A 53,742-nucleotide genomic window follows, 5' to 3' on the forward strand; every position below is an offset into this window, starting at 1 on the left:
GGCGTTTTTCCGGACCGGTAGATGTAGATATAGATGTATATGTAGGTCCGTGTGATCTACTGGCACGTACGCACTCTGGGGCATTGGCCAGGAATCGGGTAGGTTAGAGTAAAGGGTAACCCAAGTCAGAATTTTATAATATGTAAGCTATAATCGAAAGATAGAGATTGTAGAGCCTGCATGATTTTATGAAACTGAGAATTCTACAATGGCCATAAAGTAAAAACAATTAAATTTGGTGAAAGAAAAGGAGGCTAGAAAATTTCCTATTAAGAGCTTTAAATCTCATTGACAGAGGCAACTAGCTGGATGTCGTCTTCCTTCACTAGCCCTTGTGTCCATGGTCACTCGCGCTGTTTCTGCACTCCGTTGTTGGGAGTGCTTGCGACATTTCCATGTTGGCAGATAAAGCGCGCCGGGCTAATCAGTCAGTCGTTCGTGATTTGTAAGGCTTCAGGGGAGAAAGATGCGTCACTTCGGTTTTGGCGAAGTGCCGTCCGCTGTTTGTGAGGCATGCTATGAGATAGTTTACGTCGCTGAGGCATTCAAGAATAACGTAGGGCCCAACACTGGGTGGGCCAGCAAATTCTGGCACAAGCCGCGCTTCCGTAAAAAACGTTCATAGCCGCACTAATCAACATGATCGAAGTGCACATCTAGGCGATGGCCGTCGTAGCAGTCCTTTGAGTGGTGCTGCGAAGCCAGGGTGCGAAGCCGAGGAAGGCATCGCGCTTAATCTACTCGACAGAGGATCTTGGTAATAGAGTCATTGTCATGAGAAAGGGAACATTGTGTCGAGGTGAACGAGTATAAAGAAGGAAGAATGGTGAGTAGTCGTAGGTCTCGTGTCTCGCGGTGCTGAATTCATAGATGGCTACAGGCAGGATACTGCCCCAGTTATCACGTGCGGCATCAACATACACGGACAGCACATTGGCAAGCGTTCTGTTTGTGCGTTCGACTAGACCATTAGTTTGTGGATGGTATAGGGTGGAAAGGTGGAAGCAGATGAACACAGATGAAGGGTCTCTTCGACAACGCCTGCGGTAAATTATCACTCACGGTCACTGTTTATGATTCGAGGAGGCCCATGTCGAAGAATGACAGAATATAACAATAAAAAGGTACCGCATATTGCAATGGCCGATGGCAACGCTAGCGCCTTATAATAACTGGTCAGGCGATATCACACATAATAATTCAACGATGGTCGTTGAACGATCGGGACCATGAGATCTGTACCAACTTGTTCAAAGGGGCGTTCGGAGGTGGAACTGGCTGGAGTCGACCACGCGGTATGTTACGAGGTCGCTTGTAACGCTGGTATTCGATGCAGCTTGCGATGTACCATTCGCTATCGTGACGCATCTTGGGCGAGCAAAAGCGTTCTTGACCGCTGTGGAGTCTTTTCGTGGAACCAAGGTGACCTCAAGTTGGATTGCCGTGCATGGTGCTGTTAGATACGGACCATTAACTAGCATCGGTCAAGGTCTCCAAAGGCAACCACTCGCCGTCGTATTCCAATTATGGTGCGCAGGTGAGCGTCGACCATGCTATCGGACCCGTGAGACAGATTGGCTATACCACCCACGTGTGCCGCGCGTGGAGCTTTTGTCTCCCCCCTGCGTGACGTTTCCAGAAAGTGCGCCTGGAAGCCGGCACAGTTCGTGGTAGTTGACCCTAGTACCGGGAAATGCTGTTTGGAGCACTGGAATGTCGTTCAAGACGACATGTCCCCTCCAGATGAGCACGTTCTAGACGCAGAGACAACACCGGACGCAGGCAGCCATCGCAGAATAGAGCCCATGGAGTGTCCCCATATGCTGAACATGACGCCACTTGCACGGGCCCTACGATTGTATGAACATGACGACACTTGCATGGACTCGCCGATTGGACGAAAATGACGACACCTGCACGGGCTCGACGATTGGCTAAAAATAACCCCTTCGGTCCGTCGGGGTCACGTTATAAACCAGAGAACCATCGGAATGAGAGAGACGTTCTTGCCGCGAGCCGCAGCGTATGATTTCCTGCCGACCGTCCATGACTTTTTACTGTTATCTTGCTTTCATATATTCCTGTACATATAGTACATACTTTTGTCTAAGTCCACCTCAACGTCGGCCAACTCCCGCACTCAACGGCAAGATCAAATAGAGCATAATACTTGAGTGCAGAGGCTCCTCAGGGCAACTGAAAGATAGCGCACGCCAATAGTCGAGCATCTTCTTACACAGCATCACGTAGGCGAGAACGGCTTTTTTCTAAAAGCTCATGCACGGCCGCGTAGAGTGGCTGTAAGCACTCGTCCTTCTGCTGCTATGCAAGATGGGCCGAGTGGGAATCGAACCAGGGTCTCCGGAGTGTGAGACGGAGACACTACCACTCAACCACGAGTTTATTTTACTTTATTACATGGAAAACAAAACCGAAAGTGTATTATAACGTTGACACAACTACACACTTAAAACTCAGGCAAACACACACATACATCCAACAAGTGCATCCAGTCTGGTGGAGGGTCCTGCACAGCGTACACACTTCTTACATAGGCAGCACTTTCACGAAAGAAGGATTTTGTAGATCGCGGGCTTTCTGCATGGCGATCACACAGTCTACTTCTCCGTAGGCTATATAAGCCAAGTACTATGAACATGTCATGGGGAGGACCACACGTAACCTTTAACGGCAGAAACCTAATTGAATATGGAGTTATGTCAATGTCCTTTTTAAACGTCCGTTGGAGAATGTCCCAAAAAAAATACAGCGTCCCTACAGTCTAGGAAGCAGTGATCTATGGTTTCGGCACGTTGACAGAGCCGACAGTTTGTTGACCACGGCACAAAGCAACCCCTCGTATTTAACCAAGGTTTAACAGGAAGTGTTTCTCAATGTAATTTAAAGAAAAATGTTTTTACTCCAGGAGGTACACACATTTTTCGGACGCGCTTAAAGTACATCCTGATAAGGTCGGCCTCACTAAGATGCACGATACAAAGGATCTGGGAATATAGAGGCCACCAGTGCCGTAGACATTGCTTTTCGACTAACAGTGAACACGTACTCCAGGCTGAATCTAACTTTCAAGAAAATAAATGTGTCAACAACCTCCTTGAGAAAGCCCCAAGGAGCCTGTGGGACATCTTTGACATTTGATGACACCACTATATTAGGAACATATTGAACTAAACGGAGTTGCAACATTTCACGCAAAAACGGATGGTCACTGTCTCGAAAGAAAAACAGGCGAGAAACAATTTGCCTGACAAAGGGGTGTGCTAATCCTAGACCACCACGTTCAAGGGGGAGGAACAGATTGTCGCGCCGCATCGATTCATAGCTCGAACTCCAAATAAATGTTGCAAATACGCGATGCAGTGCCTGAAGGCGAAGTCGTGAGCAGTGCAGTACTTGCAGCACATACAGTCGGGAAGCTAAGAACACGTTGCACATTTCAGCACGAATGAACATTGACAAATTCCGCCCTCGCCATGAATTCACTTTACGTTGAATTTTGCCAACTTCTCCCGACCAATGAACTCAACCACGAGTTCGATGCTTCAAAGCGGTACAAAAGCGCCTCTAGTGAATGCGGTGTTGCCTTAGAAACGAGCCGTAGAAAGTTATACTGCGGTGTATATCGGTAATTATGAACATGTAACTTACAGAAGTCGCAGTTACACGAGTAGGGAAGTGAGTTTCCGCTGCATTTCTTCTGCGCTCTCCGCACACGCAGAGCCATCTTGCGGCAAACACAGAAGACCCCTCCTCTCAATATACGGCGCTGCCCCGACAGGTGGCGCGCCACGCGCATTCGGGCTAAGGTCCCTCTATAACAAGGTAGCGACATCTGCCGCGCGCGCCACCTAGGAAGTTCCTGTAGCAGACGGCGCCCTAGCTAAACCGCGGCGCCGCGGCATTCGTGAGGTGAAAAAACATCTGCACACGCGCGGAAATAAAACGCTACTGGTGCCTTACTGTGGTGAAAAACGACAGAAGGGTCCGAACTGCTAAATCTAGCCATTTAATTTCAAATGAGCGCTGAAAGAAAAACGCTCAAGAGAGAGGAATGAGTGCTTGATCGCCTCGCGATTCCGCATGTTTACCTTTCGTTCGTTTGCGCTCAATCACCGCGCGAGTCTTGGTGATTGCTTGCGCTTAATCCCGTTTTCTCTGTGAATTCTTTTGCTCGTAAGTGTGCTGCGTACACATAGCGGTTACTTTGAACGAAGAATTCAGGTAAAAAAGAAGGCTGACAGTTGCTTGGACCGAAAAGTTTTGACATAACGTCGCTGAAACGTGCGACCCTCACGGCAACTAAACAACATCCTGTATGTGTGTGGAAACGAGTGCGCCAACAGTCTTCTTGCCGCTGGGTGTGTTTGTCGTGTAGCGCTTACACGACGACTGTTTTGTTTTGTGGTTCAGTGCTACGAGCCAGTGCAAATATCGTGACATTCTAAAGCGGCGGTATGGATCATGTCAGCGAGTCTCCTCGATCGTGTTCGGGCTGCCAGCGCAATCTAATGCCGCGGCACACCAACATCGAGCGTAGTGTGTGCGCTTGTGTGAATGCGGTTGACTGTTCTCGTGAACGGTGCGACGTCACCACGTAAACTTGAATCATGACGCGAATTATTTTCTTTATGCCTTTTCGCCTCCGTGCACCGCTAAAGCCCCGTAAGAATTAGGGCGCCCTTATACGAAACGCACGCTGATTGGCCTAGCTATTACTGCACTGTGTTTTGCTGGCGATCCGTGTATCGCTTCTGGCGTTTTTCTTATGCTAATTTGCAGTTGTCTGTTTTTCATCAGTAAAATGGCATCGCCGATTACTGAAACTTCTTCGAGTGTAAGGGAAACTTGGACAGAACGAGCTCGCAGCTGAATGTAATGTACTTTGATAAATTGAATTATACTATTACACTTTATTATTTGATGGCCAGTAGCAGTGGCTATGCAGTATTTGTTTTTAAAAGCAGAGTAATGCAGGCACTTAGGAATACATTTATTCACATATGCAATGCACAAAAAACGATTAGGATATGCACAGTTGGAAATGGCTTTTTTGGACATATTATAAAGCGCAGTTAACAACGCGCGCAAACACAGGAAAGTGTGAAAGTAGAATTCACTGCTCAAATTTATTTTTTATCGCACGTAACGCAATGCGTATATTTGTCAGCGAGTTAATGCGTTTCTGCCCCACTATTTACTTGCATGCTAGGTCATACTGCACTTGCTAAGTCAACGGGCTCATAATGCACTAAAATCAATAATCTCCACAAACGTCGGCCGTCAACATTCATGCGCGTGAATGAAATACTATCGCAGCTCCGCTCACACACGTGTATACTTTCTCTCGCACTTTCGTATCGCTCTACGTTACTTTCCTCGCATAGTCGTGCAGTTACCGACGGTTCTGTTTTTCCGTCCGATTCTATGTGACCACATTTATCTTCTGGTTAGGTTTTGTTTGCCGCGCGGAATGCAACATAACTTCTTGCCGTCCTCCGTCTGGTCTCGGCACTCACCCGCACAGCAACAAGGCATTTCGGTCCTTTGCATCCTAGGTCATACTGAGCTATTCAGCGGGCTCATAACGAACTGAAATAAACAATATCCACAAACTTCGGCCATCAACATTCATGCGCGCGAGTGAAATACTATCACAGCTCGACGCATGCACGTGTATACTTTCTATCGCACCTTTGTATCGTTCTGTGTTTCTTGCGTCGCATAACCGTACAGTTACCGGCAGTTCAATGTCCTTCCGTCCAATTCTGTGTAAGCATACTTTTCTTCTGGTTAGGTTCTGGTTGCCGCACGGGATGCAAAATGACTTCTTGCCATCGTTCGTCCGGTTTCGGCACCCAAACGCAAAGCAACAAGGCAATTCGGCCCTCCCGGAACAAAATTATCGCAGCAATGGGCATAGCACAACAGGCGAAACGCGCGCACTTCGCCCGGCACGCAGGAACTTTCATGGCGGCAAAGGGGCGGAGCAAGGTCACATGTCACTGATCAGCCTATCGCTGGCGTCGTCGACTGGATCAAAGCCTGTCTGTACTTTGGAATTATTGAGGGATTTTAATTCGGGCTGTGCGGGGACCGGTGCGAGGCGCGTCGCGGCCCGGACTCCCTCTCCCCCACGGAGGAAGGAAACTAAGGAGAGGCCCTGACGTCACTCTTCGTGAAGCAAAAGTGAAGCCGGAAGTTGGCGTTGCTCATGGCGATGCTCCGCCTTTTGGGCCACCCTCCTCTCTTGTTTTGTTTACATCTCTCGCGAAACCACGCCGCGCTGCGCGTGCATGGTTTCGCGCGCGGAGCGCGCTCGCTCGCTCCGGAGCAATACTAAACAATCGCGATGTCTCAATGCGTTGCCGTTGCCGAACCCATGTTAAAAGAAGTTCATAATGAACTACGCAAATTGGACCGTGAGGTCGAATCGGCTGCTTTTACCGGCTTTTATGAAAATAAACATGCCTTAAATATAAGGCCAACCAACTGAACTGTTCTCATTAACCGCAGGTACCGGCCACTACCCAGCTCTTGCGTGTTTTTTTAAAAAAAGGTCCCCTTTATCGCTGCCTTCTACTTGCTTTTCTCTGCTTGGGCTTCCTGGGGCTCTCATACGGTCTTGTGAGCTAGACGTCTCACGATACGAAGAAAATGTACGCGTTCTCACTGCACTGCAAGAACGCACTGGAGACACGTACGACACACCAACCCATTTGCGATCCATTTGGAGTTTATGAGCACAAACACATTCTCGCTTGAGGAATCGTCGCGCTTTATTGAACAAACTTCGGGTGGCCGCGCATCACTTCGACAGCGCGCCGGCGACGAGGCAGAAAGGCATTTCTGACTCCGCGTTTAGGTTCATTGACTGCGGCTTGAGGTGCCTTCTTCGCACGGTAAGTGAAGCGTCACGGAACCAAAGTTTTGCGATAGCCGGCGCACAATGCAGCGTGGAACCGGCCTACCTGCGACCATGGAACAGCCGTTTACTGTGTTCGCAGGTACGCTCTGTGGAGCCATCCTCACTCTTGCGGCGCATCCGCTGACCTTCCCTGCGCTTCGCGCGCGCACAGATAAGGTACGCCTGCTTGAGGGAGGATTATTTCCTTAATAAGTCGAAGCAGCCGCTTCTTTCCCATCTTCCCGGATGAAGAGTCGACTGGCCGGCGCACGGTGCCGAACAATACGCGCGTGGGCCCGGCCCACATGGGAGCATGGAATAGCTAGCCGTTCGACGTGTTCGCAGGTGTACGTTCTGTGGAGCCTTGCATATTCTTGCAGCGCATCCGCTAACCTTCACTTCCCTGCGCTTCTCGCACGCACAGATGAGATAAGCTTGTGGTAGGGAGGATTCGTTCCTTAATAAGTCAAAGCATCCGTCCCGGATGAAGAGTCGACTGGCTATGACTGCTTTTTCTGCGTTTCTTTGCCAGCGAACGATGCGCGAAAGGCACCGTTTTTTCAGTTTTTGTTCCGCGCGCGAGTTGTGCGGACGCTTGCCTAGGTATGCGCTCATCCAATGCCTAGTTGTGTGCCAGGATGCAAATCGCGCACGCCGAAAAGTGGACCGCCCATATCTTTTCACGTGTAAGTAAATTTCCTTATGTGGCTGGTGTTTTATCGGAGGAAATACTGGGATTTATGGTACACGCATTCACACAGCGATAATAATTCTACAGTTATAGTATAACAGTGAAATATTTTATTCGCACAGTATAAGTTATCATCTAATATGCGCGTGATTCTTCATTATCAGGTTTCCCGGTGACACCGTCCGTGCCGCAAATGCAACATGCGCTGTCAAAAGCAAGAATCACTGACCTGCAAGGCATTCACTGTACAGATTGTGAAACCCATCGGTTTCAGTCTGCGATGGCACGTTAGCATGATTCCGCTGAAGTGGAGGCAAAATTTCCCGCGGATATTCCTTCGTCCGTTGTCAGTGCCGTGGCGCGGTACATTGCGTACAGCGTTACATATGCGCGTTCATTTCACGAGCTTTAGTTCCTCCTGTCCCACATGGCCACAGCAACATCCGGCAGAGCACGGTGCAGGTAACACAGCTCAACAAGACACGGTGACTAACGCAAACCCGCCCACACAGCGTCTTAGCCACGGCATGAAACCTACCAGAGCAACACGTGTGAGCGCTCACAACCATAACAACGCCGCAATTGTGGCCCAAAAAACGTGACCATACAGCAAAAAAAAAAAAAGAGAGAACCGACTACGTCATTTCCGCCACACTTTTCTCCTAGCGCGCGGAGGGGGTAGGGCCTCTCCTTAGTTTCCTTCCTCCGTGCTCTCCCCTGACGACGCTTCGCCGTGCTCCCTCACGGGTTGCAGAATCAAGCGTCCTTCTTTTCGTTAGATCACTATCTATCTATCTCTCTGCCCGTGCCGATCACGACGTTTGGCTGGCGTACATCGTTTCCCCCTCCGACACACCGAGTTCTTTGGTTCGTTCCGCTTGCTCAGGCGCACGTTTCGTTGCCGCGCCGAACGCTGCGTTGCTCGGCGCTCACCGCGAGATTGGTGGGTGCAAAGTCCGATGCGGGGCGCCTCGTAAGTGATCGCTGCGCCGTAGCGCATTGTCTTACACCCCTTGGCGGGTCGACGGGAACGCTGTCGCGTTCCACTCTTGAAGGCGAGGCTTAAGCGTCCTCCAATTTTTTGATCGAAGTTATCAGCGTCGCATTCAGCTGTTGGAAGTGGCAAGGGAGACAGGTAAACAGTGCCAGGGTGCCGTAGGCCACTCTTGTAGCAAACAACAAAATCGTACTCCTGTATGCGGAGGGCCCAACGCCGCAAGTCGACCAGAAGGATCCCGAAGATTCACGAGCCAGCATAGTGAATGATGATATGTGACCACTTGAAGGGGTGCCTGTAGACGTAGGAAAAAAAAAGAACAGTGGCACCTCGAAAATAACTGCCAGGCCCTCTTGCTTGGCCACTGTACAATTGCGCTCGGAACGACACAAGGAGTAGCCAGTGTATGAGGTCGCGTGCTCGCTTTTGCCGATGCGCTAAACAAGTATACAGCGCCTATGCCAATGCCACTCGAATCGGTGTGAACCTCTGTTGGTGCTGAGGGATCTATGTGGCGAAGAATGTGCTGCGGAACTTGAGAAATATTGACTGGCGAAATCAGGAGTCACGCTCTGCGGTCAACTCAAAAGGAAAACCTCTCCAGAGAAGGAGGGGGAGACGGAATAAATAACTTTATTGAAAATTAACAGAAATAAAACAGAAAAGAAAAGCCGTTTATTCTTCTTGCTTGCGCCTACAAGGGGCCCTAAGTCCAGGGCTCCTGCGGCGTTCGCTGCCTCTCGGGCGCGGTAAACTAGCTGCTGCTTCGGGTCCAAGCTGGACAGCACAGCCTCCCACTGTTCATTGGTGGGGTTGGTGAATAGAGAGTGTTGTTAGGGCGTCGACACATTCCCATATAGTGTGGCAGAGAGGGAGATCTAGTCGCCACATTGAGGGCACTTATGCGCGTAAAGGGCGGGGTGCGTGGCGTCAAGGAGGCTGTTATGTGCCTGATATGTGTTTGTCTGACGTTGGCGCCATTTCACAGAGTCTTCTCTCGAGAACGACTTCTTTGGGGGTGATTATACGCGTCAATAAATCAATAATCAATGCAACTTGTAGCTCCAAAGAACTCTAATTCACAGTACGTTCACACGTAGACATTTCTGCAATAAGGAAGAATAAACTTGCTTTCCTGGCTTTCCGCGGGAAGTTAAATATGGTGTTTGGTAAGTGGAAGTTTGTGTTGAGTATTTTGTGAACTAAAGCAGCGATCTAATAACTTTTAAGGCCGTAAAAGAATGGATACGAACGTCATTAAACAGAATGCTGCTATGGCGATGAACAAAAGAAAATATTATTCTTGGGCGCGCTTTTGCAACTGCAGCAAAGACCTTAAGCAAGTTTAATACATTAGGGCCCATATTGCACAACAATAACACAAAGGGCAATGAAATAGCGAAAAATACACAACAAAGTAGAGCAAGAGGAAAATATAGCCGGGCACGGGCCTGGGTATAACAGTTGAAAGCTGGTTTCATAGACATCGTTTATTTGTGATCGTGAAAGATGTGCTCTCCAAAGCAAGTGGCAGTCTGAAGAAACCGCTAAATATTAAGAGGAAGCTTTAGCTCGGGTGCTCCTATCTAAATACATGTAAAAGGAGAATTCGTTTTTCTCGGCAACCACTGCATCGAACTTGACGAGGTTTGTTGCATTTAAACGAAAAGCGTAAAATCTAGTTACGGTTGGTTCCGAATTTTTCAGTTAAGTCATCAATCTTTTATTAAAAATTTGCAAAAACTGAAAATTAAAGAAAACGAAACTATTAAGTTTACAACTCTAACTCAACAACGAAAAATGACAATACAATTCGGTGAATTGCATCTAATAGTACATCTAAAGCGGACAAAATTAATGTTTCACATGAATATAAAAAAAAATTTAATATGGAAATACAGCTTTTGCAGAACCCTTGTAACGAACGTAACAAATTCACGTATAAAATGACATATAGAATTTGTCCGCTTTGAATTATCTAATGGATGCCATTTATAGAACCGCGATATCTGTCCTTGATGCAGAGCTATGAATTTGTAAACTTCGAGCTTCTACTTTTTTCAAACGGTCGAATATTTGAAAATCTTTTCAACAAAATTCAAGCCATAAATCGAAATTCCGCTTCCAACTGTCACTATAATTTAACTTTCTCTCTCAAATGCAACAAATTTCATTAAAATCGGTGAAGGGGTTATCTCAGAAAAATGTTTTTGCGTTTTACATGTATTTGAATAGGCTGCGTCGGAGTTTGGCCCTAGCTAAAGCTTCCTCTTAATGCGAACGAATGAATGAATGAATTCTGGCGTCTTATTTGCCAAGACCACGATTTGATTATAAGCCGTCCGTAGTGGCCGACTGGGGATTAATTTTGACCACCAGAGGATCTTTAACCTGCCCCCACTGAACGAAGCACGGGCGTGTCTTTTTTTTTTTTTTTTTTTTTTGTGCACTTTACCACCGCCGAAGTGCGGCCGCCGCGGCCGGGATTCGAGCCCAGGACAAAATATTCATGTGTCAACACGATCCAGATTTCGGTCCTCAAGAGCCATATTAAAGGCACTATAATCTTGTATTTTTAGGTGGGAGCGAAATATGATACATTCATTTTATCAGTATTTCGTGCCACCCTATTTTCTGAAAACCACTTACCAAACAATAGCATTTCCCCAGATATGTCTTGCAATGAAGAGAATGAGTCGGCTGATTAAACTAAGGCTGTGTCATCTGCATACATTAAGGCTTTTTACAACATAAGTGCGTGCGGTAAATCGTATATGTATTGTGAAAAAAGAAGAGGCCCTGAAACGGAGCTTGTGGTACCTTGAATATGTCATCGGTAACAGCGGATTGACGTTTATTAATTACTGCTTGTTTTGTTAAGATAGCTATGGATGAATGGAAGCTCGTTTCCAACAACCCAAAAATGTTTCGTTTTTTTTTTTAACAGTACGGCGTGAGAGGTTGTATCTAACGCCTTTATTTTAGCTAGAAAAATTGACACGGCAATGTTCTGCGTGTAGCGCACTTAATGGACAGCTGAAGTGTTAAAACTGCGGTTCACGTAAATATACCTGCGACAAAGTCATGCTGCTGCGGGCAGATAATCCTATTGTTCACAAGAAATGAATTGAGCTGCAGTACAACAAATTTTCCCGCATTGTGTTAACTTTCTACAAGCAGAAATTGGTCTATTGCTACTCGGATGGTTCGGTTAACCAGTGTTTTACACAAGGGCAGTTTTTGGGACTTTCAGTAAATGTGGGTAAGAAATACCGCTTATTGCATGGTTAAGCACGTCACAAAAGGACATGCATAAGACTGCAATACTGTTGTTCAAAATCCTAACCGAATACCGTGAAGTCCGGATGACTGATTTTCGGCCAGTGTGGCGGCGATATATTTTATTTCATGAAGCGTTACTTCACGAAAACAATTGCAGTATACAAAATACATATATACGCCAACCACGTAGGTATTTTCCTAAACGAATAAGAGCAGGCTACGTCCCTTTTGAAGCGCTTTCGACGCTTCCTGAACCCTGTTTGTGGGAACTGCAAGAACATGCTGCTTACGTATATTTCCACTAATTTTCGAGACGTAATGAATAAAGTCATACGCAATTTGTGGGGACGGCCAAAAATAAAAATACTCAGAGTTCGCAGACAGCGGCGCGACAAGATTCTCGTCTCAGAGGTGACGCGCGGGCTTCTCGGTATTGCCACTAGATGGCGCAGCGGGTCCATAAAGAAGCGCGAGAGAGCAGCCCTGTTGCCGAATGACACCTTGACGCGTTTCTCAGCGTTACCACGCACCGCCGCTCCATGCATTTCGCAGGCCACTCCTAGGCTTCCCGGTAGCGGCGCTAGATGGCGCCGAGTGCTCTATAATGTATTGTTCCTGTATTGGCCTCGAGCTCCACCACTGGGAAAGCTGGCGCCACCGTCGGCGTGACGTGCTAGGAGGGATCACGTGGACATAGCGGCCGCGTCGGCTGCTTCGGGCGCGCCGAAGCGAGCTGAAAACGAGTTTAAATTCCCTCGTACGCTGTCATCCTCATTTAGTGGCTAAATTTTCCCGTTTCGAGTGTCTCCTTTACAACGCTTCCAAGCACTACAATAGGTAGTGGCTGTCTTTGAAGGAGCGCAACATGGTAGGCTACTGCTCGGTGCCGCAGGGCCGGACGCACGTAACGGAGGCCGATGTCAACCTTATTAACACGCACCCGCAGGACAAGAAGCTGCGTGAAGCTTGGCTCGCGAAACATAAAACCGGCAAACAGTCATCGGCTACAACTCGGGTATGCAGCAAGCACAAACGCGAGGAAGGTTTCTGCTACGGCGCCCGGTCTGCGATGTTCTGAAAACGCGCACTGAGACGCTCACTCGAGTCCGCTACCCGACTAATGTCATGACGGTTTGATCTATGAACTTGTCGATGCTATAGATACTGGCAAGTTCAGTGGAGTGGAAAGGCAGCGGTAAGAAGCACATTTAAAAAAAGCATGGCATATGGTCATGTTTGTGTTATGAATTAATGCACTGCATTACAAAAAAGGAGCAGCGGGAAATTGCACGCTGAGAACACCGATAAACATACAGTGCGACGCAACTCGAGAAATAATATTGAAAGGTCAAAGAATTTAGAAGAAAAAAAAAAAGATTGAATCGTCGCGACGGCACATCACAGTATCCGTAGGCGTCGAAGTCTCTACAATGAAATTATTTTTGCACAGCTCTGATAGCGCCCACGCAACTATGGTTGCTTGTATACTGTCAAATGCTCATATTCTGCGGCCTAAACCTCATGGCACGGTGCGAAAACGCGCACGCGGCGAAAGCGAAACAGTGCGCGGACAAGCAGGCAGACGCGCAGTCGGTCGCTGCGAATCTGCGCGATCGCTGCATTGAGGCTTCGTTCTATTACGCTCCACTTAGTTATACAAATACTATACACTGTAAAAAAAATTAGGCTTACATGAAAGAAAATTTGCTGGTAATTTGTGACCGAACACTCTTCCGTAAATTAAGAACGGTCATTTCCGTAGAACAGACAACTGTAAAAGAGAGACCGTAATACAAGATACGAGTGCTTCTGTATCTAGAAAACGGAAGACTCTGTATTCTGAATCTGTACTATAACCATTAAAGTACGGTGCTTCTCGTATTCAGAAAACGGAACACACTGTATGCTGAATCTGTACTATAACCGTTAAAATACAGGTGCTTGCCGTATTCAGAAAACGAAAGACTCCGTATGCTAAATCTGTACTATATCCGTTAAAGTACAGGTGCTTCCCGTATTTCATCTTGCAGAGCATATCCATTATTCGAAGAATGTGCCGTCGGGGACAAAATTGCCCAGGACGTGCGAGAGTCGACCGAATTCGTGTGCTATTTGCTGGGATCAGCCGTGCCACCATCTGCGTTCGGAATGTGCATACGTGACCCGCTGTTTTCAGCGGTCTTGAGCAGAAATGCAATTTGGTCAACGCTCGCACTTCCAGGGTACTTTTGTCCACGATAGTACATCTCCTTTAATGCAAATGTCATGAAGGCAGCTCATAGTGAAAGCAGCAGGTCACCATTGAGAAAATTGTCTTGCCAACACACTGACATGGCTGCAGAGATAAAACACTTTGCACTTTGTGATATGAATGCACTGCATAGCATATATACAAAAAGGTGCAACATTTCAGTCCTCAAGTTCTTAGATCACAGAAGCAACTTTATTTTCTTCAATCACTCGTCTTGCACTTCTTCCTGGTGAAAGTTGTTCTTGACTCCAAACGCTTGCAAGGATAAACTTGCTGCTGTTAGGAGAAACAAATAGTATTCGTGAATATCCATCCTAAAGAAAGCGGCAAAAAAGTATAATCACAGAACATGACAAAGCAGTAACTTCTGTGTTAGAAAAACGTAAGTAGATCAACATTGTTGGAACAAGGGATGTTGCTGTAGCCAACATTTCGACATAGGTGCTTGTCATTAGGGTAGCAAATGTTTTTCTTGGCTGTGTTGTTTTGGATTGTGCATATCTCACTGGCCCCTAGCCTCGTTGGGGGAGAAGTAACTGGTGCATATAATAGGTCAAGAGAAACCAAAGTGTTAAAATAAAGGAAGCAAGGGTGTGCTTAGCAGTGGTGATTGTGATGGAGCGGGTATGAGCAATGCTGTCAGTACTTGCCAAGAGTAGGGGTGACCAAAACAGAAAACGATGTACACATGTAAACAGTCATTACTCCAGTAGACCTAATCTTCCCAGAAGACAAAATAGGTATCAAGATAAACAGTTTGCACTTTTGGAAAAGGAAAACGAAGAATTAAGGAAAATAAATTTTGTATCAAGATGCATCTGGTTAAGATCACTGCAAATGGTAAATGAAGGCACATTATGAATATATATTTTGTTGAAAGCTGATGAAGAAAAGATATATTAACCAAATATTAAAAAATAGGGACATTAAAATTAAACTGGGTATGACCATAAAACAGTAAAGAACAGCCTGTGGAAAAAAATGGGATGGATAATATAACCAGGTGCAAGATTGCAAAACGTCGAGCGCTGTTTATATTCATGCTGCTGTTGACGGCTTCAAGTTTCTGTCTTCCTGTGGAACCTTTGTCTTACTTGAACAAGGAAATGGGTCATTTTTTAAACAAGCCAGTTCAAATGCATTTCAAAGCTTCAGCAGTGTTATAATGAAAGAAAATATTATGGTCAGTTCTCCTGGGTGTGCTTTCATGCACCAGTTATTTCCACCGGTGTAATTTCAAAATTTAATGGTCTAAATGGACCTTAGCTCCTGGCAAACCATTAGCTCGTCCTTTTTCAACACAGATGCCTGCACATTATATGTGTTGGCAGGAGTGCTAGCGAACTACATTATACTTGTTGCCGCAACCAAAGTGAAACTTGGTAACAGTGATTGAAAAAAAAAAAACAGCATTCCACAATACTGATTCAAGTCATCTGGAAAAGTTGCTTAAGTTAACGTACACCCCCTACCCGACAAGACACAATTATTCACCACACTGACTCTCATGGTGTCAACCATGCTATTACAACACTAGGCATCAAGTGAGGAGAATTAGAGGATAAGAGGGCACAATGCTTTTTGTTAGAACATCAAATGTGCTTTACATAAATGCTACATTCCAACTAACAAAGGAGCAACCGGTTTGTGAGATAGTGACCAATGCATACGAAAGCTAATGACATTCTGTGCAGCAGAATGTTGACGATGAGGTGTTATGCGCACAAGTGCACTCTTTCACACAAAATGACATCCTGCAATCAAACCTTGTGCCAACATTAGAGTTTGAAAAATACCATAGTGGAAAGCAATGAGTGCTAAATTTGTTGAAAATTACTAAAAATTATTCGATTATTCATTCTCCTTACTGTTCGTTAAAGATTCACAGATTGTTCCCTACGGGTGCTGTAAACAGGCACCCTGCTTTTACAGTGGTAGCAACAATGATCTGTGGCACAGACAAGAATGAATGCTCATGAAGTTTATGCAAGAGTATACCCTACAAATTACACCCCATTTCACATTCCAATATGGTAGAAGAGGAAGACGAAAAAAACTACTTTCTGGTGGTGGATGCATACCCCAGAATAGAAGAAACAAGTGTACCCGAACCATTGCTGCTGCCGATGCCTGTGCACTAGCAGTTACATATAATATGGCAGTTACAATTGTTTTTCCACAAGCACTGCAAGCTGCGGCCAGTTTACCAGTACACAGCTGTAATAAATTTAGGGCAAGCTAAAGCTCTCTAGTGGATTTATCTCATATGACACAATTGGAATGCAATATTCTGCAAATAAGTGAAGCACGATGTGCCATTCCATACAATGAAACCCCTTTAAGAATCTTTGAACACTTTTGAAGAACGCTTTGGAGTGCCCCTTCTGCCACACAACAATAATCGTTATCTGCCTTGATGCGTTTCCTTTCTTGAAAACGCCACGCCCGCTACTTTGCTGTCGGGAATGCTATCATGCTGATAACGCGCATGCCGTTCGTTACTGGAAAGCACAGGGCTCGCAGCGTTAAAGAAAGGAAATGCATAAAGGCAGATGACAATTATCGTTGTGTGGAAGAAGGGGCACTTCAAAGGGTGTAACTCTGCCTAAGAGTGTGGGCCGTGACGAGGGAAAAGAGTGTGTTCTGTGTAAAGTAGTGCACCTGTATAACCTAAAACTTTGGAGAATGCATTTAGTATGAGCTGGGAAGGTTCCTAATTTTAATTGCACACAGTAAAAACCTCCATGCAGTTTTGCAAAACGCAAACCCCCTACCTTTTTGTTGTTCAAACGTAATGACACGTAGGGCCATAACATGTACATTATGGGTTTCGTTCCCAAACAATCAAAGTGAATAGCATCACCCTAAGTGTTATGTGCCTTCTTGTTAGTGTCGAATGCTGCGATCGGCAGAGAAACGGATTTCTGGAGCAATATAATGTATTAGGTACTGTGATCTCAGTTCTTTCACTGCTGTTTAAGCATTATCGGGTCTTAAAGTAAAAAAACGAGGAACAAATACATGCATATTTTACGTCACAACCCTCATAAGTATTTAGTAGTCTGGATTATAAAGGATTCCAGATTTACAACACAGGACAGATTTTATTCCACTGAAAGAATGGCATCATGCCAATGATTCTGCATTTGGTGCTATATTTATTTGTATTTAGTTCAGTTGGAATGTGTGTGTATCGTCAGCGATATCGCTTGACATGTTTTAGATTGACTGTTTTCTAAATTTAGGCAAATTCGTATTCGCAAATAACCTTGAATGACACCAAGAACTTGCTTAGCAGGAGTATTTCTAACATTTGCAAGATATGAGGCTCTTGAATGCATATCTAAGCCTGGGGTACACGCGGCCCCCTAATCGCATCAGCAAGTTTCTGGAACTCATCTATGAGGTTTCTTATGATGAATGTAAAGTTGCTTGAACGGAAGAAATAGGGAATTTATAACAGGTGAATTATGCAGCATAAGAATGATGTCAGCAAGAAGCAAGCATCAAGAAGCACTGTCACTCAATGTGCATAGACTATAAAATGCAAGAATTATTTGGGATGATTTAAAATTCTGGCATTGGAACGAAATGTCTTTTAATCTATATATAAACTCTGATTATTCGCTCTACTACCACTACCTTCATTAGAAACATTCATAATCATTATCCTATCTATGCCACATCATCCTAGCTAATATTCAAGCCTTCATAAGCTGCTTTTTTTACTGCTAATTCTCTGTGGGAAAGAGGTGTCCGTATGAAGACCATATCATATGCTTAATACCCGTTTTTTTATAAATGATAAGGGAAAAACTTCACACCAAAAATGCATTGAGCTTGAGCAAGTTCTGCGTTTGATGCTGTTGATTCTTTTTTCCCTTTGCCATCATTGACCCACCTGGTTAGCTAAGTAGACAGAAAAGCTGCAGGAGAAAGGTGGGGGTGCCAAACCAGACTTGTGCCCCAGGGGACCTTTTCACGGTCACTGGAGGAACTGCCTGTGGCCTCGGCATCTTCCTTGAGGGCCATGGCCATGTCTAAGAAACCTTGTCTCCACAGGCTGCACAAAGAAAGATAAATTGCTGAGCTAAGTCTTTTTCTTAAAAGAATCCATTTAAGTTGTATTCGTGGCTTTGCACCACAAAACTGACACATGACTGGCCACTCAAGACACTTTATGTGTATTCGCAGGCTTATTCCTTGGAAAAACACTTTTATGTAGCACACAATGAGTAACAGTAACAAAAAAGTGTATCAGGAGGCTTTCATATTGCTCTACAACTTTTCATTGACACATTTCATTTAATTATTTGAGATATTTAATAACTAATTAAGAATTATGTAATTAGGCAGAATGCACAAAATAATCAGAGTATCTCCAAGCGATGGCAAACATTACCTTCATTTTGTCTAGTTACATCGCATTTACATATTTCTAAATCTTGGCGCATGATAGTTAAGACACCCTGTAGATCAAAAAACAATATTAAAATTTTCATAATCATCTCTTGCGTGTTATTGGTGGCTATGGCTGCTTCAAGTTATTCTTTCAGTACGGTAGAAGCAGTTTTGAAGTGAAATTGTTTTGCATCGAGGGCATGTAATCTAGACAATCAAGCAAAAGGTCAAGTTGTGTTTACTATTCAGATGTTTAACTAAGAAGCTGCAGGAAAAGGAAACAGGACACAACACCTAATAAACAATGCAAAATTTGAAAATTTAAACTGAACAAGAAACCAGTTTTTGAAAACACAGAAAAAAAGCCAGCAGCTTACATCGAATACACCCTTGCTATGTACTCCAAGTGAAGTTGTTACCGCAATGCTTGGGCACCATATGAACGTAACAATCAACAACTTCGAGCAGAATATTAACACCACTAAATGAACTGGCCTTTGAAGATTCTTGATCTGAAATCCTCAACGACTTGTTCTGGCGTTTAATCTATCAAGCTCAATCTGTATTCTCAAAAGCTGGCTCTCGGCCATAATTTCTCTAAACGCAACATCAGCTTAAATCTCAAGATATGGTTGACCTGTAAATAAAGTGGATAATGCATGGCAAACATCATGAACTCTCTTACATGTTAACCAGAGGGTTCACTCATGCAGCCATGAAATTGTGATGCAGACACGATATATTGAAGCTGGTTTTGTGAAGTGTTTCATGCTTCCAAGGCTTCTTCAGTTGTGAAAGCTGTCTCCACTAGCTAAATAGGCGATGATAATAAAAAAAGAACTTCAAAATGCTCACAATACGTTGGCCATTTGCAAGTAAACAGCAGCCTTTTTGAGCGCCCAGGTTGCCTGGTGCAAATCTACTATGCCACAGTACTTGCGTTACCCAGTACCAGCCACTTTAAAATGCAGTGTTCAGAGCCCTTTCCCTCTGTTTTTCTGCTTTGGAAACAGTTTAACATGTGTTCAGAAGGCGTCGAGAAAGGGGACAGAAAACACTGTGCACCACTGATTTCTAACATGTTTTGCTGGATGCAGCACACCGCACCAGATGCAGGTGAAGCCAGTGGAAATGTGATGTCATGCAGTCGCTTGTCCTGGAAGCAGGGCATATGGTGGACTAACTAGTGCGTGCGATCAGATAATATTGCTGCCGAAAAACTTTTCTTTGTGGTTTTTCACATTTTAGGAGGTCTCTACATGTCTGGTAAGCACTTTTATGACAATCTGAACCCGTATACGATAATGTTCTCTTACATCAAGTTTTTTCTGATTTACCAGTGTTTCCATTGCACGCCACTTATGTTAACGACACTGTAGACACTACAATGGAAAAATTCTGGACACCTCGAAACACTGCTTGGGTAGTTTATGGCACATCAGGCAGGCATGTTAGGGGAAGAAATGCCACACACCCGTGCAACAAAGTGCTGCCGCAAAGTTGTGAAGCACCAACTTCCGGGACAAGGCCGGCTTCAGTCGAGGGCGCTCGATGTGCTGTTCATCCGCTGTAGTAGAGATCAGTGGCGTGGACCCTTTTATACTGGCTGTCTTTTCTGGTCGGAACCTTGGCAACAGCTTCCACCATACTTTTTTTGAACCTGCAACATGTGCAGAGAAAGTCACATCACTGTGCGTTGATTGTATGGCTTTATTGTTCTACACATTCTATCAAATCATTAAAAAATACAGTTCACACATTTTTACTACTGTATATAGACAGTCTAGTTGCTATACACGCGAAACATTACCATTCCTCTGACAGAATGCAACAATTGAAGCGTACACTGTAAAGCTACACTAAAATTTAAATTGATGTGACACCGTATGAGCATACAGTATGCGTACTGTATGCTCTAGCCCTGTGTCAAGTAAAAGTTAGTTGTCAATCATTTATGGTGTATTTCTACTTATTCTGGGTCATCAAACTGTACAATCAATGTTCCAAGTTTACACATTGTTGGCTTTTGATTGCCTATGTGATCCGTTTCCTACTTACGCATGCAGTAATTCCACTGTAATAAGGAAAAAGAGAACAGGAAATGCCGTGATAATCTTCCACATTTGATGAGGGCAGGAGCAATGGCCAATAGCATGTGGTTGAAGCTACATAAATACTCAGTTTTCACACAGCTTAATTATTCAGCAAGTAATAAAGAGCTATCCTGTGCACCTCTGCATGACCAATAAGATCCGACTACTTGACACTGCACTAAGGCTGCCGCTTGGTACTGTTCGGCAGTTCAGCTTTGGTTTTCTGATATACAGAACTGTTTAGGTACCAGTAGTTTACTTTGCGATAAAATGGAGCTTGGAGCACTGGTCATTTGCACATAAATAATGCGACAGCAAATATAACACAAGGGTAGGAATATGGGTCTCTCGGAAAAAGTACATACACATTATGATTCTAATGTGATGTGATGCCACAATGAAACAGAAAGCAACGCATAGAAGTGGACGGCGCTTCCATGCCACCAAGGTTATTGGACAGACAGTACTTAAGAAGTGCCCGCAACACAATGTGTTGGCGGGCTAGTTGGTGTGAATCCATAAATACTTTGTTAAGCGCAAAACAATGGACACAAGAAAGACGACCAGCACAAGGCGCTACACTCAACTGACATCACTTTATTGTGTCGCTCCTTTATAAATAGTAGAATCTAGAAGAACATGCGCAGTGAGCACCATGTGCAGAGACCACCAACAACCAATCACAAGAGCGTACTCATGCGACGGGATCCAAAAAACCATACTAAGCACTGCACAAGGTTAAAGAAGGCACACTAATGCACTGTGACCCCAATGACTGTATGAAGAAAGCTTCCAATAACTCTCGGGCGGTGGTATCACAGCACTTTTTCAAAATCGTAGTATCACGAAACATGGCTTTGCACTTCCATATTTTACAATGTTGAGCCAAATGGGAACCTGTGCCTGTTGGTATGGATCGATTAGGTTCGCAATGTTTCGTGATACTACGATTTAAAAAAAAATTACCGACGATTACGTTACTTCCTAATGCGAAATGTGAGCGCAGCAAATAAGCTGTTTCACCTTTTGGATAGATTGAGGCAAAGAAATCGAACAACACATGTATGCGCTATCACATAATTTTTTTTTTTATTTTTCACACGTATTCCTTTAACAAAGACTCCACTAACAGTTCTTGACAGTCACGAAGGAAGCTTTGTGGTCGGAGAAATAGACTGATATATGTTCGACTTGGTACACCAATGCTTGATTCTCAAAGACGAGATCTCGGTGGAGGGGTGTTTTTGTTAATTCACTCTTCTCTTAAATCATTTATGCTAGATCTTGATACCTACGATGCTGAATCAATTTGGTGCTCAGTCACCCTACCTGATAACTCCTCATACGCTGTTGGATCATTCTACAGACCACCGAACTCAAATTTAAAACTGTTGCAATCTTTGTTTGACATCGTTTCGGAGGCATCCCGGCAGCCTATTTTGCTTGCGGGTGATTTTAACTTACCTGACTTGGAATGGCTAGAAGGTGATTGTGTATGCAAAGTTGACAGCCGTATTAACCTAGAAATGAAAAACATTGTAAACACCTTCGGACTGTTACAGTATGTCAATGCTCCAACTCGGAATAGTAACATTCTGGACCTTTTGTTCTGCAGTTCACCTACCCTTATTAGCTCGGTTTATATAATACCAGGAATAAGTGACCATCACGCCGTCATTGCAAACATTACAACAGATATTAACCGATCAACGTCACCCACTTCAAGGAGAGTTTTTTTCTTCGAAAAAGGTGATTATCCTAGTATCTCCCAGGAGCTCCTCGATTACTTGCCGGTTTTTGAATGTCTTGCTGAGGATTACGACATCCATGATTTATGGCAGGTATTTAAAGATAAACTGCTTGAGCTTACGGACAAGTATGTTCCAAGCATAGACTCCACCAGACTCAAGAAACGTAAGAAACCCTGGGTGAATTCGCGTATTCTCAGAATAATTAAAAAAAGAAAGAGAGCATTTAATAGATACAAAAAAACTAAAAGTATGAATCACATAAAAAAGTTATCTGAAGTAACACAGGAGTATAAGTTTACTATAAAAAATACGAAGGAAGAGTACTTTAAGACACTCAACGACAGAATGAAAACTAATCCTAAACATTTTTGGAGGTTTTTAAAAGGATGCGGATCAGATTTTGTAGGAATAAATGAAATTGTTTGTAATCAACAAATAATTACAGACGATATTGAAAAGGCAACGTGTTTGAATACATATTTTCAATCTGTCTTCCTACCTAAATGCAATCATAGCTCTACACCACAAGCAAGCAGATTTCCTTTAATGGAACAAGTTGAATTAAGCGTTAGAGGCATCGAGGCACTCCTAAAGGTCATAGATGAAACCAAAGCAAACGGTCCGGATGGTATATCTCCACGTATACTAAAGCGGTGTGCTGCACCTATCTCGATGTACCTTTATTTAATCTATGTGAAATCGCTATCCACAGGACTCTTACCTAATGATTGGAAAACCGCTCAAGTTGTACCTATTCATAAAGGGGGTTCGAAAAGAGATGTCGCAAATTACAGGCCTATCTCACTAACATCCATCTCGTGCAAGATCATTGAGCATATTATATATGCTGAGATAATGCGTCATATAACAAATAATAATATACTGATCAAAGAACAACATGGGTTTCGGAAAGGTCTATCTTGCACAACACAATTAATTGAATTTTATCATGAATTGGCACTTGATGTTGACGAGGGAGGACAAACGGATTGTGTCTTTTTAGACTTTCGCAAGGCTTTCGACACAGTGTCACATCCACTTCTTCTTATTAAACTTAAGATGTTAAATATTCACTCAAGCGTACTCGCTTGGATTGAAAATTATTTGTCTCAGCACCGACAATGTGTTGTTTTGAACGGCAAAAGCTCGGCATACGCTGATGTGACGTCAGGAGTCCCACAGGGCTCAGTCTTAGGGCCACTTTTGTTTTTACTTTATATAAATGATATCTCTGTTGGTATTTCTTCATGTATACGGTTGTTTGCCGACGATTGTGTTGTTTATAGGAAAATTAAGAGTGAACAAGATGCTGCCATGTTACAATCTGACTTAGAATGTATTAATACTTGGTGTTCCACTTGGAAGATGAATTTGAATTTAAAAAAGTGTGTTCATGTATCTTTTACAAGAAAGAAGAAACGGATTGTAAATCTTTACCAGATAAATAATACCCTGATAAAAAACGAACCTATATACAAGTATCTAGGTGTGACGCTATCATCCGACTGCTCATGGTCTGCTCATGTGGATGAAGTCATTGTAAAAGCTGGTAGGGCACTCAATTTTATTCAGAGGAACTTGAAATGTTCACAGCCGAACCTGAAGAAAACTGCTTACCTAACATGTGTTAGACCAATCTTGGAATACGCCTGTGCCGTCTGGGACCCCGCGCAAAAGAACTTGATTGATAAGCTGGAAAGAATTCAAAACCGAGCTGCTAGGTTCGTCCTGGGGCGGTATGGGCGGAGAGAAAGTTGTACTAAAATGAAACTTGAATTGAATTGGGAACTGCTTTCTTCTAGACGGAAAAAGTTGAGACTGAAGTTTTTATACCTCATATTTAATAATAAGACTGGAATTAGTAGTAAAAGCTACTTGAAAGAACCACATTATATTTCTAGGCGTAATGACCATTCACTTAAAATCCGCGAATACCGTGCCAGGTCGTTCTTGTTTGCGGATTCCTTTTTGTCAGAACTATTGTGGAGTGGAATCAGCTGTGTGAAGAGCAAGTGTGCTGTACGAATGAAGATTTGTTTTTTTCCCTGCTGTAACCCCCCTGCTATAACGCCTTCGGGCAATGCGGGGTAATTCTTGAATAAAGAATATACAAGTGCCTCGCGAGGTTGTCACAGCCGTGGGGGAAGCAGAGGCTAAGCGCCGCCGCCGAGAAGACCCTGCCGTTCGCGCCGCCGAAGCGGAGGCTCATCGCCGCCGTCGAGAGCAACCAGCAGTAAGCGAGGCTGAAGCAGAAGCTCATCGCCGCCGCCGAGAAGACCCTGCAGTTCGCGCCGCCGAAGCGGAGGCTCATCGCCGCCGTCGAGAGCAACCAGCAGTAAGCGGAAGCGGAGGGGGGCGGCGTGTACACCCAGCGGCAAACGATGGGGGCAGAAGCGCGCGCAGCAAGCGGACAACACGATAAAGGGAGGAGGGAAGAGATAGCAGCGACTGACTGATGCCGCTGACGGCGATAGTGAGTCAACCCCAGCTATCCGCCACACAAGAACAGGGGGGGGGGGGACCCTTTCCTCCTCTTTCTGCATGGCGGCGACGGTGTTCTATGCAGTCACGTTATCTTGACTCTCTAGCGGCGTCAGCGGCATCCAGCGGTATCAGTCGGTCGCTGCTAGCGCTGGGGGGATGAAAGGGGGGCGGAGCTGGTTACGAGGCCGACGACGACGCCGACGACGACGCGAAACCCAAGAACGGACGCCAAAGAGCTGCGCTCTAAAAAGCCGTGATACCACCGCCAGAGAGTTATCGGAAGTTTTCTTCATACAGTCATTGGGGTCACAGTGCATTAGTGTGCCTTCTTTAACCTTGTACAGTGCTCAATATGTTTTTTTTTGGATTCTGTCGCATGAGTGTGTTTTTTTGATCAGACGTTCGTGGTTCCTGCACATGGTGTTCACAGCGCATGTTCTTCTAGATTCTGCTGTCTACAAAGGAGGGACGCAATAAAGTGATGTCAGTTGAGAGTAGCGCCTTGTTCTGTCGTCTTTCTTGTGTCCGTTGTTTTGTGCTAAAAAAGCAATGATGTATTCCTTGTGTGTGTTTGAAGACGGCTCCACACGCAGTAGCGATTCCAGTATTGCTGCCCAGTGGTTTAGCTCGCCGCAGTTTGAAGTGCCACAAAACATAAGGAGAGAAACCTGCATTATAGTCTTGTTGCAAACAAGAATATAACGTGAAGTGCATTCTGAGGCCAGAAACTATAAAAAAAAATTTCATGATGCACCGCTGTGCAGGGTTTTATAGCAAAGTCAAATACATTTAGTGTAAATATCACACTATGATGGTGCACAATGGTGGTAATCTGTAATAAAATAAAAGGTGCCTTAATGTTACAACAAAAGCTGACATTACTTAATAATAGCCCTGTAAAATTTAGCATGCAGGGGCACCGCTAGGTTAAACAATAGTGATGTATTGTCTATGTACACAAGTATCACCCACGCATTTCTGCCATTGTCTAAATGGCATAAATGAATGGGTAATACTTGTATACATAGATATTACATCTCTATTGTTTAACCAAGTGGGTAAACTATGTCTGCCTGACACAAGATTAGAATTAAACCATAAATTATATATAGTCACCCTAACAGTAACACCTCATTTGTACTTCACAGTAAGTAGACGCCTGTTGATGCCAGGCTCCCCCAATGCTAAACTGTGCTGCATGCTCTACAGAGAAATTATAGTGGTATCACTCAACTCTGAAGCAATTCAGGACTGCAGCACTGTAGAAGACATCTACAAATGTCCTATTTCATGCATAACAGCCTGAATTGCTTGCACATCTTCCCAAGTGCAAATTAAAATTTCTTCTTGTTTAGCATTTTTGCCTGCTAGACCACAATCCAATGTCATCAATATATTAACATATTACCTCAAAGAACCTAATTTGGCTTATAGATTAACACCTTTGCATACTGCCACAGCTGCACTCTGTCATATGCGTTGCAATCATAAAGGAGTGCTGGTCCACCAGCACTCCAATGTCACTAACAGTGATCACCTACACAGCTAAGTAAATGGTCATGATTCAGCTGGCAAACAGCTAAGAGAAAAAAAAATCCACTCACCTTGTGAGCTACAATACTGCAATAACTTGAGAGAGATGGACCCACTGCAGGCAGCAGACCTCTTCTCAGCTCCAGCACAACAGCTAATTGCCTTCCAGTAAAATAAAAGGATTGATTAGCAATGATAAGTTACCTTGTTTTTGCTGAATATCAATACAATCTGACTTTCATGCATACACACTCTCCGCTTTAGTAATACAACTGAATTATTCGTCAAATAAAAGAGTCTATGATGATACCATTCGCTTCTCTTGTATGTCCAAATTTTTTCGCACTGATACCCCGTTTACTGCTTGCTTACTGACGCGAATGCCTTGACTGCCCAGACATCATTCGAAGCCACAAGTCTTGCTGCACCGCAAAAAGTTGCACCGAGGAAACACAGCAGGGCAGCCAGAGCAAAGAACTTTTTTTCTGGTCACAATTAAAACGTGCACCCAAGCAAGAAAGTAACGATCACAGGTAGTGAGCGACTGCTATTGCCTCGAACGTTTATTTCCGTATTTTAACAGAAGTTCTTGTATCGGATACAGTATGCTCTCAAGCCAATACAAGCGTCATTGCAAGAGCTCAACTGAACGCAGTTTTATTCTACGCTTTTAACGCGAGTGAACAAAAGGTTAGAAGTACTTCACGGAATTTGCGATCGAGCCAATCGCGCTACGACTGGAATCGATCTGAAAAGATAGGGGGATCCCTTTCCCCATTCATGCGTCATTTTTGCCCTAAGACGTTGCATAGTGGTCTTTTGAAACACTATTTCTGTTCGCGACACCGGCTTACCACACATCATTTTAACACCTACGTTATGCAAACCAAATAAAATGAAAATGGGCTTACCTCATGAGCAAGTTACGAGCGCGCGTAGACTGTTGAACACCCGTTGAGAGCAAGCAGGCTATCCGTGTCCAAGCGCATACGTGCACCCAAACACAGGACAACTTCTTCGATGCCGCAGCGTGCAGAGTTTTGTACACGAAGTGAAAGACATCCAGCGCAAATATCTCCGCGCGATGAGGGCAAATGACGAGCGCAGAAGCGTACACAACACAGCGACAAATTCGGAACTTTGCCAATACGAACGTGCCGAGACCCAAGCAGCGTAACCATCCATCGTTTCTGTTCTTCGCTCCCGATGCGTCAATCTCTCTTCCTTGGGGTCTTGCTCCACTCTTGAGTACAAATCAAGAGATATTTACGGCGAATTAACAACATTTACAACACGACTCGAAAAATGCCGGCTGACTACACATGTGCACCTCCGTCTGCCACTTCTAACGGACGCGCAGCGCGTGCTGCTCCCTGGTGCCGCACTCTGAGCGCGGAGAACCGAACAGAATCGGTTTCGTTTTCGCATTTGTGCTCTAGTTACTGGAACTGCAATATAATTGCTTGACAATTAATTGAATTCTAAAAGAGGAGAACGCTTTCTCTCCGACAAGTTAGTGCGGTTTATACAAAGGGAGAGAGAATTCAAAAAGCAGAAAGGCAGGGAGGTCAACCAAAGCATTCGCTACTGGCGATAGCAAACCCCTGTGCTACAATGAAGTGCAAAGCAGTGCACTGCGATGCGTCCATAAGCTCTAGTACAGTGATAACTTGGGCTGGTTGGTGCATGTAATGAACGGGTAAATAATGAGTTGCGTCATAACATTACCCATGCATAAAGCACATGGAACTAATGGTGTTGCATTCTAGGTCAAAAAGAAATAAAGCTTGAATCGTTACATCTCGAAACTGGGCATTCTTTCTTTCCGTATTATTTTTTTCTTTTTGACAGTATACGCAGTACTAGCACGGTAATAGGTCCTTTATCTTCAGTCAGCTTCCAGTAGTTTACACACATGTCGGTGCATGTTCGCGTTCTTTATTCTATCGTACAAGAACGAGCGCGCTTACCGGTCTTGTTTCATGATGAAGCGCCAAATGTTTGCGATTGCATCTTATCGCAAGAATTAACGCATGAACAGTGAAGATTATGCGTAATCGATTTGTCTTAATGAATGGGCAGTTATTGTCAGAGACGAGATATTTTGTAAATATCATGGGAATGAGTTCAACCAACTACATTGCAGTTAAACAGTGCCCTTTGACACTTGGGTTAATTGCTAGCCGCATTCGAAAATTTCCTCCGACCGTTGTACTTGGATCTATAGGCCGCCAGTCCCCTTCGAGACCATTTATTGCCAAATGTAAACGCAGTTACGGTCATTATACCACTCCCTGCGTTTCGGTACTGATTTAGAGTGCGCACAATTTTTGGCGTATAGAGCACCAATGTCATTCCCAGTGCACCAGCACCTGAGTGCCGCAAGCTTGTTTACGTATGCACGTATGTCCCCGGCTCTTCATTCACTTAAACATATATGCTGTGTTATTAACTACAAAGCGCTTAATTTGAGAACATTGCGAGAACACGCATATATTTGCGCATATGATCAGCGTTACAAAGCCCATATGCGCGGCAAACTGCGACCGGAATAGAAGATGCGTATATATATTTATATGATCTGTTATTGCAGCTTTTGGTAGAAGGCTAGCTCTCACATTTTGTACGCATCTTCATAATGCGTACAGTTTGCGTTTTCAATAAAGTATTGTTAGCTGAAACTTTATGAGTACGAGCGCTCATTCAGACAGCTTAAATTTTCTCACAGTATACGGATGTTCACATAACAAAAATACGGAATTCTCTCTGTTTCGTCCAAAACAGTGTATAGCTGTTATATGATTACAGTGAAAATGTCCGTAAAGCTGAATACGGAGAGCACTTTCCGTATATTAACGGCAGATTTTGCCGTATTTTTGAAATATGACATACTTTCCGTATTTTTATCTGCAGTTCTCCGTATAATGACAGAAATCCTCCGTAAAATTACGGAAATTTTTTACAGTGTAAGAACATATTTCACATAGTTTGCTCTCGGCGTTTACCTACCTTTCACGCAACAAGCCGGTTCAGGAGACTCCATCGCGGCGACCGCGCGCAGTGGCGTTCACTGTATACGTATTCGGTAAAGATATAGCGTCTGTAAGCGATTGTGTGCTTTCAGTTTGCCCAAGATTATTATTTAGACAGTAAGAAACTTCTCTCGTTTCGAAAGTACTTACAGAAATGTCCGGGAGAGCTCGCGCGTGGTGTTTTCAGTGAGCGCTGACAGCAAAACCTATGAGGAGCGCGCCGCGTGATCCCTCATACTATGCCAGCGAGGCGCTTCCGATAGATGGCGACTCCGTAACTCCTCGCCGCCAATATGCTCCCGCAGGGAGCAGAGCTGCGCATAACTTTTCCGGCGCCGCTCGCAACGCTATTCGCCGAGCGCGATCACGTGGTGGAAAATGATGTCAAGTGATCAACTGCGCGCTCCGAAGCCAACTTTACGGAAACGGCGCCGACTCGTTTCTGTCAGTGCCATCGAAATTGCAATCAGCGGACCGTCGAGCGTGCGTAGCAACCATCGGCTCCGGTTTGCAGGTACGGTATTCGAGGATATTAAGTTACTGTCTTTGGTGAAGTGCTACGAAGCAGGTCATTTTTACACTTGTATTCCAGTATGACGGGTTGCAGCGCACAAAACTGTGCAAATCGCACGGAAACTGGCAAAGCTTTTTACGCGTTGCCGTGTGGACGGACGAGAGCGGCCGGCTCCGAAATGGACCATCATATGCGAGGTCCGTTCGCCTTGAGGTGAGTTCGGCTTGTTCAGACTAAAGCGGCATTTATCTCGAGTAAAACTCCTGTACACGCTGAAATGCATACGCCTGGCATGAGAGGTTGTTCACTTGTGTAATTCTTGGTGTATATGTGCAGCGCGACGCAGACGCGGTACAAAGAAAGGACGACACGGCTGTGTCGCGCTGCACATATACGCGAAGAATGTAAACTTACCAACTCGCTCTATTCGTTTGTTGCTTTTACGATTGTTCTGACTATACGGCTCCAGAAAAGTGTGTTCAGAACAGAGTAAATACTAACACGTACAATTTGCCCGCTGCACCCTGGCTTTTCTCTGCTCCGTTCTTTTTTTCTTTGTCGGCGTTCTAATTTTTCGTGTAAAAATTAAGTCGATTGATGTGCTGGTGTTCATTGTTTTGTAGTAAGCGAAAACACCATGCTCTCCCACTTGTGAGACAGCTGCGATAGCTTATTCAGCATTTACCGCCCGCAATAGGTTGCTTGTTCGATCAGCCTTATAGTCGACGTGAGGAATGTGAAATTATTTTTGTACGTTTAATAAGCGCTGTGTAATAGTAAATTAACCTAAGTAGTATGAAGAGATAAAGAAAAATGTGCTGTCATATTACAGTCTGCAATGTGTGAATAATTATTTTGCCAGTTTGTCATCTTATGTGATTCGTCCAAAAAAATAACCTGTTGTTACTCTTAATAACTTCTTGTCTTTCCAGTGGCTTTGAATTCTGCTCCCCAAGGCTCCAAGAACCAGCACCCATTCCCTGACGCCACCAGCCATTGCTCATCGATTCCCTTGTACGAAATAAATTTGATGTAGAAGCTCGTGCATGTTGAATCTTTTTCCACTTGCAGATTTGCTGCTACGAAGCAGCTGTTAAGTTTGCGGTATGAATCGTAAAAATAAGCTGTGCGCATATGAACATTTGAAATGCGTTTAAATTTACGTGTCTCCACCGCATATATCGAAAACGTGCAGCTGCTGTGAACGACGTTTAGTGATGAATGACGGTCAACGGTCACTGACACAATTGCAGGCAAGATAGTTCTGTTGGCGACATTCATTATTCGTCTCGTTTCGGCAGCCAAAATGTGCTCACCTAATTGTCTACTACACGTGTATGAAGCTTTTTTTAAACATGCCCTTTAAATCATTTCTTCCCTTCCACCTCTGCGGGAAAACTTCATATGCATGCTGAAAAACATTGCACCGCTTTTTGTTGCAAGTCAATGCGCGTTTGCACGCGAACTTAGGAGCTGTTCGAGCCACGGGCGTAGTCAGGATTTTATATCGAGGGGGCTCTTAGTGTTTATATGTACATTCGCGCGTGTGTACACAGAAATTAAAAATTTCGGGGTGTTGACAGCTCTCGGGCTATGCCAACCGGTCGAGCTTAGCCTGCATTAAAAAGTGTCATCTTGCTCAGCGCTTGCGTACAATTGCCGCGTGTAGCTCGCGACCAACAGACTGAAAAAGCCAGTGGAACACCGCGCGGCATTTGCCTCCTGCGCGCGCGAGGAGTGGCTCCACTGCAGAGCTGGATCATAAATCAGACCTATGCGCAACTCTGCTCCCTGCGGGAGCATATACAGGAACACTATTATAATGACGCTCGAAAGAGGGGTCCCCTGCAGTATACACCTCATGTATGACTTGTTTGGACAGTGGCACTAAATCGTGTAGATATGTTGATCCAATGATGTTGCATTACCGTCGACAGTGATGGTGAGATGGGTTCTGCCGCAATTTTTAGCTACTATTCAATGAAGCCCCACCTGTGTCCTCATGTCGAATTAACTAAGACGAAGTTTCCTAGACACAAATATTTTAGTCAGCAGTGGCAACATCGATGATGACAAATCGAAATTTTTTTTTTCTTTCACTTTGTTGCCATCGCAAGACGACACGCACACATGGCCGACACGGTATGCAGAGATATGAATTCGACCACAGGCTAACTATACTTCTATAAACTTTATGCGCCAATGTTTTAGCGCGAATTCTCCTTAGAGCCCCGAGTTACCGAAAAATCTGCTCAGTTCATAATGCTGAATTTGTGGATTTAATAAGGCATACTAATAATGTTAACAATAATAATAATCTGCAGTTTAATTCCAGCGAGTTTATAGTTTGCGGTTGCACGGTTGTGTACCGATAGAAATGTTGGCTGTGAGGAGTCGCTACATCGGACTCTTAGAGGCACCCAAACATCTATCTAGCACCGTAATTTTCAAAAATATGATAAACATGCCTGTGACTGACGCAAGAGAGCTGGTTAGTGGCGTATGCCTGTTTCGTGTTTGCCCAAGCGGTGTCCTCCTTCAGATTGAACTGATTCATTGAAGTGAGCTCCTTAATTTCAATTCCCGTGCTAAGCGATTAGTTGGCCACGTCATTGCTATTCACGCTGCCAAACCGCGGATGCAGCTGTTCTTCGTTAAGTGGGCACCGATGCAGCCAAAATAATTAAGCCTTATTCAAGCGGCAAGACTTGGGATGCACTTCCCACAATTACGCAAGCAATAGCGTTCTCTTTGCATAGTTATTGCTACAGCCAAAGTCTAAGTAGTGGTTTCTCGAAGACCTATTTCAGCGACCATCATGTAGCGATTTCGCCGAACAAGAGAAAGCACCTTCAAGTGTTCTGCACCAGGCCTATGCAACGTATTTGAGCACATACGCCAAGGCATGCACGTAAAAAAAATGGAGGTGGCAATCTAGTCTATAGAGTGCACGAGAATTCCAGTACACACTATAGTACCCTGGGACATACATCAAACGCTGGCTGCAAGATGTTTTTCCTCCTCGAATGAGTTGAGCAGAGGGACAAGATTCGTTGACAACCGACTGCGCACGGGGCTTTAGTTATAGCGCATTGCTGTACTCGTCGAGCACAAGTTCGTGCAATACTGGGTTAGGTTATTTATTAACTCTTTATCTAAAAGTTCCGACTAATTCATCTTCGCTACGTCGTTATATCATAAAAGCAGCTGCTGCACTCAGTATTCGTACACCTAGTCATGCGCTAGAGCGCAGACTTTTGACAATGTCATTAGTATGCACGATCGTGTCCACCAAACCCTTTTTCTTTCTTATCTTCTTAATCATAAAAATTTCGAAGTGGGCCGGAGCGCGGAACAATGCTGACACACTTTAGACACATAATTGCGTGGTTTAAGACTTTATATTTACATCAACAAATGCATTTTGAAGGTAACAATAATAAAGCGAAATAATGTCAATCAACTGGAAGCGCTTAATAAAATCCAGGCGTCGTACGCTCCTGCAGAGTGGCGTAAACACCGTAAAATTGCACCATATGCAGGATGCACGCAGCCAGGAAACCGTGCAGTCGGGCGGCGCGGGTGCAGTCCGCAGGATCAAGCCGAGGTATCCTCCGGCAAAACGTGATCGCACGCAGGCGGCTTGCAGACACGAGGAATGCCACCAAGGTGCGCTTTCACCATGGGCGTTGTCGGCACCACAAAACAGCGGGAGCCCACACGAAGGCTCTCGGTCTCAGTGACGTCACCGTTGCGGCCGCACTCGCACATGCGCCACTGACGACGCTGTGATGGCGCCGACAGCTCAGGTGGGGCCCCTGCACGAGCCGATGCACGACGCTGCAGCAGGCTGGTCAGCGCCGGCCACCTTGTGACGCTCCTGTGCACCGGCTGTGACTTCCTTCGTTGTGGAGTGCAGTGCCGAGCTGCCGCCGACCTGGGACGCCCACCGTCGTGGACTCGGTCGGCGGCTCGCAACAGCCGTCCATGTGGCGCAGTGACTGAAGCCTCACGAGGATCGTGCCGACATATCTCGTGTCGATAAGATCGAGCTTCGCGACGCCACTCGAGGAACCGGGTCTGCACGGCGGACATCCTGCCTTTGCTCGCTTCCACCAAGTACGTCGCAGCCCCGGACATGCGTGGAGGCAGCCTTTCCCGAAAAGGAATACCAGGATTCACTTAGACGGGCAGGTCGACGGGGCCGCGAGTTCTCTTCGTTGTCGTCTTTGTCGTCTCCTACAAAAAAGCGCATGAGGAACGCCGCCTTCCGGGTAACGCTGGGGCCTGTATTGAAAAATATTTAAAATATAACAATTAACAAACTCGTTGCAAAAGCACCCAATAATTTGTTTTCTTTTTTGCGCAATAACTAATATCATACAATAACAATATGATATGGCCTATGATAGCAGACCCATTCACGCCAGCCGACCGTTTATTTATTTATTTTGAATATCCAAAAGGCCCCGAAAGGCATTACATAGGACGGGATACAAGTCACACATGGTATGTCAACGCAATAAAAACGACTGAAGACAACATTCAAGCACAGATTTCGGTAAAAGATAGTTTGGAAGCAAAAGACAAAGAACGAAAAGAAATTAGGGTGAGAGTACAGGGTACATATCATATTTGCTATACATGGCACGTTTCCACAAGGCACACGCGGCAGGTGGGTGCTAGAAAAATGCCCAATTGCATGTATATATATATATATATATATATATATATATATATATATATATATATATATATATATATATATATAACAGGCGAGGCAAGGAGTGGCAGCTGAACATTTTATAGATTTAATAATGTTTGCAGGGCAGATTGGTTCGAAGGTAGACGGGTCAGTGATTGTTACAATATCTTGGGGTAGGGCGTTGCATTCATTCACTGATAACACCAAAGAGTAATTTTGAATTTTTTTTTTTGGTCCTAGCATATGTGGGAGACACTTTGCATACACGGTCTTCTTTCTTCGGGAAAGACCAAATTCGGCACATGGTTGTTTTCAGCGAAGCATATATTAAACTGAACTGCATTCTCAAAGAAGGCATGTATTTTCTATGCCCCCAACGCCGTGTAGAACACGAACAGTTCCTGCCGAGCCAAACAGCATATATCTTTTCTAATGGAAACAGACCGTGAAAGGTTTTGTGCACGCAGTTGTGAATACAATATTATTGCATCAATCATCGTGGCTCTAACCTGCATGTATTTATTTTAAACAATTCAACAGACCTTCACTTGACCCACAGATTTCAGCATATCAGTTGGATCTGCCGACTTATTCCACGTATACTACTTCGAAATGTTTACGACGTCCTCAAAACGCAAAATATTGTCTGCTGTTTTTTTTTTCTGGAAACCACAATATTTTTCATTTTGCGTGAGGTTATGATGAAAGGATACGGGTCAATAAATTTTTTTGAGGTATAGGCATGTCTTGGACGATGGTTATTATTACCTTTTCTTCAATCGCGGAACTTTGTCATTATTGTTTGTTTTAGTTAACATTTTGTATGCCTTCTGTTGAAGATGCCCATTATGGTATACTTGCAAGCGCCATAAAGGCTTTTATTTCTAAATGAAATTAACGAGATTACCATGACCGATTTGAATAACGCTTTAGATCTAATGCTTCATTACCTCTGAGGAAGGTTACAAGGTTGATTTTCTAAGCAGCTTGTTGTATTCGTCATTTTTAACAGTTCAACTTTTGTTCTGACGCAGAAAACCACCGACCAATTTTTGTGTCCGTATCCCTTTAACTTCATATTTGCGGCTTAGAACCAGGACGCAGAACGAAACCTGTATCTGGACCAAAAAAAGCAGCTGACCCGAACCGTAATGTGAGCCGCAAGTTTACTGTAAACCGAAAATATAATTTTGGAATGTGCCTGTATTAGAACTAGGTTGAGCCTACGAAAAAAGAATAACGGTGTTTATCACGCACAAAAAAGTGAACCTGCTGCATCAAACTGGACAACCAGAACCAAGAAAGTGCATAAAGCTATCTGAAACAAACTGCCTTTCCTCGTCGGTTGACGAAACACAGTACCAGGCAGTTTGCGACTCTCAGAACGGCTTGTATGGCTCGAGCAGGGACAAAGGCTATCCGCACGTCAAGCACTCGAAGGTCAGCTATAGGCTGATAAAGAGGCCGTGGATGCTATGGGAGAAAATATTCTATATATAAGGACTAGTGACAATAAAACTTTTGTTGCATTTGACTTTTCTGCTACCGGTGTTAACACAAACAACTCCAGTATCAAGTGTAAGATACAAAGGTTTAGTGCTTTACTATACGGTGCTTTACTACACGGGCGCCTGCAAGCTACGCTCTGAAACAAGACGGGGGAAGATCGACAACACCTTCTGGCCTAGAGGCTATGCTGTTGCGCTGTAAAGCACGAGGTCGGGGGATCATATTTCGCCCACAGCGGTCGCATTTTGACGAGGGCGAAATGCAAAAAACACCCGTGTAACGTGCATTGGGAGTTCATTCAGCACAATGCGTTGGCGGGCTAGTTGGTGCGAATCCATGAATACTTTGTTTAGCGCAAAACGACAGGCACAAGAAAGACGACCAGGACTAGGCGCTACCAGAACAGCAGGATCAGGAGATGACACAGACACACAAATATCAGGGCCCACAGTAGAAGAAAGCGCCTTGTCCTGGTCGTCTTTCTTGTGCCTGTCGTTTTGCGCTAAACAAAGTATTCATGGATTCGCACCAACTAGCCCGCCAACGCATTTTGCTGAACTATATTTCTTCTACTGTGGGCCCTGATACTTGTGTGTCTGTGTCATCTCCTGATCCTGCTGTTCTGGTAGCGCCTTGTCCTGGTCGTCTTTCTTGTGCCTGTCGTTTTGCGCTAAACAAAGTATTTGTGCATTGGGAGCAAGTTAAATAACCTAACGTGGCCGAAGTTAAACCGGAGTCCATCACTACGGCATGCCTCATAAACAGATTGTCGTTTTAGCAATTAAAACGCGATATTTTAACATTTTTTTAATTATTGGCGACCGCCCAGAAAGACAAGTGCACTAGCGCTCATGCAGTAGAGATACCGGCAGTCATGGAGGCACTGCGTAATCACGGACTAAAGGAGGCATACGTGAATATCTTCGGAAATGTATACAAATATTCCACAGCTACATTGGTTCTCCAGAAGAAAAACTAGGAAGTTATTTACCTAGAAAGGCGTCACGCAACGAGACGCAATCTCTGTAATGTATACGCTGCATGTTTAGCAGAAGTATTCACGCTATTAGACTGGGGAGGCTTTGAAATGAGGATAAACGGTGAATGTCTCCCCAACCTTCGCTTTGTAGATCACATTCTACTGGAGTGCAGATTTTTCGGCTAGGAGGTTCGTTGCATGAATTGAAGGCATAGCGCTTGATTGACAGACAGGGAAGACGACAGGGCGTGCGCTCGTCCTGTCGCCTTTCATGCCAGTGTCAGTCCAGCGCTATGACTTCTGCTGACACATTCTCCTGTCCAGCAACACTGGGGAGGAATTGCAACAAATGATTGAGGACCATAAACGAGAAAGCGTAACAGAAGAGTGAAGATTATTATGCAGCAGGCAAAAGTAGTATTCAATAGCCTCGCAAGGAAACGAGAATTCATGATCTCCAGTCAGCATCTAGAGTTTGTAGAGTAGCACGTTTATGTTGGACAGTTACTCACAGGGGATTTTGATTTAGTTATTTATACATTTATTTATTTATACAAGTGCCGGCAGCACCACAAGGGCATTATTGCAGGGGGGACAATTGAAAGAAAATGAACATGTGACAAAAACTTAGAACAGCAAAGCACAGGTGGTATAAGTAACAAAATACGTAACATTGATGAGTCATCTCGACGTCAAAACGGTCTTCAGTGAACAGCGGTGCTAAATTGCAGCACAGAAATGGAAAGGGTACGCTATCGCATCAAGCGCACTGCCAGCCAAATGATATAAAGAAAACGGGATGAGAATATACTACGGCAGACTGCATGACAATAAAGACAGAAATTCTGAACACGTTTTACATTCACCAATTCTCTTGGGAAGCCTATTCCAGCGTGCAGATGCAAGCGGAAAAAATGAATTACGGTAGACATCAGTACGACAGCGCATTTCAACAAATTTGAGCTCGTGATCACATCATTTAGAGATGAAGTGGGTAGGGAAAATGTACAAGTTCTTATTTATTCCTGTGAGGTCAGAGTAAATTCGGAAAAAAAAGTTCTAATTTTGCAGTTAATCGGCGATGTGCTAGTGTTTTCCAACCAAGGTCCCCTTTAACTAATGTAATACTGGTACGGAAGTTATAATTACCACAAACAAATCTTGCAGTGCTGTTTTGGACGCGTTCAAGCTGTTGTATAAGTTTGGAGCTTTGAGGGTCCCATACCTGGCAAGCGCATTCGAGCACCGGACGAACATTTATTATGTAAAGCAGTCCTTTTATTTTCTAGTGGGCTTTATAAAAATTACGTCTAACAAGGTTTAGCATACGATATTATTTTAAGCTTTAATATTCAATATGTCTGTTCCATATTTAATGATCTGAAAAATAGACCCTGAGGTATTTGTAGTGTTGGACGTTTTCAAGAAGTAGTCCGTCCAATTTATACAATGATCTCACAGGAAAGCGTTTACAGGTGAATGACACAAGTTGACATTTAGCACTGTTCAAAGAAAGGCCCCACTTAATGCACCCATCATGAATTTTGTTTAGATCATTCTGCAAACTACTAACATCACAATCATCTTCTACATTCCTGTATATGGCACAATCATCAGCATATAAACTCACTTTGCATTCTAGATTGTGGACAATGTCATTTAGAAAGACTAAAAATTACAAAGGCCCCAAGACAGACCCTTAGGGCACGCCAGAGGTTACGGTGACAGGTGTTGATTTAGTGCCGTTTATTAAAACATGCTGTGTTCTCCCAGACAAGTAATTTATAATCCAATCTACTATTGCAGGGTGTGTACCGAGACAAGATAGTTTATGTAAAAGCAATGCATAAGAAACGGAGTCAAAAGTTTTCCGGAAATCCAAAAATATGCAGTCTACCTGAAATCCAAGGTCAAAAGAGTAAAAGAGATCTTGGGAGAACTCTACCAGTTGAGTCGTACATGAGAAACCAGGCCTGAATCCATGTTGAACATTCGAAAAGAAATTATTGCTTTGAACGTGTTTCATCACAGCACTGTATATAATGTGTTCTATTGTTTTGCAATATACACATGTTAGAGAAATATGCCTGTAGTTTCCCAGTACACTTTTGGGACCGTTTTTATGAATAGGAACAACGTGGGCTACCTTCCACACTGTTGGTAATGAAATGGTATTTAATGATTTATTAAACAGAGCTACTAAAAATGCGCAATTTCTTGCGAGCAGGATTTTAATGCCTGGGACGGAATGCCTTCAGGACCGCCAGCCGATTTGTTGTTCAGGTTGGAAATAAGCTTGAGAACACCGTTATATGTGACAGTAACCATAGGCGTATTCTCGTAGACTATTTCTTGTATTTCAGGCAGTTCACCAGTGTACGTCTCAGAAAAAAACACTTTTAAAATAGGAATTCAGGCAACGAGCCTTCTCATAATGATCAAGCACTGTTTTCTCGCCAACTGATGAACTAGGGACAGTGGTACCCGCTTTACCATTTAACGTATTTGCAAAATTCTTACTGAGAAAGGAAATTTACAGAATCAAAATTGGTTGGAGAAATGAGAAATAATGAGAAAGGATATTTACAGGATCAAAATTGGTTGTAGTGCATAAGGCAGCTAGGGATTGCCGAATGATGAGGGGAAGCTTACCACTGTTTAAAAGAAAAGTGTACAATCGTAGCATTCTACCGGTGCTAACATAAGGGACAGAAACTTGGAGGTTCAGAAACAAGCTACGCAACTAGACCGCGCACGCAGCGATGGAACGAAAGATGTTAGGCGTAACGTTAAGAAAGCGGAGTTGATCAGAGCGTAGACGGGGATAGGCAATATTCTAGCTGGCATTACGATAAAAAAAATGGAGCTTGCAGGCCATGCAATGCGTAAGGCAGATAAACGGTGGACGATTAGTGTTACAGAGTAGATGCCAAGGGAAGGAGAGTGCAGTAGATGATGGCAGAATACTAGGTGGGGTGATAAAATTGGGAAATTTTGCAGGCACAAATTGGAATCAGCTGGCGCAAGACAAGAGTAATTGGAGATCACTGGGAGAGGTCCTCGTCCTGCTACTAGACACAAAAATAGGCTGGTGGAAGTGTGTGTATATATATATACATATATATTGTAAACGAGTTCATTCGGGTCGCAGAGCAGCAGCGACAAACGCAGAAGCAGCAGGTAAGGCGCAGGCAGAGAGCGAACTGGGCATGAGCCATGCGATGGCATCGGTGCTTTTCAGCGTGCCGATCTTCGTCACAATCACCCCCGGAATTGAAGAGTAGCCATCCTGGCGACCTAGGAAGAGGTGAGCGGATCGTATTACGGCGTCAGCAGGTCAATGTGCACAGTCTCACCCTCGACGACGCAGATGGGGAGACGGCGATACGGGTTTGACCACGTAATTAACTGGCGATGGTTGCGCAACCACGTGGTAGGGCCCGTGGTACTTCGGGAGGAGTTTGGACGAAAGGCCAGGGGCAGCAACAGGTTGGACCCAAAGCCACACGAGTGAGTCGATGGGGAAAGGGTGAGGGGTGGGCTGAGGTCATGACGCTCTCTTTAGCAGGACTGTTTAGCAGATTTCAAAGAACAGGCCAGTTGTCGGCATTTCTAGGCGTACTGAAGCGACCGTAGAAACACGCGAGCATTTAGCAGGGTCCGGCCGGTACAGGAGAACCGTATCAATGGTGCTGGAGGGATGGCGGCCGTAAAGCAGAAAAAATGGTGAGAATTCGGCAGTGCCTTGAAAGGCAGTGTTATATTCGTATGTGACGAATGGAAGTACAAGATCCCAGTTGGAGTGGTCAGACGCAACCTACATTGATAGCATGTCACCAAGAGTTCTGTTGAATCGTTATGTTAAGCCACTGGTCTGTGGATAATAATCAGTAGTAGTATGCGGTGAATAATTTGGCATTCCAATAGAAGTGTCTGCAGGACGTCCGAGAGGGATACTCGACCCCGATCGCACAGCAGTTCACGAGGTGCGCCATGGTGGGGAACAAAGTTGTTCAGAATGAATGAGGCGACGTCTTTTGCTGATGCGGCAGGCAAGGCGGTGATTTCAGCATATCGTGTCAAATTATCTACGGCGACAACAATCCATCGATTGCCAGCACCCGTAGATGGAAGAGGCCCGTATAAATCAATGCCGACACGGTCGAATGGCTGAGCTGGGCAGGGAAGTGGCTGGAGAGGTGCGGCGGAGAAATGCGAGGCACATTTGCGGCGTTCGCAGGCAATGCAGGAGCGTACGTATTTGTGGACCAAGTTGTACATACCTCGCCAATAATATCGTAGGCGAAGCCGTGTGTAGGTTTTTGACACTCTGCCGTGACCCCACTGAGGGTGAGAGGGAAAATTCGTAGCATGAATCTTATCGAAGCTGACGGGGCACTACTATGAGCTATGTGCGGCCGTCATTGTGGTAGTTGCGGCGGCAACAAGGCATTTCGGTCCTTTGCATCCTAGGTCATACTGAGCTATCCAGCGGGCTCATAACGAACTGAAATAAACAATATCCACAAACTTCGGCCATCAACATTCATGCGCGCGAGTGAAATACTATCACAGCTCGACGCATGCACGTCTATACTTTCTATCGCACCTGTGTATCGTTCTGTGTTTCTTGCGTCGCATAACCGTGCAGTTACCGGCAGTTCAATGTCCTTCCGTCCAATTCTGTGTAAGCATACTTTTCTTCTGGTTAGATTCTGGTTGCCGCACGGGATGCAAAATAACTTATTGCCATCGTTCGTCCGGTTTCGGCACCCAAACGCAAAGCAACAAGGCAATTCGGCCCTCCCAGAACGAAATTATCGCAGCAATGGGCATAGCACAACAGGCGAAACGCACGCACTTCGCCCGGCACGCAGGAACTTTCATGGCGGCAAAGGGGCGGAGCAAGGTCACATGTCACTGATCAGCCTATCGCTGGCGTCGTCGACTGGATCAAAGCCTGTCTGTACTTTGGAATTATTGAGGGATTTTAATTCGGGCTGTGCGGGGACCGGTGCGAGGTGCGTCGCGGCCCGGACTCCCTCTCCCCCACGGAGGAAGGAAACTAAGGAGAGGCCCTGACGTCACTCTTTGTGAAGCAAAAGTGAAGCCGGAAGTTGGCGTTGCTCATGGCGATGCTCCGCCTTTTGGGCCACCCTCCTCTCTTGTTTACATCTTTCGCGAAACCACGTGGTATCGCGCGCGGAGCGCGCTCGCTCGCTCCGGAGCAATACTAAACAATCGCGATGTCTCAATGCGTTTTAACCCATGTTAAAAGAAGTTCATAATGAACTACGCAAATTGGACCGTGAGGTCGAATCGGCTGCTTTTACCGGCTTTTATGAAAATAAACATGCCTTAAATATAAGGCCAACCAACTGAACTGTTCTCATTAACCGCAGGTACCGGCCGCTACCCAGCTCTTGCGTGTTTTTTAAAAAAAGGTCCCCTTTATGACTGCCTTCTACTTGCTTTTCTCTGCTTGGGCTTCCTGGGGCTCTCATACGGTCTTGCGAGCTAGACGTCTGACGATACGAAGAAAATGTACGCGTTCTCACTGCACAGCAAGAACGCACTGGAGACACGTACGACACACCAACCCATTTGCGATCCATTTGGAGTTTATGAGCACAAACACATTCTCGCTTGAGGAATCGTCGTGCTTTATTGAACAAACTTCGGGTGGCCGCGCATCACTTCGACAGCGCGCCGGCGACGAGGCAGAAAGGCATTTCTGACTCCGCGTTTAGGTTCATTGACTGCGGCTTGAGGTGCCTTCTTCGCACGGTAAGTGAAGCGTCACGGAACCAAAGTTTTGCGATAGCCGGCGCACAATGCAGCGTGGAACCGGCCTACCTGCGACCATGGAACAGCCGTTTACTGTGTTCGCAGGTACGCTCTGTGGAGCCTTCCTCACTCTTGCGGCGCATCCGCTGACCTTCCCTGCGCTTCGCGCGCGCACATATAAGGTACGCCTGCTGTAGGGAGGATTATTTCCTTAATAAGTCGAAGCAGCCACTTCTTTCCCATCTTCCCAGATGAAGAGTCGACTGGCCGGCGCACGGTGCCGAACAATACGCGCGTGGACCTGGCCTACGTGGGAGCACGGAATAGCTAGCCGTTCGACGTGTTCGCAGGTGTACGTTCTGTGGAGCCTTGCATATTCTTGCAGCGCATCCGCTAATCTTCACTTCCCTGCGCTTCTCGCACGCACAGATGAGATAAGCTTGTGGTAGGGAGGATTCGTTCCTTAATAAGTCAAAGCAGCCGTCCCGGATGAAGAGTCGACTGGCTATGACTGCTTTTTCTGCGTTTCTTTGCCAGCGAACGATGCGCGAAAGGCACCGTTTATTCAGTTTTTGTTCCGCGCACGAGTTGTGCGGACGCTTGCCTAGGTATCCGCTCATCCAATGCCTAGTTGTGTGCCAGGATGCAAGTCGCGCACGCCGAAAAGTGGACCGCCCATGTCTTTTCACGTGTAAGTAAATTTCCTTATGTGGTTGGTGTTTTATCGGAGGAAATACTGGGATTTATGATACACGCATTCACATAGCGATAATAATTCTACAGTTATAGTGTAACAGTGAAATATTTTATTCGCACAGTATAAGTTATCATCTAATATGCGCGTGATTCTTCATTATCAGGTTTCCCGGTGACACCGTTCGTGCCGCAAATGCAACATGCGCTGTCAAAAGGAAGAATAACTGAACTGCAACGCATTCACTGTACAGATTGTGAAACCCATTGGTTTCAGTCTGCGATGGCAGGTTAGCATGATTCCGATGAAGTGGAGGCAAAATTTCCCGCGGATATTCCTTCGTCCGTTGTCAGTGCCGTGGCGCGGTACATTGCGTACAGCGTTACATATGCGCGTTCATTTCACGAGCTTTAGTTCCTCCTGTCCCACATGGCCACAGCAACATCCGGCAGAGCACGGTGCAGGTAACACAGCTCAACAAGACACGGTGACTAACGCAAACCCGCCCACACAGCGCCTTTGCCACGGCATGAAACCTACCAGAGCAACACGTGTGAGCGCTCAAAACCATAACAACGCCGCAATTGTGGCCCAAAAAACGTGGCCATACAGCAAAAAAAAATAATGAGAACCTACTACGTCATTTCCGCCACACTTTTCTCCTTGCGCGCGGAGGGGGTAGGGCCTCTCCTTAGTTTCCTTCCTCCGTGCTCTCCCCTGACGACGCTTCGCCGTGCTCCCTCACGGGTTGCAGAATCAAGCGTCCTTCTTTTCGTTAGATCACTATCTATCTATCTCTCTGCCCGTGCCGATCACGACGTTTGGCTGGCGCACATCGTTTCCCCCTCCGACACACCGAGTTCTTTGGTTCGTTCCGCTTGCTCAGGCGCACGTTTCGTTGCCGCGCCGAACGCTGCGTTGCTCGGCGCTCACCGCGAGTTTGGTGGGTGCAAAGTCCGATGCGGGGCGCCTCGTAAGTGATCGCTGCGCCGTAGCGCATTGTCTTACACCCCTTGGCGGGTCGACGGGAACGCTGTCGCGTTCCACTCTTGAAGGCGAGGCTTAAGCGTCCTCCAATTTTTTGATCGAAGTTATCAGCGTCGCATTCAGCTGTTGGAAGTGGCAAGGGAGACAGGTAAACAGTGCCAGGGCGCCGTAGGCCACTCTTGTAGCAAACAACAAAATCGTACTCCTGTATGCGGAGGGCCCAACGCCGCAAGTCGACCAGAAGGATCCCGAAGATTCACGAGCCAGCATAGTGAATGATGATATGTGACCACTTGAAGGGGTGCCTGTAGACGTAGGAAAAAAAAAAGGACAGTGGCACCTCGAAAATAACTGCCAGGCCCTCTTGCTTGGCCACTGTACAATTGCGCTCGGAACGACACAAGGAGTAGCCAGTGTACGAGGTCGCGTGCTCACTTTTGCCGATGCGCTAAACAAGTATACAGCGCCTATGCCAATGCCACTCGAATCGGTGTGAACCTCTGTTTGTGCTGAGGGATCGATGTGGCGAAGAATGTGCTGCGGAACTTGAGAAATATTGACTGGCGAAATCAGGAGTCACGCTCTGCGGTCAACTCAAAAGGAAAACCTTTCCGGAGAAGGAGGGGGAGACGGAATAAATAAATTTATTGAAAATTAACAGAAATAAAACAGAAAGAAAAGCCGTTTATTCTTCTTGCTTGCGCCTGCAAGGGGCCTTAAGTCCAGGGCTCCTGCGGCGTTCGCTGCCTCTCGGGCGCGGTAAACTAGCTGCTGCTTCGGGTCCAAGCTGGACAGCACAGCCTCCCACTGTTCATTGGTGGGGTAGGTGAATAGAGAGTGTTGTTAGGACGTCGAAACATTCCCATATAGTGTGGCAGAGAGGGAGGTCTAGTCGCCACATTGAGGGCACTTATGCGCGTAAAGGGCGGGGTGCGTGGCGTCAAGGAGGCGGTTATGTGCCTGATATGTGTTTGTCTGACATTGGCGCCATTTCACAGAGTCTTCTCTCGAGAACGACTTCTTTGGGGGTGATTATACGCGTCAATTAATCAATGCAACTTGTAGCTCCAAAGAACTCTAATTCACTGTACGTTCACACGTAGACATTTCTGCAATAAGGAAGAATAAACTTGCTTTCCTGGCTTTCCGCGGGAAGTTAAATATGGTGTTTGGTAAGTGGAAGTTTGTGTTGAGTATTTTGTGGACTAAAGCAGCGATCTTATAACTTTTAAGGTCGTAAAAGAATGGATACGAACGTCATTAAACAGAATGCTGCTATGGCGATGAACAAAAGAAAATATTATTCTTGAGCGCGCTTTTGCAACTGCAGCAAAGGCCTTAAGCAAGTTTTATACATTAGGGCCCATATTGCACAACAATAACCCAGAGACCAATGAAATAGCGAAAAATATAAGCAACAAAGTAGAGCAGGAGGAAAATATAGCCGGGCACGTGCCTGGGTATAACAGTTGAAAGCTGGTTTCATAGACATCGTTTATTTGTCATCGTGAAAGATGTGCTCTCCAAAGCAAGTGGCAGTCTGAAGAAACCCCTAAATATTAAGAGGAAGCTTTAGTTCGGGTGCTCCTATCTAAATACATGTAAAAGGAGAATTGATTTTTCTCGGCAACCACTGCATCGAACTTGACGAGGTTTGTTGCATTTAAATGAAAAACTTAAAATCTAGTTACTGTTGGTTTCGAATTTTTGAGTTAGGTCGTCAATCTTTTATTAAAGATTTGCAAAAATTGAAAATTAAAAAAACCAAACTATTAGGTTAACAACTCTCTAACTCAACAACGAGAAATGACAATACAATTCGGTGAATTACATCAAATAGTACATCTAAAGCGGACAAAATTAATATGTTACACATGAATATAAAAAAATTTAATATGGTAATACAGCTCTTGCAGAACCCTTGTAACCAACGTAACAAATTCACGTATAAAATGACATATAGAAATTGTCCGCTTTGAATGATCTACTGGATGCCATATACAGAACCGCGATATGTGTCCTTGGTGCAGAGCTATGAATTTGTAAACTTCGAGCTTCTACTTTTTTCAAACGGTCGAATATTTGAAAATCTTTTCAACTAAATTCAAGCCATAAATCGAAATTCCGCTTCCGACTGTCACTATAATTTAGCTTTCTCTCTCAAATGCAACAAACTTCATTAAAATCGGTCAAGGGGTTGTCTCAGAAAAATGTTTTTGCATTTTACATGTATTTGAATAGGCCGCGTCGGAGTTTGACCCGAGCTAAAGCTTCCTCTTAATGCGAACGAATGAATGAATGAATTCTGGCGTCTTATTTGCCAAGACCACGATTTGATTATAAGCCGTCCGTAGTGGCCGACTGGGGATTAATTTTGACCACCAGAGGATCTTTAACCTGCCCCCACTGAACGAAGCACGGGCGTGTCTTCCTTTTTTTTTTGTGCACTTTACCACCATGGAAGTGCGGCCGCTGCGGCCGGGATTCGAGCCCAGGACAAAATATTGATGTGTCAACACGATCCAGATTTCGGTCCTCAAGAGCCGTATTAAAGGCATTATATCTTGTATTTTTAGGTGGGAGCGAAATATGATACATTTATTTTATCAGTATTTCGTGCCACCCTATTTTCTGAAAACCACTTACCAACCAATAGCATTTCCCCAGATATGTCTTGCAATGAAGAGAATGAGTCGGCTGATTAAACTAAGGCTGTGTCATCTGCATACATTAAGGCTTTTTACAACATAAGTGCGTGCGGTAAACCGTATATGTATTGTGAAAAAAGCAGAGGCCCTGAAACGGAGCTTGTGGTACCTTGAATATGTCATCGGTAAAAGCGGATTGACGTTTATTAATTAATGCTTGTTTTGTTAAGATAGCTATGGATGAATGGAAGCTCGTTTCCGACAACCCAAAAATGTTTCGTTTTTTTTAACAGTACGGCGTGAGAGATTGTATCTAACGCCTTTATTTTAGCTAGAAAGATTGTCACGGCAATGTTCTGCGTGTAGCGCACTTAATGGACAGCTGAAGTGTTAAAACTGCGGTTCACGTAAATATACTTGCGACAAAGTCATGCTGCTGCGGGCAGATAATCCTATTGTTCACAAGAAATGAATTGAGCTGCAGTACAACAAAGTTTCCCGTATTGTGTTAACTTCCTACAAGCAGAAATTGGTCTATTGCTACTCGGATGGTTCGGTTAACCAGTGTTTTACACAAGGGCCGTTTTTGGGACTTTCAGTAAATGTGGGTAAGAAATAACGCTTATTGCATGGTTAAGCACGTCACAAAAGGACATGCATAAGACTGCAATACTGTTTTTCAAAATCCTAACCGAATACCGTAAAGTCCGGATGACTGATTTTCGGCCACTGTGCCCGCGATATATTTTATTTCATGAAGCATTACTTCACGAAAACAACTGCAGTATACAAAATGCATATATACGCCAACCACGTAGGTATTTTCCTAAACGAGTAAGAGCAGGCTACGTCACTTTTGAAACGCTTTCGACGCTTCGTGAACCCTGTTTGTGGGAACTGCAAGAGCATGCTGCTTACGTATATTTCCACTAATTTTCGAGACGTAATGAATAAAGTCATACGCAATTTGAGGGGACGGCCAAAAATAAAAATACTCAGAGTTCGCAGACAGCGGCGCGACAAGATTCTCGTCTCAGAGGTGACGCGCGGGCTTCTCGGCATTGCCACTAGATGGCGCAGCGCGTCCATAAAGAAGCGCGAGAGAGCAGCCCTGTTGCCGAATGACACCTTGACGCGTTTCTCAGCGTTACCACGCACCGCCGCACCATGCATTTCGCAGGCCACTCCTAGGCTTCGCGGTAGCGGCGCTAGATGGCGCCGAGTGCTCTTATAATGTATTGTTCCTGTATTGGCCTCGAGCTCCACCACTGGGAAAGCTGGCGCCACCATCGGCGTGACGTGCTAGGAGGGATCACGTGGACATAGCGGCCGCGTCGGCTGCTTCGGGCGCGCCGAAGCGAGTTGAAAACGAGTTTAAATTCCCTCGTACGCTGCGGTCCTCATTTAGTGGCGAAATTTTCCCGTTTCGAGTGTCTCCTTTACAACGCTTCCAAGCACTACAATAGGTAGTGGCAGTCTTTGAAGGCGCGCAACATGGTAGCTCACTGCTCCGTGCCGCAGGGCCGGACGCACGTAACGGAGGCCGGTGTCAACCTTATTAACACGTAGCCGCAGGACAAGAAGCTACGTGAAGCTTGGCTCGCGAAACATAAAACCGGCAAACAGTCATCGGCTACAACACGGGTATGCAGCAAGCACTAACGCGAGGAAGGTTTCTGCTACGGCGCCCGGTCTGCGATGTTCTGAAAACGCGCACTGAGACGCTCACTCGAGTCCGCTACCCGACAAATGTCATGACGGTTTGATCTATGAACTTGTCGATGCTATAGATACTGGCAAGTTCAGTGAAGTGGAAAGGCAGCGGTAAGAAGCACATTTAAAAAAAGCATGGCATATGGTCATGTTTCTGTTATGAATTAATGCACTGCATTACAAAAAAGGAGCAGCGGGAAATTGCACGCTGAGAACACCGATAAACATACAGTGCGACACAACTCGAGAAATAATATTGAAAGGTCAAAGAATTTAGAAGAAAAAAAAAGATTGAATCGTCGCGACGGCACATCACAGTATCCGTAGGCGTCGAAGTCTCTACAATGAAATTATTTTTGTACAGCTCTGATAGCGCCCACGCAACAATGGTTGCTTGTATACTGTCAAATGTTCATATTCTGCGGCCTAAACCTCATGGCGCGGTGCGAAAACGCGCACGTAGCGAAAGCGAAACAGTGCGCGGACAAGCATGCAGACGCGCAGTCGGTCGCTGCGAATCTGCGCGATCGCTGCATTGAGGCTTCGTTCTATTACGCTCCACTTAGTTATACAAACACTATAAGAACATATTTCACATAGTTTGCTCTCAGCGTTTACCTACCTTTCACGCAACAATCCGGTTCAGGAGACTCCATCGCGGCTTCCGCGCGCAGTTGCGTTCACTGTACGTATTCGGTAAAGAGATAGCGTCTGTAAGCGATTGTGTGATTTCAGTTTGCCCAAGATTATTATTTAGACAGTAAGAAACTTCTCTCGTTTAGAAAGTACTCACAGAAATGTCCGGGAGAGCTCGCGCGTGGTCTTTTCAGTGAGCGCTGACAGCAAAACCTATAAGGAGCGCGCCGCGTGATCCCTCATACTACGCCAGCGAGGCGCTTCCGATAGATGGCGACTCCGTAACTCCTCGCCGCCAGTATGCTCCCGCAGGGAGCAGAGCTGCGCATAACTTTTCCGGCGCCGCTCGCAACGCTATTCGCCGAGCGCGATCACGTGGTGGAAAATGATGTCAAATGATCAACTGCGTGCTCCGAAGCCAACTTTACGGAAACGGCGCCGACTCGTTTCTGTCAGTGCCATCGAAATTGCAATCAGCGGACCGTCGAGCGTGCGTAGCAACCATCGTATCCGGTTTGCAGGTACGGTATTCGAGGATATTAAGTTAATGACTTTGGTGAAGTGCTACGAAGCAGGTCATTTTTACACTTGTATTCCAGTATGACGGGTTGCAGCGCACCAAACTGTGCAAATCGCACGGAAACTGGCAAAGCTTTTTACGCGTTGCCGTGTGGACGGACGAGAGCGGCCGGCTCCGAAATGGACCATCATATGCGAGGTCCGTTCGCCTTGAGGCGAGTTCGGCTTGTTTAGACTAAAGCGGCATTTATCTCGAGTAAAACTCCTGTACACGCTGAAATGCATACGCCTGGCATGAGAGGTTGTTCACTTGTGTAATTCTTGGTGTATATGTGCAGCGCGACACAGACGCGGTACAAAGAAAGGACGACACGGCTGTGTCGCGCTGCACATATACGCGAAGAATGTTAACTTACCAACTCGCTCAATTCGTTTGTTGCTTTTACGATTGTTCTGACTATACGGCTCCAGAAAAGTGTGTTCAGAACAGAGTAAATACTAACACATACAATTTGCCCGCTGCACCCTGGCTTTTCTCTGCTCCGTTTTTTTTTCTTTTTCGGCGTTCTAATTTTTCGTGTAAAAATTAAGTCGATTGATGTGCTGGTGTTCATTGTTTTGTAGTAAGCGAAAACACCGTGCTCTGCCGCTTGCGAGACAGCTGCGATAGCTTATTCAGCATTTACCGCCCGCAATAGGTTGCTTGTTCGATCAGCCTTATAGTCGACGTGAGGAATGTGAAATTATTTTTGTACGTTTGATAAGCGCTGTGTTATAGTAAATGAACCTGAGTAGTATGAAGAGATAAAAAAAGATGTGCTGTCATATTACAGTCTGCAATGTGTGAATAATTATTTTGCCAGTTTGTCATCTTATGTGATTCGTCCATTAAAAATAATCTGTTGTTGCTCTTAATAACTTGTTGTCTTTCCAGTGGCTTTGAATTCTGCTCCCCAAGACTCCAAGAACCAGCACCCATTCCCTGACGCCACCAGCCATTGCTCATCGATTCCCTTGTACGAAATAAATTTGATGTAGAAGCTCGTGCATGTTGAATCTTTTTCCACTTGCAGATTTGCTGCTACGAAGCAGCTGTTAAGTTTGCGGTATGAATCGTAAAAATAAGCTTTGCATAAGATGTGCGCATATGAACATTTGAAATGCGTTTAAATTTACGTGTCTGCACCGCATACATTGAAAACGTGCAGCTGCTGGGAACGACGTTTAGTGATGAATGACGGTCAACGGTCACTGACATTATTGCATGCGCGATAGTTCTGTTGGCGGCATTCATTATTCTTCTCGTTTCGGGAGCCAAAGTGTGCTCACCTAATTGTCTACTACACGTGTATGAAGTTTTTTTTAAACGTGCCCTTTAAATCATTTCTTCCCTTCCACCTCTGCGGGAAAACTTCATATGCATGCTGAAAAACATTGCACCGCTTTTTGTTGCAAGTCAATGCGCGTTTGCACGCGAACTTATCAGCTGTTCGAGCCACGGGCGTAGTCAGGATTTTATATCGAGGCGGCTCTTAGTGTTTATATGTACATTCGTGCGTGTGTACACAGAAATTTAAAATTTCGGGGCGTTGAAAGCTCTCCGGCTGTGCCAACCGGTCGAGCTTAGCCTGCATTAAAAAGTGTCATCTTGCTCAGCGCTTGCGTACAGTTGCCGCGTGTAGCTCGCGACCAACAGACTGAAAAAGCCAGTGGAACACCGCGCGGCATTTGCCTCCTGCGCGCGCGAGGAGTGGCTCCACTGCAGAGCAGGATCATAAATCGGACATATGCGCAACTCTGCTCCCTGCGGGAGCATATACAGGAACACTATTATAATGACGCTCGAAAGAGGGGTCCCGCTGCAGTATACACCTCATGTATGAGTTGTTTGGACAGTGGCACTAAATCGTGTAGATATGTTGATCCAATGATGTTGCATTACCGTCGACAGTGATGGTGAGATGGGTTCTGCCGCAATTTTTAGCTACTATTCAATGAAGCCCCACCTGTGTCCTCATGTCGAATTAACTAAGACGACGTTTCCTGGACACACACACTTTTAGTCAGCAGTGGCAACAGCGATGATGACAAATCGAAAATTTTTTTTTCTTTCACTTTGTTGCCATCGCAAGACGACACGCACACGTGGCCGACACGGTATGCAGAGATATGAATTCGACCACAGGCTAACTATACTTCTATAAACTTTATGCGCCAATGTTTTAGCGCGAATTCTCCTTAGAGCCCCGGGTTACCGAAAAATCTGCTCAGTTCATAATGCTGAATTTGTGGATTTAATAAGGCATACTAATAATGTTAACAATAATAATAACCTGCAGTTTAATTACAGCGAGTTTATAGTTTGCGGTTGCACGGTTGTGTACCGATAGAAATGTTGGCTGTGAGGAGTCGCTAGATCGGCCTCATAGAGGCACCCAAACATCTATCTAGCACCGTAATTTTCAAAAATATGATAAACATGCCTGTGACTGACGCAAGAGAGCTGGTTAGTGGCGTATGCCTGTTTCGTGTTTGCCCAAGCGGTGTCCTCCTTCAGATTGAACTGATTCATTGAAGCGAGCTCCTTAATTTCAATTCCCGTGCTAAGCGATTAGTTGGCCACGTCATTGCTATTCACGCTGCCAAACCGCGGATGCAGCTGTTCTTCGTTAAGTGGGCACCGATGCAGCCAAAATAATTAAGCCTTATTCACGCGCCAAGACTTGGGATGCACTTCCCACAATTACGCAAGCAATAGCGTTCTCTTTGCATAGTTATTGCTACAGCCAAAGTCTAAGTAGTGGTTTCTCGAAGACCTATTTCAGCGACCATCATGTAGTGATTTCGCCGAACAAGAGAAAGCACCTTCAAGTGTTCTGCACCCGGCCTATGCAACGTATTTGAGCACATACGCCAAGGCATGCACGTAAAAAAGAAATGGAGGTGGCAATCTCGTCTATAGAGTGCACGAGAATTCCAGTACACACTATAGTACCCTGGGACATACATCAAACGCTGGCTGCAAGATGCTTTTCCTCCTCGAATGAGTTGAGCAGAGGGACAAGATTCGTTGACAACCGACTGCGCACGGGGCTTTAGTTATAGCGCATTGCTGTACTCGTCGAGCACAAGTTCGTGCAATATTGGGTTACGTTATTTATTGACTCTTTATCTAAAAGTTCCGACTAATTCATCTTCGCTACGTCGTTATATCATAAAAGCAGCTGCTGCACTCAGTATTCGTACACCTAGTCATGCGCTAGAGCGCAGCCTTTTGACAATGTCATTAGTACGAACGATGGTGTCCACCAAACCCTTTTCTTTCTTATCTTCTTAATCATAAAAATTTCGAAGTGGGCCGGAACGCGGAACAATGCTGACACACTTTAGACACAGCATTGCGTGGTTTAAGACTTTATATTTACATCAACAAATGAATTTGAAAGTAACAATAATAAAGCGAAATGATGTCAATCAACTGGAAGCGCTTAATAAAATCCAGGCGTCGTACGCGCCTGCAGAGTGGCGTAGACACCGTAAAATTGCACCATATGCAGGATGCACGCAGCCAGGAAACCCTGCCGTCGGGCGGTGCGGGTGCAGTCCGCAGG

General features: G+C 45.1%; 1 long non-coding RNA gene across 1 annotated transcript; it reads right to left on the reverse strand.

Annotated features, from left to right (window-relative positions):
• Window positions 1–14,316: 14,316 nt before the first annotated feature.
• On the reverse strand, window positions 14,317–26,563 carry LOC142566686 (uncharacterized). The gene is made up of 4 exons (XR_012825099.1): window positions 26,480–26,563; window positions 20,022–20,207; window positions 18,048–18,209; window positions 14,317–14,422 (listed from the first exon to the last, which is right to left on the reverse strand). It is a non-coding gene; the product is annotated as an uncharacterized LOC142566686 (long non-coding RNA).
• Between the last annotated feature and the right edge of the window lie 27,179 nt (window positions 26,564–53,742).

This window comes from Dermacentor variabilis, unplaced genomic scaffold (genome assembly GCF_050947875.1).
Source record: "Dermacentor variabilis isolate Ectoservices unplaced genomic scaffold, ASM5094787v1 scaffold_13, whole genome shotgun sequence".
NCBI lineage: Eukaryota > Metazoa > Arthropoda > Arachnida > Ixodida > Ixodidae > Dermacentor > Dermacentor variabilis.